The 72,089-nt window shown below is 43.7% G+C and overlaps 1 protein-coding gene and 1 pseudogene across 1 annotated transcript; one reads left to right on the forward strand and one right to left on the reverse strand.

The window, feature by feature from the left end:
* Window positions 1-49,827: 49,827 nt before the first annotated feature.
* LOC123179809 (putative disease resistance protein RGA4) lies at window positions 49,828-57,281 on the reverse strand (annotated as a pseudogene).
* A 1,179-nt stretch (window positions 57,282-58,460) lies between these two features.
* LOC606380 (gamma-gliadin B-I-like) lies at window positions 58,461-59,865 on the forward strand. Its single transcript, XM_044591697.1, has one exon. The coding sequence runs from the start codon at window positions 58,652-58,654 to the stop codon at window positions 59,702-59,704; it is 1,053 nt and encodes a 350-aa protein (XP_044447632.1). The 5' UTR covers window positions 58,461-58,651; the 3' UTR covers window positions 59,705-59,865.
* The last annotated feature ends 12,224 nt before the right edge of the window (window positions 59,866-72,089 follow it).

Genomic DNA, 72,089 nt, shown 5'->3' on the forward strand with positions numbered 1-72,089 from the left:
ACCGTCTGTCTGAAATTTGAAGGAATTTCACTATCGCCCTGTGTCACCCCGAGTCAAATTTGCAGTTGTCTCACCCTTCTTCCGGTTAGTCTCTGGCATTTCCCACAGCTATAGCACTCTGCCTCCTTCTGTGTTCTTCCGATCGGGCCGATCCGATCCGCCATCTGCTTGTGCCTTGCGCGCGCCTGCACACGCGAGACCTACCGAGACCATCCGCAGCCTCCTCGTAACCTTGCTCATGATATCACTTGTTAGAATAAATTCGAGGCGCTCCGTCGATCTACCAAGGACCAAGCAATCACACTAGGCACGACACCGAGATTTGTTAACGAGGTTCATCGATATGGCTACAACCCCGGGGCCTGACTACGGGCGCTCCTCCCCGTGACACCGTCACAATACCGCACATCGGCCACCCAGGCGCCGGCACACCCCGCCGCCTCCCCTGCGTACCTGTGCTATTATGTTGGCATAGGTTACATCGTGTGTCTATCCTTGTTATATATGAGAGACCTAGGATAGAAGTGTCCTACTAGGACACGACTCCATACCTCGTCTACACACCGTATGACTCGAAGTCCAACTGTAACCTAACTTGTACAATAATATTCGACACAACTCTAACACTCACGGTAGCTCAGGAAGGTAGCATTGAGGATCTAGCTGCTTTGTACTTGGACGGGGCACCAATAAATCCATGGCGGCAGCCTCGGCTGGTGGATCAACGCTTTCTCTACAGTGACCGGTACTCGTCGATTCCGCCGTCCTCCTCGGACGTGGGTGCGGCGAAGTGGTCATGGTTTGTGCTTGTGCTGTGGGTCTCCTTGGGGGAGGCCGAACCCGATCTAGAGCCGTCCATCTTCTTCAACCTTGGCAGCCTCCACCCAATCTTACCTTTGGTGGCCTGCGGTCACCGAAGCCGGTCATTTATGCACCAGAGAAATCCAAGGCCAGTTGTGCTGACCACGACGACCCTGCTTCATGTAGGCGTCGTCCAGGTTGTCCCCTTACCCCCTCCTCATTCCCACTTCTCGTGTAGAAGGTGAAAACCTAGATCTTGTCCAAATTGGGCGGCAACAGAGCTCCGAGTGGCGTCACCCTGATGGGGGTGCCATCATTGGTGCGCATGGGGTGGATGTGTACTTTTCTTGTTGTATGGAGGTGGATGGTGGCTTGGTCTTAGCTCTGTGTAAGCTCGCTCTTGTTCGTCTTCTTTTGGTGCTCTGTCCCCCTCCCCGCTCATCCGTTTGTGTTAGGATCTACGGTTGTTGTGGCTTCTGATCCGGCGTGCATCGTTCGCTAGGTTTCTGTGGGTGCAACCCAGCCAGCCCTACTTTGCATGGACCTGCTCCTCGTGGGCGATGTGCCCTGTTCGGTTGGGTCGGTATCCCGGCCTCTCGGTTGATTAAGTCATTCCGGAAGCACTTTTTGTGTTTTGCAGATACCAACTGATTCTAGTTAACAATGTAACATGCAAATTGAACTATTTTCAATCATGTGGCTATTCTACTGGTGTTTAGTTTTGATTGCTTGTTAATGTACGTTGTAGTCATGCGTACCATCACCCCACTACAAAGTAAGAGCAGAGAGTAGTCAAAGTTCAGTAGAGTAGCATGTCGTTTCCTTCCCTGTTCAGTCTTATTTAGCCTAACTTGCTTGTTTTTTTTTCTTTTTGCTGAGCTCCTCTATACTGGTGCATGTTCGATGAAAAGAATGTGTGAAGTGAGAATCAAATAACTTTAGCTAAGTTAACTCCGCTTTTCAGGTTAGCATATCATAGCAAAGAAACCTAGACAAGAAAAATTGAGAAAATAGAAGTTTGTATAGGTAAATTACTACTCCCTCCTATCTGTATTAATTGTTGCAGATTTACTACAGATAGGAGGGAGTAATAGCTAATGATTTTCACTGTAGAAATTCAAACCATTTGTCATTGTGAAGCAAACGAGTAGTTTGAGGAAGGCTCTAAAGCAAGTCTCTTGACCAAACAAGTCTCCACTGCACGAAACTGTAATAATCTATGTGTCACGGGAGTGCTACTATTCTGAAACAGAACAATGTGGTGTGGTAATATCTTGTGAAGTACTCCCTCCGTACCAAAATATATGATAATTTCCGGTTTAAATGGAACTGCAAAACCGTCTTATATTTTGATACAGAGGTAGTACTACTTTTCAATCGTGAGGGAGGCTGGAAGTAAACATGGTGTGGTAACATCTTGTGAAGCACATTTATCTATTTCCCTGAATTCAAATGTTGGTGAGGCACAATCCTACTAGAGCATGTACAATGCACATGTTTTTTCTACTGTGAGTGCTAGAGAGAATCTTTTTTTCTTTGTTGTATCAGAATTTCTCGGTACTGATTTCCTTCATCTTTTTGCCTTCCCATTATACCCAACTAGTATTACCGCCTTTTGCATTTGAGAACAAAAATGGTCACATGAGTGCCTATTGTGCAGCTAATTTTCCATGAAGCATATGTAAAGGGATTTTCCATTTGAGAGAATGAGTTGTAAAAAAATCCTCATCGCTAGCTCTGCTCTATTTTGAGACTCACTTGAATGCACTTTGCTTCGCGTGTGTGTGCCCTTACAAGTTCAAAGCGCAGTGCTTGTGTAACTGCAAGTCAGGAAAGAAGGAGCATTACAGGCTTAATTTTGTGGCAAACATTGAGAGTATCATGGCCCATGCTTTGTCACCCAAATAATGTTGGAGAGTTTCTAGTCCTGCAAAATATCGTGCAACCTTTAAATATGATGGCAAAACATGAAACTGTAAGTAGACATCGGGAAAGGAAACTGTTAACCTTTGGAACTATCCACTCTCGAGATTGGCCAGGACACCGCATCGGCAATGGGATCTGGAATTAAGAAAAGCTTTTGGACGTGAGTATCTAAGAAAATAGTAGTTGGAAACAACACTCTATTTTCAGTGTCACGAGCCAAAATAGATTTACAGTCAGTAAATGTTACCATGGTATTTTTGTTTTCCTCCAATATTGTGGACGATTTGAAGTTGGATAAAGAGATAAACAAATTAGTATTCATATCCCACTCACTTAATTGGGTATCCTAAGGCAGAAGGTATATATAGGACTCCCATACAGAATCATGTGGTAGGTGTGAGCTAACCATCCAGGAAACATTGTTCACATCATTTGCTACACGAGAGTGCGCTACAAAATCATGCATGTGGCCATTTAACTTGTATGTTTAGTTATCGATCCATTTCCTAGGAAGTATGGCTATGAACAGAGTGAGTAGAAACATTGTGTTTGATTGGAGGATAATGCAACACATGTTCACGAGATATATACCTGTTGCATCAACTGAGGAAAACAGGATTGAGATTAGCCTAAACTGCGGAGGAGAACCATCAACTGAGGCCGGAATTATGAATGGTAGAACAGATTTGCCGAAACATCCACTGCATGTAACTGACTTTTGAAAAAAGGAAACTGCTATAATGTCTTCGTCTAGCGATTCACGAAGCAATGTTGCGCGATCGAGGTTCAAATTTACACATATGTTGAATGTGAAAATTGACACACATCATTGCTCCAAAGTTTAGACAACTGGAGATAAGAATGCATCTCTCACAGATGGTTAACTAATTACCTACCATGGCACCGTTTTCCTTAGCATCTTTTGCCATAGACAGAGTATCCCAACTTGTACAAAATTTGGGGGAATGGTGAAGGAGATAATACACCCACATTACAACATATCTGAACAAGAAAAAAACGTGAAGTTCACCAAAGCCGATAATAATCATGACACAGCCTAGTGCATTATTTAAAGCAAACACATTTTTTTCCATTTCCATGCGGTATTCGTCCTATTTTCCTCCTATAAAAATAATCTGAACAAGATTATTTGAAGCAAAACACAATTCCCCTTTCCTGCATCATAAGGAGAAACATTTCAGACACCCCAAACGGATCAAGTGTATTTCAGACATCGATGACATACTTTTAACTAATAACATGAAGATAAGAATGCATGCACTGTGTTCTACTCTACAGAAGACAACCCGATAAAGTCTGTCATGCTAGTTAGTTAAACAGTATCCAAATGCATGCAATGTGTTCTACTCTACAGATGATGATACCTAAACATACTAGAAAAAATGGTTAAACAGGAGCTGACACCGCTGGTGCTTCACGACAATTAATTGAACAAACAGGTCACGGCCTGACGTTAAGTAGCTGCCAGTACAGGCATATAAAGCAGAGGAACATGGCTCTCCTCTCGGGTGGCCGTCTTTGGCGGCAGCTTGCCACAGCTACGGCTATGGCTACTTTGTGGAGCATTACAAACAAGACAATACTATAAAGCCAGAAGTAATCATACTATAAATCTCAATCACGCCTAGTCTGATGTAACTTAAACGCTGGTTCAGGAATAGCAGGGCACATCACTGACCGACCCACTGACTACTGGAGGCTGTTCTGTAAAGAAACGGGGCTATAGAAGCATGTTAGCTAATCTAGTCGCTGTAGTTTTTCTTCAGTTAGTTTGCTTTCGTCAGACATAACGTAGCCAGGCGCATGAGCTCGCGAGTCGTTGTGCGAGCCACGCGCGTAGGCGATCTGGGTACGATCGATGCCCGATCGATCGGGGTGGTCAGCCACGAAACCCACTCGTGGGATGGCACGAGAATTCGGGATCATGGCGCTAGGACCGGGCCACTCTTTCTCTCTGTAACAGAATAAGTAGAGGAGATCAAAAACAGAAAAGTCACAAGGTTGTCCGTGACGCAAAAACTCCTGTCTCTCCTCTCAGTGATCGCAAGCTGTGAGAGATCGAGCAACCCTGACAATTGGCATCAAAGCCGGTTTAAGGTGATCCCGACGCCCATGGCTGACACCGGAGCTCAGCCGGACCAGGCGGCGGCGGCACCCCGCAACGGTGGCGGGGGTGGGAGCCGCTCGCGCACTCCACCACAGGAGCGCAGCCGCGGACGGAGCCACGTGAGAAGGGAGTGGCGGGTGGTGATCCACCAGGCGGTGGCCATGGAGCGCGCGCCGCTTGTGCCAAGCGCGGGCACCATGTTCCCGACGCTCACATCCACGAACTACATCGAGTGGTCTCTCGTGATGAAGGTGCACCTGGAGTCTTGGGGGCTCTGGGACGCGATCGAGGGTAACGCACTGCATGTGCGTGACGACAAGACGGCGCTCGGCGTCCTGTTCCGAGTCGTCCCCCTAGAGATGCTTGGCGTCCTCGTCGTCAACGAGACGGCGAAGGAGGCCTGGGACACGATCAAGGTCATGCGCATGGGGATGCACCGTGTGCGCGAGGCCACCACGCAACGCCTGCGCGCGGAGTTCGAGCAGATCACCTTCCGCGACGGCGAAACTCTCGACTCCTTCGGCATGAGGATCACCGCCCTCGTCAACCAGCTGCGCACGCTGGAGGACAACGTCGAAGAGGTACGCATGATCCCGAAGATGCTCCGTGTCGTCCCCGCCCGCTATGCCCAGATCGCAGTCGCGATAGAGCCCCTCCTTGATCTGACCACGATCTCGGTCGAGGAGCTGATCGGTTGACTGCGCACCGCTGAGGAGCGCTGCGGTGGCGGGGCGGCTCAAGCCAGCGGCGGCGGTCGGCTGCTCATGTCGGAGCAGCAGTGGGATGCCTGGCGCCGCGAGCGCGAGCAGGGCCAGGGGTCCAGCTCAAACGGCGCCGGCAACGGGAACCGCAACGGGGGCGGCGGCAATCTCCGCCGTGGCAAGCCGCAGAACCAGAAGTGCGGCAACGACACTCAAAGCCAAGGCGGCGGCAACGGCCGCGACAGCGCCGGCAACGGTGGGCGCGACATGTCTAAGGTGAAGTGCTACAATTTTCTCAGCGCTGGACACTGGTGTGCGCGGCGCCGTGAAACTCGGCGACGGCTCGGTGGTTCAGATCGAGGGGAGAGGAACGATCCTCTTCCAATGCGGCAACTGTGAGCTCATGGTCCTGTCTGATGTGTATTACATCCCAAAACTTTGCAGCAACATCGTCAGCATCGGACAGTTGGACGAAATCGCCTACGAGACCAATATTAGTCACGGGGTGCTCCAGCTCCGTGATCCCAGTGGGCAGACTCCTCGCGCGAGTGCAACGTAACCAGGGGAGGCTGTACGTGCTGCAGCTCACGCCGGCCCAGCCAGTGTGCTTCGCGGCGCATGCTGGCGAGGATGCATGGTGCTGGCATGCGTGCTACGGCCACGTGGACTTCCGGGCTTTACGTCAACTCGCCCGGGACGAACTGGTGCACGACCTCCCGCTATTTGACGAGGCGGATCGTGTCTGCGAGGCGTGCCTCGCCGGCAAGCAGCGTCGAGCACCCTTTCCTTAGCAGGCTCTCAGCAGAGCCGACGAGGTGCTGGAGCTCGTGCACACGGACCTCTGTGGTCCAATCTCCCCTCCAACGCCAGGAGGGAAGCGTTACTTCCTGTTGCTGGTTGATGACAAGAGCAGGCACATGTTGGTGTACCTGCTCGCGACAAGGACGAGGCGCAGCCCGCTCTGAAGCGCTTCCAGGCGATGGCGGATCTCGATTTCGGGCGGCAGCTCAAGTTGCTGCGCACGGACCGCGGCGGGGAATTCACCTCTGCCAGCCTCGGCGAGTACTACGCCGACAAGGAGGTCAAGCGCCAGCTCACGACGCCCTACACGCCCCAGCAGAACGGCGTGGTCGAGTGCCGAAATTAGACGATCGTGGGCATGGCGCGCAGCCTGTAGAAGACAAAGGGTGTGCCGGCGCAGTTCTGGGGGGAGGCCGTGATGACGGCGGTCTACCTCCTGAACAGGTCTACGACCAAGAGCGTGGCGGGGTCGATTCCGCACGAGGCCTGGTGCAGGCGGCGCCCAAACGTTGAACACCCGCGCGTGTTCGGAGCGTCGCGCATGTCAAAGTGACGCGTCCGAATCTGTCGAAACTCGACGACGGGAGCACGCCCATGGTATCCTGGGCTACGAGCCAGGATCGGCGGCTTACCGCGTCTACCACCCGCCGTCGAACCGTGTTCTGGCCTCCAGGGATGTCGTGTTCGACGACGAAGCAGCGTGGGACTGGTCTCAGGTCGCGGCGACAAACAAGGAGCCGTGCTACCTCTTGAGCATGCATTGGTTTTCCCTTAAAGAGGAAAGGGTGATGTAGCAAAGTAGCGTAAGTATTTCCCTCAGTTTTTGAGAACCAAGGTATCAATCCTGTAGGAGACTACATGCAAATCGCCTAGTACCTGCACGAACAATCAAGAACCTTGCAACCAGCACGATAAAGGGGTTGTCAATCCCTTCACGGTCACTTGCAAAAGTGAGATCTGATAAAGATAATAAGATAATATTTTTGGTATTTTTGTTGTATAGATTGGAAAAGTAAAGATTGCAAAATAAACGGCGACAGAAATTGGCAAGTTGACGGGAGATTAATATGATGTAAAATAGACCCGGGGGCCATAGGTTTCACTAGAGGCTTCTCACATGATAGCATATCTTACGGTGGGTGAACAAATTACTGTCGAGCAATTGATAGAAAAGCGTATAGTTATGAGAATATCTAGGGATGATCATGAACGTAGGCATCACGTCTGTGTCAAGTAGACCGAAACGATTCTACATCTACTACTATTACTCCACACATCGACCGCTATCCAGCATGCATCTAGAGTATTAAGTTCATAAGAACACAGTAACGCATTAGGCAAGATGATATGATGTAGAGGGATAAACTCAAGCAATATGATATAAACCCCATCTTTTTATCCTTGATGGCAATAATACAATACGTGTCGGTTCCCTTTCTGTCACTGGGATCGAGCACCGCAAGATTGAACCCAAAGCTAAGCACTTCTCCCATTGCAAGAAAGATCAATCTAGTAGGCCAAACCAAACTGATAATTCGAAGAGACTTGCAAAGATATTAAATCATGCATATAAGAACTCAGACAAGAATCAAATATTGTTCATAGACAAACTTGATCATAAACCCACAATTCATCGGATCTCGACAAACACACCGCAAAATGTATTACATCGAATAGGTCTCCAAGAGAATCGAGGAGAACTTTGTATTGAGATCCAAAGAGAGAGAAGAAGCCATGTAGCTAATAACTATAGACCCGTAGGTCTGTGGTAAACTACTCACACATTATCGGAGAGGCTACGGTGTTGATGTAGAAGCCCTCCATGATCGATTCCCCCTCCGGCAGAGCGCCGGAAAAGGCCCCAAGATGGGATCTCACGGGTACAGAAGGTTGCGGCAGTGGAAAAAGTGTTTCGTGGCTCCCCTGGATGTTTTCAGGGTATAAGAGTATATATAGGCGAAAGAAGTAGGTCGGTGGAGCTGCGACGGGCCCACGAGGGTGGGGGCGCGCCTCCCTGCCTCGTGGCTTCCTCGCTGCTTCCTTGACTTCCACTCCAAGTCTCCTGGATTGCGTTTGTTCCAAAAATGATCCTCGCGAAGGTTTCATTCCGTTTGATATTCCTTTTCTGCGAAACACTGAAATAGGCAAAAAAATATCAATTTGCACTGGGCCTTCGGTTAATAGGTTAGTCTCGAAAATAATATAAAAGAGCATATTAAAGCCCATTAAACATCCAAAACAGATAATATAATAGCATAGAACAATCAAAAATTATAGATACGTTGGAGATGTATCAAGCATCCCCAAGCTTAATTCCTGCTCGTCCTCGAGTAGGTAAATGATAAAAACAGAATTTTTGATGTGGAATGCTACCCAACATAATTTTCAATGTAATTTTCTTTATTGTGGCATGAATGTTCAGATCCGAAAGATTCAAGATAAAAGTTTAATATTGACATAAAAATAATAATACTTCAAGCATACTATTTAAGCAATTATGTCTTTTCAAAATAACGTGGCCAAAGAAAGCTCATCCCTACAAAATCATATAGTTTGGCTATGCTCCATTTTCGTCACACAAGAATGCTCTCATCATGCACAACCCCGATGACAAGCCAAGTAATTGTTTCATACTTTAGTATTCTCAAACTTTTTCAACTTTCATGCAATACATGAGCGTGAGCCATGGACATTGCACTATGGGTGGAATGGAATATGATAATGGGGGTTGTGTGGAGAAGACAAAAAAGGAGAAAGTCTCACATTGACGCGGCTAACCAACGGGCTATGGAGATGCCCATCAATTGATGTCAATGCAAGGAGTAGGGATTGCCATGCAATGGATGCACTAGAGCTATAAATGTATGAAAGCTCAACAAAATAAACTAAGTGGGTGTGCATCCAACTTGCTTGCTCACGAAGACCTAGGGCATTTGAGGAAGCCCATCGTTGGAATATACAAGCCAAGTTCTATAATGAAAAATTCCCACTAGTATATGAAAGTGACAAAATAAGAGACTCTCTATCATGAAGATCATGGTGCTACTTTGAAGCACAAGTGTGGAAAAAGCATAGTTGCATTGTCCCTTCTTTTATTTTCTTTTTTATATATTTTTTTGGGCCTTCCTTTTTTTATCTGGCCTTTCCCTTTTTTTATTTGGCCTTTTTTTTCATGGGACAATGCTCTATAAATGATGATCATCACACTTCTATTTATTTACAACTCACTGATTACAACTCGATACTAGAACAAAATATGACTCTATATGAATGCCTCCGCCGGTGTACCGGGATGGGCAATGCATCAAGAGTGACATGTATAAAAAATTATGCAAGGTGGATTTGCCACAAATACGATGTCAACTACATGATCATGCAAGGCAGTATGACAATGATGAAGCGTGTCATAATAAACGGAACGGTGAAAAGTTGCATGGCAATATATCTCGAAATGGCTATGGAAATGCCATAATAGGTAGGTATGGTGGCTGATTTGAGGAAGATATAAGGGGGGTTTATGTGTGATAGAGCGTATCATATCACGGGGTTTGGATGCACCGGCGAAGTTTGGACCAACTCTCGAGGTGAGAAAGGGCAATGCACGGTACCGAAGAGGCTAGCAATGATGGAAAGGTGAGAGTGCTTATAATCCATGGACTCAACATTAGTCATAAAGAACTCACATACTTATTGCAAAAATCTACAAGTCATCAGAAAACAAAGCACTACGCGCATGCTCCTAGGGGGATAGATTGTTAGGAAAAGACCATCGCTCGTCCCCGACCGCCACTCATAAGGATGACAATCAAAGAACACCTCATGTTTCAAATTTGTTACACAACGGTTACAATACGTGCATGCTACGGGACTTGCAAACTTCAACACAAGTATTTCTCAAATTCACAATTACTCAACTAGCAAGAAAGATGAATCTAGTAGGCCAAAGCAAACTGATAATTCGAAGAGACTTGCAAAGATATTAAATCATGTATATAAGAATTCAGAGAAGAATAAAATATTGTTCATAGATAATCTTGATCATAAACCCACAATTCATCGGATCTCGACAAACACACCGCAAAAAGTATTACATCGAATAGATCTCCAAGAGAATCGAGGAGAACTTTGTATTGAGATCCAAAGAGAGAGAAGAAGCCATCTAGACAATAACTATGGACCCGAAGGTCTGTGGTAAACTACTCACACATCATCGGAGAGGCTATGGTGTTGATGTAGAAGCCATCCGTGATCGATTCCCCCTCCGACGGAGCGCCGAAAAGGCCCCAAGATGGGATCTCACGGGTACAGAAGGTTGCGGCGGTGGAAAAAGTGTTTCATGGCTCCCTTGGATGTTTTCAGGGTATAAGAGTTTATATAGGTGAAAGAAGTAGGTCGGTGGAGCTGCGAGGGGCGTGCCTACCCCCTGGGGCGCGCCTCCCTGCCTCGTGGCTTCCTCGTTGCTTCCTTGACTTCCACTCCAAGTCTCCTGGATTGTGTTTGTTCCAAAAACGATCCTCGCGAAGGTTTCATTCCGTTTGATATTCCTTTTCTGCGAAACACTGAAATAGGCAAAAAAAATAGCAATTTGCACTGGGCCTTCGGTTAATAGGTTAGTCCAAAAATAATATAAAAGACCATATTAAAGCCCATTCAACATCCAAAACAGATAATATAATAGCATGGAAGAATCAAAAAATTATAGATACGTTGGAGACGTATCAAGCCGCAGTGGGACACCTTCTCCATCGATCTCGAACCGGTGCCCGCCAAGGTGGTCGGCGGCACCCCATGCAGCGCAACATCCCCTGAGGCGTCGAGCTCTCCTACCATGCCGACATCGACGCACACGAGTGCGGCCAGGACACGGCCCGCGATGCTGATCTGTGCCACACCAAGCCCAGACCGCTCTGGCATGCAATTCATGTCTCCACTGCCGGGGGCGTCAGTGCCGCCGCCCGACAAGGAGGCTCCGCGGCGGTACCGCACCTTGGAGAATCTGTGAGACACCACTGAAGAAGGGACAAGTGATAACAGTCAGTACAGTTACCTGTGTCTCTTCGCAGGGGAGGAGCCGACCTCCTTCAATGAGGCGCAGAAGGAGGGAGGATGGAGAAACGCCATGAACGAGGAGATGCAGAGCATCATCGACAACGACACGTGGGAGCTGTGCGAGCTCCCTCCCGGGCACCGAGCGATAGGCCTCAAGTGGGTCTACAAGCTCAAGAAGGACGCCCACGGCACGATGGTGAAGCACAAGGCGCGGCTGGTGGCAAAAGGCTACGTCCAAGTCCAAGGAGTGGACTTCAAGGACGTGTTCGCTCCGGTGGCACGCATGGAATCGGTGCGCGTGCTGGTCGCGCTCGCCGCGCACCACGTGTGGCCAATTCATCACATGGACGTCAAGTCCGCCTTCTTGAACGGGGACCGGCAGGAGGAGGTCTACGTTGTTCAGCCACCCGGGTACGTTGAGCTCGGCGACGAGGGGAAGGTGCTGCGTTTATGCAAGGCACTGTATGGGCTACGCCAAGCCCTGAGAGCTTGGAACGCCAAGCTGGACGAAAGCTTGCGTTCTCTGGGCTTTGAGCGTTGCCCCTCGGAGCACGCAGTCTACCGACGCGGGGAGGGCGACAAGCTCCGGCTCATCGGTGTGTACGTCGACGACCTTGTCATTACAGGGGCGGACAAGACGGAGATCGACGCATTCAAGTGTCAGATGACCACGCTCTTCCGCATGAGCGACCTCGCCGAGCTCAGCTACTACCTGGGCATTGAGGTGCGCCAGGAGCGCGACCGCATCACACTCTACCAAGCGGCCTACGCAAAAAGCTGCTGGAGCGTGCTGGGCTCAAAGAGTGCAACACCGGCAACGTGCCGATAGAAGCTCGACTGAAATTGAGCAGGGACAGCAAGGAGAGGCCGGTGGACAGCACTGAGTACCGCAGCATCATTGGAGGGTCGCGCTACCTCGTGCACATGAGGCCGGACATCTCCTTCACCGTCGGCTACCTGAGCCGTTTCATGGAGGCACCGACTTCAGATCACTACGCGGCTGTGAAGCGTCTGCTAAGGTATGTAGCAGGCACTCTGGACCACGGTTGTGCCTATGTCCGGGGGAAGGGCACGCCGGAGCTGGTGGGGTACAGCGACGCGGATCACGCCGGTGACATCAACGACAGGCGGAGCACGACGGGAGTGCTCTACTTCCTCGGCACGGCGGCAGCCCAGTGAGTTGGCAGTCGCAGAAGCAAAGGGTGGTGGCACTCTCCTCATGTGAGGCGGAGTACGTGGCTGCCACCACCACCGCTTGCCAAGGGATTTGGCTGGCTGGGCTGATCGGAGAGATGCTGAACATCGACGTCTGGCCACCACGACTTCTGGTCGATAACAAGTCAGCAATGTGTCTCCAAGAACCCCATCTTCCATGATCGAAGCAAGCACATTGAGATACGATACCACTTCATTCGTGATTGTGTGGAAGAAGGGCGGATCGACATCGACTACATCTGCACCAACGATCATCTTGCTGACGTCCTCACCAAGGCACTTGGACGACTCAAGTTTCTGGAGCTTAGGGGGAGGATCGGCATGACAGAAATAATTCGGCGGCGATGAGCTTAGAGGGAGATTTGTTAGCTAATCTAGTTGATGTAGTTTTCCTTCAGTTAGTTTGCTTTCGTCAGACATAACGTAGTCAGGCGCATGAGCTCGCGAGTCATGCGAGCTGCGCGCGTAGGCGATCTGGGCATGATCGATGCCCGATCGATCAGGGTGGTCAGCCACGAAACCCACTTGTGGGATGGCACGAGAATTCGGGATCATGGCGCTAGGACCGGGGCACTCTTTCTCTCTGTAACAGAATAAGTAGAGGAGATCAAAAACAGAAAAGTCGCAAGGTTGTAGGTGACGCAAAAACTCATGTCTCTCCTCTTTGTGATCGCGAGCTGTGAGAGATCGAGCAACCCTGACAAAGCACATGACGCCTATAGTCCATTGTTAATTCCTCTCTGTACCTAATCTTGTTAATTTCCCACACCAAAGATGCTAATCAACTGGCATTCTAAAACTCTCCTAACAAGTAACAACAGCCGCGCCTATGGACGATCGATCCCACCAGTGGCAACCAATGGAGGTGCCAACGGTGGTGATGCAACTTGTTTCCATGTACAACAACTACGGCAATCCGTCCTCTCCTACCTGCATTGTCCTCGAAGGAATGGAAGCGGACGAGAGAGAGCGTCGACCTGACTTATAACATTTTTCTTTCAGCAATCTCTACAAAAAATCATGCCTCTCTTGACTTGGGGTCAATAGCTCCTGTGCGACATCTTTCGTGGGAATTGGACAGAGTGCGACATTGTTGACGAAAATGGCTTTGGGGCGACACTTTTGAGCGACAAAATAGCCCAGACACGACATGGCCCTTAAACTGATCTGATGCCCTCATTAGCTGTTATGGGCTGGACCCACAACTTATCCACGTAAGCGCGGGACCCACCATTTGTCCAGTAAGCGCGGGACCCACAACTTATCCACGTCAGCATGGGACCCACCACTTGTCCAGTATGCGCGGGACCCACCTCTTTGCAGCTAGAAGAGATGACTGATGACCCACAAGTGTAGGAGATCTATCGTAGTCCTTTCGATAAGTAAGAGTGTCGAACCCAACGAGGAGCAGAAGGAAATGACAAGCGGTTTTCAATAAGGTATTCTCTGCAAGCACTGAAATTATAGGTAACAGATAGTTTTGTGATAAGATAATTTGTAACGGGTAACAAGTAATGAAAGTAAATAAGGTGCAGCAATGTGGCCCAATCCTTTTTGTAGCAAAGAACAAGCCTGGACAAACTCTTATATAGATAAAAGCGCTCCCGAGGACACATGAGAATTATTGTCAAGCTAGTTTTCATCACGTTCATATGATTCGCGTTCGGTACTTTGATAATTTGATATGTGGGTGGACCGGTGCTTGGGTGCTGTCCTTACTTGGACAAGCATCCCACTTATGATTAACTCCCATTGCAAGCATCCGCAACTACAAAAGAAGTATTAAGGTAAACCTAACCATAGCATGAAACATATGGATCCAAATCAGCCCCTTACGAAGCAACGCATAAACTAGGGTTTAAGATTCTGTCACTCTAGCAACCCATCATCTACCTATTACTTCCCAATGCCTTCCTCTAGGCCCAAACAATGGTGAAGTGTCATGTAGTCGACGTTCACATGACACCACTAGAGGTGAGACAACATACATCTCATCAATATATCGAACGAATACCAAATTCACATGACTACTAATAGCAAGACTTCTCCCATGTCCTCAGGAACAAACGTAACTACTCACAAAGCATATTCATGTTCATAATCAGAGGGGTATTAATATGCATAATGGATCTGAACATATGATCTTCCACCAAGTAAACCAACTAGCATCAACTACAAGGAGTAATCAACACTACTAGCAACCTACAGGTACCAATCCCAGGCTATGAGACAAAGATTGGATACAAGAGATAAACTAGGGTTTGAGAGGAGATGGTGCTGGTGAAGATGTTGATGGAGATTGGGCCCCTCCCGATGAGAGGAGTGTTGGTGATGACGATGGCGATGATTTCCCCCTCCCGGAGGGAAGTGTCCCCGGCAGAACAGCTCTGCAAGAGCCCTAGATTGGTTCCGCCAAGGTTCCGCCTCGTGGCGTCGGAGTCTCATCCCGAAAGCTTGCTTATGATTTTTTCTCAGATGAAAGACTTCATATAGCATAAGATGGGCACCGGAGGGCCACCAGAGGGCCCACGAGGTAGGGGGCGCGCCCCCACCCTCGTGGCCAGGGTGTGGGCCCCCTCTGGTATTTTCTTCGCTCAGTATTTTTTATTATTTCCAAAAATAACTTCCGTGGAGTTTAAGGACTTTTGGAGTTGTGCAGAATAGGTCTCTAATATTTGCTCCTTTTCCAGCCCAGAATTCCAGCTGCCTGCATTCTCCCTCTTTATGTAAACCTTGTAAAATAAGAGAGAATAAGCATAAGTATTGTGACATAATGTGTAATAACAGCCCATAATGCAATAAATATCGATATAAAAGCATGATGCAAAATGGACATATCAACTACCCCAAGCTTAGACCTCACTTGTTCTCAAGCGGAAGCCGATAATGATAAATATGTCCACATGTTTAGAGGTAGAGGTGTCGATAAAATAAAATACGGACATGAGGGCATCATGATCATTCTTATAACAGTAACATATATGGATATTGTCATATTATTTCTTATGATAAAGTAACAATCTATCCACAATGTCAAGTGTGAATCAGAAACTTCATTGAGAACTAACAAACGATAATCTCAGTCATTGAGGCAATTGCAATTTATCATAACATCATAAAGAGTCTATGTAAGAGCTTTTCAGCAAGTCCACATACTCAACTATCATTTAGTCTTTCACAACACTCACGCAATACTTGTGGTTAGGGAGTTTTAATCGGACACAGAGAAAGATAGGGGCTTATAGTTTCGCCTCCCAACCTTTTACCTCAAGGGTAATGTCAACAATAATAGTTCATTCTAATTTGCATCCAATTATATATATATATATATATATATATATATATATATATATATATATATATATATATATATATATCAGGATCTTTCCAACACAAGGTGCTTGCCAAAGGATATAAAATGTAAAAAGGAAAGGTGAAGATCACCATGACTCTTGCATAAGGTAGAAAATAAAAGTAAAAGATAGGCCCTTCGCAGAGGGAAGCAGAGGTTGTCATGCGCTTTCAGGGTTGGATGCACAAAATCTTAATGCGAAAGAACGTCACTTTATATTGCCACATGTGATATGGACCTTTATTATGCAGTCCGTCGCTTTTATTTCTTCCACATCACAAGATCGTATAAAGCTTATTTTCTCCCACACTAATAAGTCATACATATTTAGAGAGCAATTTTTATTGCTTGCACCGATCACAACTTACTTGAAGGATCTTACTCAATCCATAGGTAGATATGGTGGACTCTCATGGCAAAACTGGTTTTAAGGGTATTTGGAAGCACAAGTAGTATTTCTACTTGGTGCAAAAAATTGGCTAGCATGAGGGAGAAAGGCAAACTCAACATGTTGGATGATCCATGACAATATACTTTATCTCAGATATAAGAAAACATGACCCATTATGTTGTCTTCCTTGTCCAACATCAACTCTTTAGCATGTCATATTTTAATGAGTGCTCACAATCATAAAAGATGTCCAATATAGTATATTTATATGTGAAACCTCTCTTTCTTTATTACTTCCTATTAATTGCAACGATGACCAAAACTATGTTTGTCAACTCTCAACAACTTTTAATCATCATACTCTTTCTATGTGAAGTCATTACTCTCCATAAAATCAATATGATCTCTTTTTATTCTTTCTTTTTCTTTTATTCACTCATAATCATAGCAAGATAATCAAGCCCTTGACCCAACACTAATCTCTATTATATAGCTCACGGACTTGATTACATAGAGGGATCATAAAGCAAAACTCAAAACTAAATCATATTAAAACTTTATTCTACTAGATCAAGATATTACCAAAAGGATCGAACTAAGAAAAACGGTAAAGATAGGAGTGTGATGGTGATACAATACCGGGGCACCTCCCCCAAGCTTGGCAGTTGCCAAGGGGAGTGCCCATACCCATGTGATTATATCTCCTTTGCTGGCGAAGGTGATGGTGGAGTTGTTGATGATGTGGGCTTGTCGTCCATCGAGCGTAAGAGGTCCTCCAACTTGCAGATAATGCCCTTGAGTGCGATTTTATATGCTCCCTCAACAAAATATTTTCACATGTGAGATACTTCTTTTTTATACGAGCTAACTCAATCATCTTGAAAGCTTCGATCTCAGTTGGGGTAAGAAGATTGTGATCAAGTTGAAGGATGTCTTCTGCTGCCGGAGCTTGGTCCTCTGTGGCCTTATTGATCCCTTCATCTTTGTTGATCTCCATGGGTTCTTCCCTCTTCAGCTCTATCTTCATTAGCCAAGCATCGTTGTCACCATTGTTGGAGGAGGAGGACGACATGATGCCTGGCCTAGACAACCCTGACAGAAAATAATGCAACTCGAAACAAGAACAGAGGATAATTGCGTGATACGGGAGTCAAAATCTTCGGGAGTTTATATAATGAATTTTTACCGACCGAAAGAAGTATCGTGCAAGAAAACGGAGTCCGGAGAGCACACGAGGTGCCCACGAGGCAGGGGGACGCGCCCAGGGGGTAGGGCGCGCCTCCCACCCTCGTGGAAGCCTCGTTTCCTTCCCGGACTGCTTCTTATTTTCCTATTTTTCTAAATATTCCAAAACAGAGAAAGTTTGCAATTAGAACTGTTCTGTAGTCGGTTTACTTACCGTACCACATACCTATAACTTTTCGGGGTCTGAAACGTTCTAGAAAGTGTCTCTTATGTATTCCTCCGGTGTTACGGTTTCAACAACATTAGTTTCAACATTTATAGGGTTACCTGAGATATAATGTTTGATTCTTTGACCGTTCACCACCTTCGGACTTGTGCCTTCAAAGTTGTTGATTTTTATGGCACCGGAACGATAGACCTCCTCGATAACGTAAGGACCTTCCCATTTAGAGAGAAGTTTTCCAGCAAAAGATCTTAAACGAGAGTTGTATAACAATACATAATCACCTACATTAAACTCATGCTTTTGTATCCTTTTTTCATGCCATCTTTTAACTTTTTCCTTAAACAATTTGGCATTCTCATAGGCTTGGGTTCTCCGTTCATCAAGTGAGCTAATGTCAAATAACCTCTTCTCACCAGCAAGTTTAAAATCATAATTGAGCTCTTTAATGGCCTAGTATGCCTTATGTTCTAGTTCGAGAGGTAAATGACATGCTTTTCCATAAACCATTTTATACGGAGACATACCCATAGGATTTTTATATGCAGTTCTATAGGCCCATAATGCATCATCAAGTTTCTTGGACCAAATCTTTCTAGATCTATTAACAGTCTTTTGCAAAATTAATTTGAGCTCTCTATTACTCAATTCTGCTTGACAACTAGACTGTGGGTGATTAGGGGATGCAATTCTATGATTAACATCATACTTAGCACGCATTTTACGAAAAGCACCATGAATAAAATGTGAACCACCATCGGTCATTAAATATCTGGGGACTCCAAACCTGGGAAAAATAACTTCTTTAAGCATCTTAATAGAGGTGTTATGATCAGCACTACTAGTCGGAATAGCTTCTACCCACTTATTAACGTAATCAACAACAACTAAAATATGTGTATACCCATTAGAGGAAGGAAAAGGTCCCATATAATCAAAGCCCCAAACGTCAAATGGTTCAATAACAAGTGAATAATTCATAGGCATTTCTTGACGTCTACTAATGTTACCAATTCTTTGACATTCATCACAAGATAAGACAAACTTACGAGCATCCTTGAAGAGAGTAGGCCAATAAAAACCGGATTGCAATAACTTATGTGCAGTTCTATCTCCAGCGTGGTGCCCTCCATAAGCCTCGGAGTGACACTTGCGTAGGATCTGTTCCTGTTAATGCTCAGGTACACAACGCCTAATAACACCATCTACTCCTTCTTTATAAAGATGTGGGTCATCCCAGAAGTAATGTCTTAAATCATAGAAAAACTTTTTCTTTTGCTGGTATGTGAAACTAGGTGGTATAAATTTAGCAACAATGTAATTAGCATAATCAGCATACCATGGAGCAGTACGAGAAGCATTTATAACATTTAATTGTTCATCAGGAAAGCTATCATCAATAGGTAGTGGGTCATCAAGAACATTTTCTAACCTAGACAAGTTATCTGCAACAGGGTTCTCAGCTCCCTTTCTATCAATAATATGTAAATCAAATTCTTTTCGCAAGAGAACCCATCTAATAAATCTAGGTTTAGCATCTTTCTTTTCCATAAGATATTTAATAGCAGCATGATCAGTGTGAATAGTTACTTTAGAATCAACAATATAAGGTCTGAACTTATCACAAGCAAATACAACTGCTAAAAATTACTTTTCAGTAGTGGCATAATTTCTCTGGGCATTGTCTAGAGTTTTACTAGCATATTGAATAACATTTAATTTCTTATCAACTCTTTGCCCTAGAACAGCACCTACAGCATAATTGCTAGCATCACACATAATTTCAAAAGGTAAATTCCAATCAGGTGGCTGAACAATAGGTGCAGAAATCAATGCTTTCTTAAGTATTTCAAATGCTTCTACACAATCATCATCAAAAACGAAAGGTATATCTTTTTGTAAGAGATTAGTCAGAGGCCGAGAAATTTTTTAGAAGTCCTTAATGAACCTCCTATAAAAACTAGCATGACCAAGGAAACTTCTTATACCTTTGATGTCCTTGGGACATGGCATCTTTTCAATAGCATCAACTTTAGCTTTATCAACTTCACTACCTCTTTTAGAAATTTTATGCCCCAAGAAAATACCTTCATTAACCATAAAGTGGCACTTCTCCCAATTCAAGACAAGGTTAGTTTCTTCACATCTCTGCAAAACTCGATCAAGGTTGCTCAAGCAATCATCAAAAGAGGATCCATAAACGGAGAAATTGTCCATGAAAACCTCACATATCTTTTCACAAAAGTCAGAAAATATAGCAATCATGCATCTTTGAAAGGTAGCAGGTGCTTTACATAAACCAAAAGGCATACGTCTATAAGCAAAAGTACCGAAAGGGCAAGTAAAAGTGGTATTTGCTTGATCATCAGCTGACACAGGTATTTCAGAGACACCAGAGTAACCATCTAGAAAGCAAAAATGTGTATGTTTGGATAATCTTTCTAGCATTTGATCAATAAAAGGTAAGGGGTAATGATCTTTTTAGTAGCCTTATTTAATTTGCGGAAATCAATTACCATCCTATAACCTGTAATAATTCTTTGCGGAATCAATTCATCTTTATCATTGGGAACGACAGTAATACCTCCCTTCTTAGGGACACAATGGACAGGACTTACCCACTGACTATCAGCAACGGGATAAATTATACCTGCCTCAAGGGGCTTTAGTATTTCCTTTCTTACCACTTCCTTCATCTTAGGATTCAGACGTCGTTGATGATCAATAACTGGTTTGGCATCTTTCTCCAAATTTATTTTGTGTTGGCATAGAGTGGGACTAATGCCATTAAGATCATCAAGAGTATATCCAATAGCAGCACGGTGCTTCTTCAGAGTTTTCAGTAATTTTTCTTCCTCCTTCTCTGAAAGGTTAGCACTAATAATAACAGGATATATCTTCTTTTCATCAAGATAAGCATATTTAAGAGTATCAGGCAACGGTTTAAGCTCAAACACGGGATCACCCTTGGGTGGAGGAGGACCCCCTAGGATTTCAACAGGAAAATTGTGTTTCATAATAGGTCCATGTTTAAAGAATACTTCATCTATTTCCCTTCTTTCATTCATAAACATATCATTCTCATGGTCTAGCCAATATTGTTCTAAAGGATCACTAGGAGGCACGGCAATAGAAGCAAGACCAATAATTTCATCCTTACTAGGCAATTCCTCATCACGCGAGGTTGTCTACGAAATTTAGAGAAATTAAACACATGAGACATATCATCCAAACCAATAGTAACAACATCCTTTTCGCAGTCTATCTTAGCATTAACAGTGTTCAAGAAGGGTCTACCAAATATAATGGGACAAAAGCTATCTTGTGGGGAACCAAGAACAAGAAAATCAGCAGGATATTTAGCCTTCCCACACAAGACCTCAACATCTCTAACAATCCCAATTGGTAAAATAGTATCTCTATTGGCAACCTTAATGGTAACATCGATATCTTCTATCTCAGCCGGTGCAATATCATGCATAATTTCTTTGTATAAGTAAATAGGTATTGCACTAGCACTAGCACCCATATCACACAAGCCATGATAACAATGATCTCCTATTTTAACAGAAATAACAGGCATGCCTACCACAGGTCTATGTTTATCTTTAGCACCAGGTTTAGCAATTCTAGCAGTATCATCACAGAAGTATATAACATGCCCATCGATATTATCAGACAAGAGATCTTTAACAATAGCAATATTAGGTTCAACTTTAACTTGCTCAGGAGGTGTATAAGTTCTAATATTACTTTTACGAACCACAGTTGAAGCTTTAGCATGATCCTTTATACTAACAGGAAAAGGTGGTTTCTCAACTTAAGCAGTAGGAACAATAGGATCATTATAAGTGATAGTCTTTTCTTCAACTTTAATAGGTTCAACTACTTTTACTTCTATGGGAGGATGATATTTAAACCACTCTCCTTAGGGAGATCAACATGAGCAGCAAAAGATTCACAGAAAGAAGCTACTATCTCATAGTCAAGTCCATATTTAGTGCTAATAAATTTACGGAAAACATCGGTATCCATAAAAGATTTAACACAATCAAACTTAGGTGTTATACCCGACTCCTTACCTTCGTCGAGATCCCAATCTTCAGAGTTGCGTTTAATTCTTTCCAGTAAATTCCATTTGAATTCAATAGTCTTCATCATAAAAGAGCCAGTACATGAAGTATTGAGCATGGAGCGATTATTGTGAGAAAGCCGAGCATAAAAATTAATAATCATTTCTCTTGAGAGTACATGATTGGGGCATGAATATTACATTGACTTAAGCCTCCCCCAAGCTTGAGCGATGCTTTCTCCTTCGCGAGGCCAAAAATTATATATATAATTACGATCACGATGAACAAGATGCATAGGATAAAACTTCTGATGGAATTCCAATTTCAACCGTTTGTAGTCCCATGATCCCATATCATCACATAGCCGATACCATGTCAATGCATCTCCCTTCAAATATAAAGGGAAGACCTTCTTATTGATAACATCATCGGGCACACCTGCAAGCTTAAATAATCCACGAACTTCATCCACATAGATTAAGTGTAAATCGGGACGCAATGTTCCATCTCCTGCAAAAGGATTAGCCAGTAGTTTCTCTATCATACCCGAAGGAATTTAGAAGTAAACATTTTCATTTTCAGTAGGTTCAGTAGGTTGAGGAGCAACTCTTTGCTCTACTGGTCGAGGTGAAGATACCCCGAACAAGCCCCTCAAATGATTACTTTCCATAGTAACAAGTGACAGTAAATTTCAGCACACTATATAAAATTTTCATTACCAAATTCCACCTACCAAAGGCGCTTCACTCCCCGGCAACGGCGCCAGAAAAGAGTCTTGATGACCCACAAGTTTAGGGGATCTCTCGTAGTCCTTTCGGTTAGTAAGAGTGTTGAACCCAACGAGGAGCAAAAGGAAATGACAAGCGGTTTTCAGCAAGGTATTCTCTGCAAGCACTGAAATATAGGTAACAGATAGTTTTGTGATAAGATAATTTGTAACGGGTAACAAGTAATGAAAGTAAATAAGGTGCAGAAAGGTAACAAGTAATAGAGAAAAGCGCTCCCTGAGGACACATGGGAATTATCGTCAAGCTAGTTTTCATCACGTTCATATGATTCGCGTTCGGTACTTTGATAATTTGATATGTGGGTGGACCGGTGCTTGGGTGCTGTCCTTACTTGGAAAAATATCCCACTTATGATTAACTCCTATTGCAAGCATCCGCAACTACAAAAGAAGTATTAAGGTAAGCCTAACCATAGCATGAAACATATGGATCCAAATCAGCCCCTTACGAACCAACGCATAAACTAGGGTTTAAGCTTCTGTCACTCTAGCAACCCATCATCTACTTATTACTTCCCAATGCCTTCCTCTAGGCCCAAACAATGGTGAAGTGTCATGTAGTCGACGTTCACATGACACCACTAGAGGAGAGACAACATACATCTCATCAAAATATCGAACAAATACCAAATTCACATGACTACTAATAGCAAGGCTTCTCCCATGTCCTCAGGAACAAACGTAACTACTCACAAAGCATATTCATGTTCATAATCAGAGGGGTATTAATATGCATAATGGATCTGAACATATGATCTTCCACCAAGTAAACCAACTAGCATCAACTACAGGAGTAATCAACACTACTAGTAATCCCAGGCTATGAGAAAAAGATTGGATACAAGAGATAAACTAGGGTTTGAGAGGAGATGGTGCTTGTGAAGATGTTGATGGAGATTGGCCCCCTCCCGATGAGAGGAGCGTTGGTGATGACGATGGCGATGATTTCCCCCTCCTGGAGGGAAGTGTCCCCGGCAGAACAGCTCTGCCAGAGCCCTAGATTGGTTCCGCCAAGGTTCCGCCTCGTGGCGGTGGAGTCTCGTCTTGAAAGCTTGCTTATGATTTTTTCTCGGACAAAAGACTTCATATAGTAGAAGATGGGCACCGGAGGGCCACCAGGGGGCCCACGAGGCAGGGGCGCGCCCAGGGGGTAGGGCGCGCCCCCCACCCTCGTGGCCAGGGTGTGGGCCCCCTCTGGTATTTTCTTCACTCAGTATTTTTTATTATTTCCAAAAATAACTTCCGTGGAGTTTCAGGACTTTTGGAGTTGTGCAAAATAGGTCTCTAATATTTGCTCCTTTTCCAGCCCAGAATTCCAGCTGCCGACATTCTCCCTCTTTATGTAAACCTTGTCAAATAAGAGAGAATAAGCATAAGTATTGTGACATAATGTGTAATAACAGCCCATAATGCAATAAATATCGATATAAAAGCATGATGCAAAATGGGCGTATCAACGACCGCCCGTCCCCGTCGGCCCGCCGCCACCCATTGCTTCCCCTTTCCCCATTCTTCCTCTTCTCTGGCGAGCTGGTGCAGATGTCCACCTCCTCCGCCACGCACTGAAAATGGCGTCAGTATGGTCCAGTGCCGCTCACAAGGTGCCCTGACTGCCCACGCCCAGAGCCTCTAAAACGGTGGGTCAGTAGAACTGATGAGAATGGAAATCTTGGGCGGGAATTTGTGAAGTGCTTGAGCAAAACAATGGCAGAAAGGGATGGCAAGGTTAGATCTCAGTTCTTAGCCCATTCTTTCACTGTCGTTTGCTCTGATTTATCCATATTTTGTTTTTTTCCTCGAATTTGGAATTTAGGGTTCATGTTGTTGTTTTTTCCTCGAATTTGGAATTTAGGGTTCATGTTGTTGATTTATCCATATTTCATGTTGTTGAGAGGATTCAGTTCGAGGGCTACATTGATTCGAGCGGGGCCGCAACCTGGGAGCTCAATTTGGGGGGAGGGGTGCCGCAGATGGAGAATTTGGGGTCGAGCTTGGACAGAGGGGCGGGCAGAGTCGTGTCGATGGCTAGGTATGCGCGCAATGCTGAACTGCACTTGGAGTCTGAACTAACCGAGGAACTGAAGATAATCAAGAAATCAAATGGAGATGATCAATCTGCAGAAGCAAGCAAATATCATGGCAGGGGGGGTTCTATTGTTGTGTCATTGCTCTGTTTTTGTTTTACTTGTTGTTCATCCGTCATTAGAGGGAGCATTTAGGTCTATCAGGGCAGAGGATGCGATCTGTGCGCCATGCCAAGTTCATGTAACTGAATCGAAGCAGAAATATTCTATGTTGATGCTTTGTTCTTGTTCTTCAGTTAACAGAGTGCACACCCCCCAAATTCAGTTTCTAGTAAGAAAATCTTGCTGCCGAATAGATGTTGGGCCATGAAAAAACAACGAGGCCCAAATAGAGACAAGCCCACCCGCGTAGGGGCACCAGCCCAGTTTTATAGCATAGAGGCACCCATGTTTAAAAAAAATGTTCGACTAAAAACTCAAAATAAAATATTGCTTCGGCAAATAAACCTTTAACAAACATATACTTCTTTACATATTTGTTGCTTGTCCACGCTTGCACAAAATATTGGCCAGAGGTAAAATTCAAACTAATATTTTTAGGAGCACAGAAATATTTCTTTTGTGACCAATAATTGTTTGCATGAACTAAAATAGTTGCATTTCCATGGTTGCAAAAAAAATTGCACCGTACACCTAATAGCTAGGGTGATCCTATTTGCATGAACTAAATTAGTTGCATGTCCATGGTTGCACAAAAATTATCACCGTACACCTACTAGCCAGGGCCTAGATACATGCAAGCACACATGCATCACACCAAGATATGAAAAAAAATTGCAAAAAAATTTGGGTACCCATACACTTGCATGTCCGTAGTGGAAGCTACCTTTTATTAGTAAGACATAGATCAAATAGGGATCCAATCAACTAGATATAACATGGGTACCCATAGAACATCAAGCACCATATATATCAACTAACCAATATCAACTAGATAGAAAAAAATAACAGATAGAACATAGTAGCATAAGTAGTAGCATTGCATAGATAAGGGTAGCACGACATATATAGTACCACTACAACATAGATAATTCATAGTTCAACCCAACACGACAATAATAAAACACCACCAGCTTGTTTGCTTGCTTGCTCAAAGGCCAAATCCTCCATGGCCAACTCCTTCACTCGTCGCCGTTGGTGGGGTACGGGAGGGTGTGCATGCGCTCATCGGCGGGGAAGGCACTGTCGAAGTCCGTGAAGATGTTGTACATGGTGAATGCGATGAACTCGCATCCACATCAAAAAACACGACCGAGGAGGTAGTAGGCGTCGAAGGGGTTGGTGAACCTCACGATGAGCCCGATAGGATGGCCACTGCTACTGACCTCTTTGACACGGAACATGGCCGGAGAGCCCCTCGGGAGGTGCCGGTAGCCGGCGGAGAGGAAGAACTCGGTCAGCCCCCTTGCCCCCCTCCACCTCGAGATCGCCCACACCCGTAGGGTGTTCTCCACCCGGACTCCGGTAGGGTAGAGCCTCTCAGGGAAGGTGCGCGGCACACGGTAGGTAGCCCCGGTGAACTGCATCTTGCTTGCTAGCTTTGAGTGGATCTTGGAAGATGGGAGATGAAGGAGAGTGAGAGGAAGATGTGGGTAGAGGAAGATGTAGGCTTGGGTGTGCTTAAATAGCCGAGGTGCAGTGTTTTAACGTTTTGTTTTCCTCTCCCTCGTAATGGCATGGGAAACGAGCAATGTGGCATCGAGTCACCCGAGCCAACCCGTGTGTACACGCGCATGCATTGTGGTAGTAATGCCAATGACCCGCGTAGCACTCTAGCAATAAAAATGCGTCGAGAGATGAGCTCGATGCCATGCATGCAGCGGCTAGCGGTCGGGCATCTAGACCCATCTAGAATGGGTAAATAGCCATAATGCTACGAGGGTGTCGGCGGGCATGCTCGCCCGCGATGCCATCCATGCAACGTCGAACGCTGAGAGGGCGGCCGCAGGAGGGCTACACGCGCGTGCATGCTTTTCAGGCCGAATGCAGCGTCGTGTCCATCGGTCCAATGGGTGGGCCGCTTTAATTAAGCCCAACAACACATGGCAGGCCTGCTTAGTCTTACAATGTAAAAAATGGGCTAAAACGACCAGCCAATGAAAGCGCAACACGCGGATCTGTGACGTGGCTCCTAATCCAGACTGTTGCTTATGTTCACATCCATCCAATGGTCCAGAATGCTACGTGTTATAATATTCAGCATCTTCGAATCAGCCAATCAGAGTGCTGCCTGCAGATCGCTGACGTAGCCCTGGTGCCTGATCCAGACCGTCCATTCATAGCGATCCAATGGCCGAGAGGAGTGTGGGGTTTCAATGGGGTTTTGAGTGGTTTTCAGCGGTTAGGGTTGAGCATAACTAATTCAAAAAAATCAAAAAAACTATAAAACTTGTGTCGATCATCGTTCTATGTGACTAAGTATCTAGGAAAAATAAGAAACTTGTACTACGGATATTTTCATGAAAAAACCTTCACAAAAGATGGCTATCAAGAACGACCTTGTAGGGTTTTGAAGAGAAGTGAGCTAGGGTTTAGTGTCAAACATGTCATACTTTATCGAAACAATCCAATATCAGGAAGGACTCTTATATACACACACTAGATGTCAAGTTTCCTTTTTGGGCTCATTTAGAGAAGGTCGAAAAAAGCTTGCTTACAAATGGGTCTGTTTTCCCTAGCTTTGGAGGGGTTTTGGAGGTCATGTGGAGCACATTTTTCATGTCCAGAGTTTTACATAATAAAAGTGCTCCGATTAATCAACTAACATGCATAATAGTCCAGAAATCATTGTAACACCAACACCACAGACCAAATAACTTCAAATTTGAATTTTGTCTCAAATTTGAATTTTGTCTCAAATTTGAATAGTATTACACAAATACACATCATATCAAAGTACAAATATCATTACACAAATTCAGGCAAGGTTTTATTACTACAACATACTAGCAATACACAAGTTTCAACAAATTTTCACTTCTGCTTCTTCCTACCACTCGATTTGTTCTTCTTCTTTTTACCAATGCTTGTTTTTGGTTGTACAACACCCAGTTCACTCAAGCTCTTGATTTTCTTCACTGGACTTCCTGGAACACAAGCTTCATTTCGCACCACAACAGTTGCAGTATCATCGGACCCAATATCACCAGTTGGCAACACAACTTCCAATATAGGCTCAGTTGGCACCACATCAACTGGAATATCTTTAGTTGGCAACTCAACTTCCAACATAGGCTCAGCTTGCACAGCATCAGCTGGAATATCTTCAGAGGTACCCATAGCTTCAGTTGGCACCAGAACATCAAAATCTTGCTCATCTTGCAGCAGCACATCCAAGTCTTGCTCATTTTGCACCACACCATCCAAGTCTGGTTGAATGTGTATTGTTTCACCAAAACTTCTCTTTCTTCTAGAGCCATTGCCTCTTGCTTTTTTCTTTGGCCAGCACACTTCAACAACAAGGGGCTCACCTGCACGCTTCCTCCTAAAAAGATAAAGCATGTCAACTGGTTAGTAATTGAAAAATGCAACAAAATAGTAAACAATGCAAACATATGCCCACATACTTTGGCCATTCATGAGTGTAACAACATTTGGGAGATCCAACTCGGTGCCCAAGTTCCTGGCACAACTTGCCTCTATTTTTTTTTACCTTTTTGGGACCTTTTTGGCTTTGCATTCTTCTTTCCCTTGCCCTTTTTACTACTCCCACCTTTCTCAAACCATGCCTTGAATCTACTTTCTTTAGGCCTGCCAGCCTTTCTTTTTGTTAGGGGAGGACCCATGGAAAATTCAATTTCAACTTCAGGCCACTGAGACTGATCTGTAAGTGCTAGAATTGGAGTTGCATATGCAGCCTTGAATCTTGCTACTAAGTAATATTCGTGCAAATATGGGTGCATGTTTATCTTCGGTCGGGAGGCCAAGAAAAGTATGGCATGACTCACATGGTTTCCCAGTGTGCTGCCACTCCAAACAAGTGCAATCATGCATTTCAGTGTTAACAACATGCCTTCTACCAGTTTTGGTATCTCTAACTTCAACACCCCACACAGAAGATTTTTCAACAGATAAATGTGTAAGATTTATGCTCCTGTTGACCACCTGGTGTACCACTGCAGGAAGCTTATCCCCTTGTAGACAATCACCAATCCTTCTTCTCAATTCCCACAAGCGCATGATCATGATCCTGATTTGGTCAACCATGTCATGCACAGGAAAAAAATTTAACTGCTTCACCCTGTTGTTAAAACTTTCTGCCAAGTTGTTGTTGATATGATCACACTTGATGGCAGTGTTAAATCCCGACCTATACCATAATAGAGAATGGTACGTGTTCACCCATGGACCAAACTCAGGACATGATGTCATTATCATACCAAGATGATATTAATGTGTTTGTTTAGTGTAAGATCTTGCTGCTGGCCACATACGACCAAATTCTTCCCCTTTGAATTTTTTGATCAAATTCATCCACATATGGCCGAAGCACTCCCTCTGCTCACAATGGGGGAAAACATTCTTCACTGCGTTTTCTAGCCCTTTGCATGCATCTGTGTGGACTGCCAAAGGTGACACTGGACCTATGCATCTTTTCAACTGCACCATGAACCATGTCCACGAGACCTCTATCTGTGACTGAAATAAGCCAATAGCAATAGGGAACATCCAGTTGTATCGATCCAAAGCATTGCAAGCTGCCAATTGACCAATTGAAAGTGCACCTATGCCTAGGTGGTTTTGGTAATTCCTAACAACATATAGCTCATTGAGCTAATGATATCTCAAGATAAATATTTCAGGAAAGCACAATGATTGGCATGGCATGGATTAGAAATGTGACCCCTCAGAATACCAAGGACAAAAGAATGGCTCAAGCTCTAAAGCTCAAGACTCTACATTTTACTTTTAGTGATCCAAGATCACATTGAGTCCATAGGAAAAGCAAATACTATTAAAAGGGGATGAGGTGTTGCTTAATGGGTTGCTTGCTCAAAATGCTTAGTGATATGCTCCAAAAACCCTCAACTACTTTCTCATATCCACATATGTCCCAAACCAGAAGTCAAACTCGGCCCCACCAAAACATCCTATCTGGCACCACCGAGTTCTCTTGACATAGCCACTGCCACAAACCCTAGTCACTTTGGTCTCACCGATAGGGATCTCGGTATCACCGAGATGGGATTGCAAACATCTGTTTCCCTTCCTAACGTTTCGGTCCAACCGAGATGAGCGATCGGTCCCACCGAGTTTGCAATGCAAACTCTCTGTTTCCCCTTCGTAACGTTTCGGTCTCACCGAGATGAGCAAATCGGTCCCACCGAGTCTGCCTCATCAACTCTCTGGTTAGCTTATCACCAAAATCAGTCCCACCGAGTTTGTGTAATCAGTCTCACCGAGATTACGTTATGCCCTAACCCTAATGAAATCGGTCCCACCGAGTTGACATGTCGGTCCCATCGAATATCCTAACGTTCACATTTTGAACTAAATCGGTCCGACCGAGTTTCATTATTCGGTCCCACCGAGTTTGATGATTTGTGTGTAACGGTTAGATTTTGTGTGGAGGCTATATATACCCCTCCACCCACTCTTTATTCGTGGAGAGAGCCATCATAACATGCCTACACTTCCAGCATACATTTTCTGAGAGAGAACCACCTACTCATGTGTTGAGGTCAAGATATTCCATTCCAACCACATAAATCTTGATCTCTAGCCTTCTCCAAGTTGCTTTCCACTCAAATCGTCTTTCCACCAAATCCAAATCTGTGAGAGAGAGTTGAGTGTTGGGGAGACTATCATTTGAAGCACAAGAGCAAGGAGTTCATCATCAACACACCATCTATTACCTTTTGGAGAGTGGTGTCTCCTAGATTGGTTAGGTGTCACTTGGGAGCCTCCGTCAAGATTGTGGAGTTGAACCAAGGAGTTTGTACGGGCAAGGAGATCGCCTACTTCGTGAAGATCTACCCTAGTGAGGCAAGTCCTTCGTGGGCGATGGCCATGGTGGGATAGACAAGGTTGCTTCTTCGTGGAACCTTCATGGGTGGAGCCCTCCGTGGACTCGCGCAACCGTTACCCTTCGTGGGTTGAAGTCTCCATCAACGTGGATGTACGATAGCACCACCTATCAGAACCACGCCAAAAATCTCCGTGTTTATATTGCGTTTGCTCCCTCCAAACTCCTCCCTTTACCTTCATGTGCAATGTTTTACATTCCGCTACTATACTCTTAGACTTGCATGTGTAGGTTGATTTCTTGACTAGTGCTAAGTTGCTAAAATCTGCCAAGACTTAAAATTGGGGAAAGGCTAGATTTTTATTTGGTCAAGTAGTCTAATCACCCCCCCTCTAGACATAATTTCGATCCTACAAGTGGTATCAGAGCTACGGTCTCCATTTGCCTTGATTTCCATAGCTTTTGGTGATCATAGCCTTGGTTTCACAACCTAGGAGACTATGGCGTCTAGCAAGGGAAATTACCACCATAGAGGTCCTTACTTTGATGGTACTAATTTTGCTACTTGGAAGCACAAGATGAAAATGCATATTCTTGGACATAACCCCGCCGTTTGGGCTATTGTGTGTATTGTCTTGCAAGGTGAATTCTTTGATGGGAGAGAACCGAACCGTGAAGCTACTGCGGAAGAGTTGAAGATGCTACAATACAATGCTCAAGCTTGTGATATTCTCTTCAACGGATTGTGCCTCGAAGAATTCAACAAAATCAGCCGTCTTGAGAATGCAAAGGAAATTTGGGATACTTTGATTGATATGCATGAGGGTACCGACTCCGTCAAGGAATCCAAATTGGATGTGCTTCAAAGTCAAATTGAGAAGTTCAAAATGAAGGATGGTGAAGGTGTCACTGAAATGTACTCTAGGCTTGCTCTCATCACAAATGAGATTGCCGGCTTAGGAAGTGAAGAGATGACCGATAGATTCATCATCAAGAAGATCCTAAGAGCCTTGGATGGAAAATATGATACCGTGTGCACATTGATCCAAATGATGCCCAATTACAAAGATCTCAAGCCAAAGGAAGTCATTGGAAGAATTGTTGCTCATGAGATGTCACTTAAGGATAAGGAAGAGCTCCACAACAAGTCAAGTGGTGCTTACAAAGCCTCATGTGATGCTCCTACACCATCAAGTGAGAAACAAACCTTTAATGAAGAATTGAGCCTAATGGTGAAGAATTTCAGCAAGTTCTACAAGAGTAGAAGCAAGGAAAGAAGTTCCAAGTCAAGATCCTACAATGACAAAAGATCTTCAAGTCGTGAACGAAATTGCTACAATTGTGGAAGACCCGGACACTACTCCAATGAGTGTACGGCTCCCTACAAAAGAAGAGGAGATTCTCCCAAAAGACGAAGTAGAAGAGAAGAATCAGCACCAAGAGAGAGAAGGAGTAGAGATGATTGTTATGAACGAAGAACCTCTCGGAGAAGCAAGGATTCGGAAAGGAAGGACAAATCATCAAAGAGCTACACAAAACGAAGACATCAATCTCACGTTGGTGAATGGGTATCCGGCTCCGACTCCGACCATTACTCCGAAAGAAGTTATCACTCCGACTCCGACTATACTCAAGAAGAAGGTGTTGCCGGTCTAGCACTTGCGTCAACCAACTCCTACAACATATTTGACTCACCAAATGAAGGAATTGGAAGATGCTTCATGGCTAAAGGCCCCAAGGTATCACACCCCGAGTTTGTTGATTTCAATAGTGATGAAGATGATTTGCTAGGAGATGATGATTTACTTGTTGACAACTCCAGTTATGAAAACTATGATGAACTTGCTATTAGTCATGCTAATCAAGATAAAACGAATGACGATGATAAGAAGGAGATTGAGCGTCTAACTAAAGAATTAAACACTCTTAAATTAGCTCATGAAACTACCATGGAAGATCATCGAGAACTTTTAAAGACTCATGAGAAGCTACGCTTTGAAAGGCTCAACCTTGAGCAAGAGCATGGGTTCTTAAAAGCAATCAATGATGATCTTCGCAGGAAAAATTCTTCTTACATTGCCAAGCGTTTACTCTTGTCTACTTACATGCCACAAGTAGAATCTAGCAACAAGAGTAAGAAAGATTCTTCATCTAGTAGTAACAATAATCATGCTAAATCCAATGTTGTTGCTTCTAGTAGTTCTCTTGATTCCACTAATGATTCTCTTAGCCAAGTTACAATTGAGCAAGAAAATAGCTTATTGAAGGGAATTATAGAGAAAGGTGTTTACAAGAGCCTTGTCGGAAGTAAGCAATTTGAGGAAATTGTACGCAACCAAGGAAGGCACCGGAAAAATCAAGGTGTTGGTTTTGAACGAAAGTTCAATGCCAATGGAGTTGAGTGGGAAGAAGATCAATACCCCAAGACGAAGTTTGTTCCTCAACAAGAGAAGTATGATCCTACTTCCTTCCAAGGAACACAAGCTCAAGATGATCTTCCACCACAAGACCACAAGCAAAAAGGCAAGGACAAGCTTCAAGAGGAGATTGATGCATTTTAAGAAGCTCCCAAGGCCTTGGTCGAGTGGGTTCCCAAGACTACATCAAATACGACTACAACTCCAAGGATTCCCATCAAGATGATGTGGATCCCGAAGAAGAAGAACTAGAGAGTTCTTGAGGGTGACTCCGCCAACATACTTCACTCATATCTTTTGGCAAGGACATGTGAGAACAACTTCCACATATTGCACTAGTTCAAGGAGTCACAAACCCTCTTGTTTGTAAGACAAGGGACAAGGTAACCTAATGCTTTCATGGACATCATCTTGTGTGTACATCACTCTATGTCTATGGATATCCTTGTTTGTTCCTTGTGGGACTAACCAGTGTAGGTATTGGAAGTGCAACTCACTCCAATGGATTGCTCCGAATGATCTACATCAACATTGAGCATCCACATCTTCAACACCTACATGAAGTCATCATCGACAAAACCCAAGGTTAGTTCATCCCTCTTAGGGGGATATCACATCTAGGGGGAGCTTTACTCTAATAAATTGAGCTAAAGCAACTCTAATGGTGTGAACACAACAATGCTTTATGTGAAAGTGGTAACCCCACTTATGCTTAAACGATGAGTATGACCTATGATCAAATGTTCTCATTTGACTCCTAAGTCAATATACTCATATATAGATGACCTAGTCATCGCCAATTGCTTGATAGATGCTAGAGTCTTTGTGCATGCTTTGTCACATATTTCGTTTGCCATTTTATTGTGTGAGCATGTTAATTGCATATTTTACTCATTCGAGGACATCCATTTGTTGCTTTGATTGTTTGGCTTTTTCTCTTTTGCCAAATGGATGGACAAGAATGCCTAAGAACTCCCTCTAGCTATCTATGCTTTTCTCGTCTCAAACTCTATTCATGCTACATCACAAAGTTTGATCAAGTCAGGTTCGAACCACTCTGTGTGAGGAGCACTCGGAGTCCCCGATTCGTCATAGACTTAAACTTCCAAAACCTCTTTGTGCATTTCGGTATGACCGATTCATCCATTTTGGTCACACTGAGTTCACTAAGTTGATCTAGGTTTTCCATCTCGGTGCAACCAATTTGAACTTTTCGGTCACATCGAGTTGCAGTAACCGCTTGCGATTCTGCATCTCGGTGCCACCGAGTTGTTCCACTCGGTAACATCGATAGGGTCGGGATATATAAACCCACAGGTGAGATTTTGGAAATTTCTTCAAACTCCTCAGCCCGCGTGTGTCCTGCTCTGCCTCCTCGGGTCTCCGGATCGTCTCCTCGCCGCCAGCGACCTCCCGCCGCTGGTTTCCGTTGCTGTCAACGGAATTCTCCTCTGCCGTTGTCGCCATAGCGAACTCCCGCCGAACTAGGGTATGGGTTCGACTCTTTGTGCTATTTCCCTACTCCAATTTGTAGCACATTTCTTTTCCATGATCTTTACCACGTATGAAAATAATCTATCGAGAGAAAACATCCTTTAGGTTAGATTTGATTCAAAAATTTAGGGTTAGGTCTCCGCCGAACTCATCTCAGACCAACCGAGTTGTAGAAATCGGTCTCACCGATTTGGCTTAGGCCATTGCACATGCTTTTTGGTCTGACTGAAAACGGCAAATTGGTGCGACCGATTTCGAATCTCTGTGAAACCCTAGCAATCTCGGTGCCACCGAACTGTGACTCGGTCTGACCAAGTTCACTAGTTTAGGTTCCAAAAGTTGCTTCGGTATCACCGAGTTTAACAAATCGGTAGCTCCGAAATGCTTTCTGTGGAGAACTATAACTAAGTTTTTGAGTCATCTGTTTTGCAAAAGCTCTGCACTTTGTGATGCTCATCCACTCTACCTCATCTATATCTATTCACAGGGTTTGCTGTCAGTGTGATTGCCAAGATGTCTGATCAAAGTGACAGCCAGAACAGATCTGAAGAGCAAGTGCATATGAGTGAGGGCACTAATCCCTCAAGCAGCTATGATGAGGGCAGCAGAAGCACACCAAGTAACTTGCCCAAGGTAGCCACTAGAACAAGGAAGAAGAGAACCTCAGACTCCGAGGATGAGGACTATGTGGCCATTGAGGATGAGGCCACCTCAAGGAAGAAAGTGCTGAAGAAAGAGTATGGCATAGCTGCTGCAACTAAGCCAGGGTTGCATAAGAAGGCAACAGCAAAGAGAGTCCCAATGTCAAAGCCAACGAAAGTTCCAACAGGAGAAACCATGAAATTCACAATATAATCAGATGATGGTGAGGCAGTTGGTGATGGCAAGAAGAAGAAGAGGGCAAGAACCACATCTGCAAAAGTTCTTGGAAAATCAACTATGGTAAGAGATTCAGAAGAAGAGGAAGAGGAAGAGGATGCTGCACCAGCACCCAAGTCTCAGAAGCTTATGGGAGATGCTATCAAGTCAGGGGCTGCTCCATCAAAGCCCAAGACTGCTCCCAAAGCAACAGCTCAAACTCAGAAGCCCTCTAAGCCCAAGAGAAGCACCAGAAACATTCCTGCAGAAGAGAGGAACAAGGCCTCAGTGCCTAAGGTTGAAGAAGAGGATGATGAAGCCCTAGTGCTAAGAAAACTGAAACCCAAGATTCCAGACCACAATGACACTCATCCAGTGGCTGAGGACATGCACATCAGGAAAGATGCAGGATTGAGACTTTGGAGACAGTCTGATCCTTATGCTGCGACAAGGAGAACTGTTGTGGACTACATGTTCCACACCAAAGAACAACAAGACTTCTATGAGACTATTCTGCTTGACAAGAAGCCAATTGTCTGTGAAATGAGATGGGTTGATTGGGAATACATCAAAGAGAATGAAGATCACTTCCCAGGTGTACCAGACAGCTTCAAAGCAAGTGGAGTTGATAAGTTTGTAGGTCAGAAGCCCACCAAATGGAATGATGAGCTAATCATGCAGTTTTACTCCACTGCTCATTTCTATCCAGATGGGAGATAGTGGGGATGTCTGAAGGTACAAGGTACCAATCAACTGTAGAAAAATGGGCCAAGTTGATCAATGCCCCAGAAGAGTATGAGGATGATTTGGATGTGTATGCCAAGAAGAAGAAAGACCACAACTCTATGGCAAATATGTACAAAGAGATCCCTGATAAAGCTTTGGAGACACACAAGCTTGGATCTGTGCACTATTTGTTGTCTGGTCTACCCACTATCAACACTATCTTAAGGCATACTCTGGTACCCAAATCTGGAGATCACAAGATGATCAGAGGACATTCCATCAACTTGCTGCAAATCTTTGATGTCCCTTAAAAATTCAAGGTCGTGAGTCTGATTGTTGAGACAATCAAGAGGACAGCTGCTGACCAGAAGAGATCTTGTGGGTATGCTCCACACATTCAGGTGGTCATCAACTCAAAGATGGGCACAGGGACTTACATGTTGGACAAAGAACATTTACCCTTGTATCCAGATTTTGAAGATAATGAAGTTGTCATGAATGAGAATGAACCTTCATCAGCACAAGCACAAGAGAAGAGAGCTAAAGCAAAGGCAGAAAAGGCTGCAAGGATGCCAAGTGCCGAGGAAGCATCTCAGGTGTCCCTGAAGAGCAAGAAAGATCAGCTTATATCTGATTCAAGCTACATTGAGGATTGAGAAGGGCTTGGCCACCCTGACTCAGAATCAGGAGAGCTTGGAGAGGATCATAGAGACAAAATATTATGATCTTGATCTGAAGGTCACTGAGATACAGAGAGCAGTTGAGCAGCTCCAGGAGGAAGCAGGAGAGAGGAAAGGGAAGGCAACTACAGATGCTTTTCGGCGAGTGCCAAGAGGTCAGAGGTCTGCTGCAGTGCCAGTATCAGATACTAGAGCTACATCGTCAGCACCAATAGCTACAGCTTCAGTGCCACCTCCAGCAGCCACTCCACCAGCTCCAGCTACATCCACTGATGCCTTCGTCCTTGGAGTTCTCTCTACTCCACCTCCTGAAGACCAAGCCTGAGAGACGCATAGCACTATGCATTTTCGAACTTTTTGATAACTTGTTGCCAAAGGGGGAGAAATGTATAGATCATAGGCTTCGAGAGAGAGTGTTTTGCTTCTTTGTCTCTCTTGATTTTGGTTGAACTTTATGGTGTTCTTGGTTGATACTCTATGTCTGTGTGAGATACTTGTTTGATCATGGGTTTGATCATATGCTACTTTAATGCTTGCTTGGATGGTATTATCTCTTATATCCCATATATGTTCATTCACTTTGCTTGGTGATGAATGCTTTCTTTTAATTTCCACGATCCTAATTGATTGTGCATTTGCATTCAAAAGATGTATGTGACATGGAAGAGTAACCCATGATCCTAATCGATTGTGCATTTGCATTCAAAAGCCTATTTTTAATAATGCACAAATTTAGGGGGAGCTCTTGCTTATCACATACTTCTCAAAGCGACGATGTATTTCAATCTTATGATCATTTGTCAAAGCTTTGATCTATATGTTTTCATCAATTATCAAAAAGGGGGAGATTGAAAGTGCAACTATCCCTGGGTGGTTTTGGTAATTCCTAACAACATATAGCTCATTGAGCTAATGATATCTCAACATAAATATTTCAGGAAAGCTCAATGATTAGCATCGCATGGATTAGAAATGTGGACCCCTCAAAATGCTAAGGACAAAATATTGGCTCAAGCTCTAAAGCTCAAGACTCTACATTTTACTTTTAGTGATCCAAGATCACATTGAGTCCATAGGAAAAGCCAATACTATTAAAAGGGGATGAGGTGTTGCTTAATGGGTTGCTTGCTCAAAATGCTTAGTGATATGCTCCAAACCAAAAGTCAAACTCGGCCCCACCGAAACATTCTATCCGGCGCCACCGAGTTCTCTTGACATAGCCACTGTCACAAACCCTAGTCACTTCCGGTCTCACCGATAGGGACTCGGTCTCACCGAGATGGGATTGCAAAATCTTTGTTTCCCTTCGTACATTTCGGTCCAACCGAGATGAGCGATCGGTCCCACCGAGTTTGCAATGCAAACTCTCTGTTTCCCCTTCGTAACGTTTCGGTCTCACCGAGATGAGTGAATCGGTCCCACCGAGTTTGCCTGACCAACTCTCTGGTTAGCTTATTACCAAAATCAGTCCCACCGAGTTCGTGTAATCGGTCTCATCGAGATTACGTTATGCCCTAACCCTAACGAAATCGGTCCCACCGAGTTGAAATGTCGATCCCACCGAATATCCTAACATTCACATTTTGAACTAAATCGGTCTGACCGAGTTTCATTATTCGGTCCCACCGAGTTTGATGATTTGTGTGTAACAGTTAGATTTTTTGTGGAGGCTATATATACCCCTCCACCCACTCTTCATTTGTGGAGAGAGCCATCAGAACATGCCTACACTTCCAGCATACATTTTCTAAGAGAGAACCACCTACTCATGTGTTGAGGTCAAGATATTCCATTCCAACCACATAAATCTTGATCTCTAGCCTTCTCCAAGTTGTTTTCCACTCAAATCATCTTTCCACCAAATCCAAATCTGTGAGATAGAGTTGAGTGTTGGGGAGACTATCATTTGAAGCACAAGAGCAAGGAGTTCATCATGAACACACCATCTATTACCTTTTGGAGAATGGTGTCTCCTAGATTGGTTAGGTGTCACTTGGGAGCCTCCGTCAAGATTGTGGAGTTGAACCAAGGAGTTTGTACGGGCAAGGAGATAGCCTACTTCGTGTAGATCTACCCTAGTGAGGCAAGTCCTTCGTGGGCGATGGCCATGGTGGGATAGACAAGGTTGCTTCTTCGTGGACCCTTCGAGGGTGGAGCCCTCCGTGGACTCGCGCAACCGTTACCCTTCGTGGGTTGAAGTCTCCATCAACGTGGATGTATGATAGCACCATCTATCGGAACCACGCCAAAAATCTCCATGTCTACATTGCGTTTGCTCCCTCCAAACTCCTCCATTTACCTTCATGTGCAATGTTTTACATTCCGCTGCTATACTCTTAGACTTGCATGTGTAGGTTGATTGCTTGACTAGTGCTAAGTTGCTAAAATCTGCCAAGACTTAAAATTGGGAAAAGGCTTGATTTTTATTTGGTCAAGTAGTCTAATTACCCCCCCCCCTCTAGACATACTTTCGATCCTACACCATTCCACTTGCCAGTCAAAAATGATGAGTCTATGCTCAAATATGGACGACACCCTACCTTGAAGCCATCAATGCTAGGCTTCAAAGCCATAATAAACGTATAGAAAAGTACTCTTCCATCCTCTGTTACCTCAGTATCTATCTCCACAACACTCCCAGGTGACCTCTTCTCCACCTCTGCTTTGAAATTATAAAGCATCCTAAAAGTATTTGCCCAGTCACCATATAATTGTTTCATTGCCCTTTGTTTTGCCTTCCACACCGTGTTATACTTCTCCTTAATGGGGTATTGCTTTCCAAGTATACTTTAAGTTTCTTTGCAGTGGTGTTTGGTTTCTTGGCTAGAATAGGAGTGATCTTTTCTGCAATCCAAAGCTGTGATGTCATGGTTGATACTCTCGGTGAACTTGTAATACAAGTATGTTGGTGAGGGATTTGATTCACCCTAATGGTACTTCCATCAGGTTGGCGTCTAGCAGATATGTACTACTTGCAAGGCTTGACACTTCCATCAAAACCTCTACACCTTGCATAAAACTTCTTTCTATCAGTCCACTTAGTCTTGGCACCAAACTCATGTTTGACTGCATATGTCTTGAAACACATCCTAAACTCATCCATGTTTGGGAACAACATCCCCACTTCAATAACAGGGTTTTCCTTGTCATACACATTTACCAACTCATCATCATGTGCATCATCTACATCATCTGCAGCATCTTCCATCAGCTATCCATCCAGATCTTCAGTTCTATCTTTGTTAGCATCAGTATCAGTAGGCATACTAGATTCACCATCCTTCTCCTCCTTATCTTCATCAGCTACTGGAATGCCAAATTTTTTGGCCATCTCAGTGTCATCCATTGGTGCAATGACTAAATCAGTTGGGTCATTTAATTCTACTGAATTCCAATCAACATAAACAACCCTTCCAACACCCTCAGAGCCATCTTCTGCATCACCCCCCTCAGGTAATACTGTCACTTCACCTGTACACATGGGCATTATCTGCCTCTCTGAAGCCCAATCATCATCTACCATTTGTGAAGCTAACTTTGAGGGCACATATCCAACCTTAGAATCTGATTTCAGATCAACAAGCTATGCATGAAACATAGTTTGTTTGGTTGTCCAGCCATCTTGTTGATCAATTTCATCAACCATGTCTTCACCATCCTCAATTCTCACATACTCTCCTTTCCAATTATCAAACCGTAACAATGCTACCTCTTGCTCTGGACCCCAAAAAATGCTCTCCCCAATTTTTTTCCACCACATTCTTCATGGCCTTCTCTTCCATGCTCTGTAGTTCTTGTGGATCAATCTCTGCAAAATCAATCTCCGGATGCTACCATCACCTATGTCCCGCATGCTACCATCACCTAGCTTCGCCTTAGAAGGAAGGAATTCCGCAGTGAATTTGAACGTCCGAGCAACATCCCCCCTATTTCGGGGCAGTGTGAGGTGAGCTACCGGAAGCAGACGAGGCACAAATCGCATTCCTTGGAAAGGATGCACATTAAGGGATTACCTTCTAGATGTTGTTGTCTCTGGCGGCTCCATCGCGTGCAGGCCCCCCTCCCACCCACCCAAATCTGGATCAAATTGACCAAAAACACCAAAAAACAGAGGGAAAGAGAGGCGGTGAGATCTAGCTCGACACGGAGGGGAACGGGATAGGGTTCCTGATTCACTCAACACAGCCGCCGCCGTCGCCGAGAACGAAAGCTCCTCTGCGCTGCTATCACCGAGAACAAAATCTCCGGCGCCGGCGCCGGCTCACCGCCAAGAACAAAGAGGGGGGGTACACGTTCAGATAGGCATGGGGACACGTTTCACCTGATGCACTGCCAAGTGGGGCCCGCAACTAGATGCACTGCCAAGTGGGATCCACATGTCTTAAACATAACCTCACTCCCGTTGACGACCAGTTTAATCGCCCGAGTGGACCTTGGCTATTTGGGCCTCTGAAACATAGTACTACAGTTATTTTCGTCAACTATGTCGCTTTCCTTCCATTGCACCTCAAATATGTCGCACAGGAGCTATTGACCCCTTGACTTGTTGCAGCTGGCCATTTTCTACTACGAAACCAATTTTCTAGGAGTAAATAAATAAATGAACAACTACAGCATACATCATATGAGTTTCAGACTTTATGAAGCCTGAATGTTGAAAAAATAAGAAAAAGAGACAACGTAAGGACCTCTGCTCTGTCGTGCCGATGGATGACAGAAGCTAATTGCAGATGGCCGGAGTTGCGACATCAGCCTCTTCGAGACACGCGGAGACCTCCGTATCTCCTCGAGCTCTCCTGCCGCGCGGGGCCGTCAGCGCCCAACAACCTATGCGGTGCCGCCGCCGTCTGTCTCATAGGGAACAGCAGAAAGGCCATTTTCTTTCGGGTGCTTTGATAAAAAAAATCATATATTACAGGTGGGTCCAGGACTACTTATCAACAATACATCTCCTTCTCAATGTATCCGAAATGGGGATTTTGAAATATATTAACCGGAGTCTCTGAAATCTAACACACTAAAATTCAGGAACCTATGAAAACTGGTACATTTCTTCATCAACCATCCTTCGAACCTCATGTGGCAACGCAGATATCAGAGCATGTGTGTCTTCCTTCTAAGACTTTTGCATGTTGCCCCTCTATGCTCCTTTTTTACGGCCAATGTGTGGAAGGTCATGTCCATAACCTCATTGATAGTCAAAACATAGACGATGATGATTGTGAACATCCGCTGTGGCTTCAGATTGCGATGATGTTGCCTCATCCCCCAATTGTGTAGACACAGGCTCCCATTACACAAAGGGAATGGTGGGGCGAATAGACTCGTACCTCTGAAGAGCGAGGAGAAGATACATGTATTTGTTTTCCTCCAATATTTTAGATGGGCCTAGGACAGATTGAGAGGGGAGCAAATCCGAATTTATACCACACTCACATTGACATCCCAAGATGGTGGAGTATATATAGAACTTCTATACATCTTGTTTTTAATAGCTCATTTTTAGGAAGGAAAAAAATAAATTGTTATCATGGGATATGTGTTGAGCAGGTCATTCAAAAATGTTTATTTAATCATGTGACTGAATACACCAGAATCATGTGATCATCCTACTTGCATGTTTATGTTAGTCTCCAACTTCCAAAGTAGAACCTAGTATACATGGTATTCTAGTTCTCTCCTGTGTACCATCACTCCAAGTCCATTGCATCATGAAAGACGTGTGAAACGTGAGAACTGGCATTGCATGATTCTTCTCCATCTCTATGTTTCATCTGGATAAAGGGTGTCAGAGTAGATGATGGGTTTAATGGCAGAGAGGGGGGGGAGAGGGAGAGGGAGAGATCTCATTCTTGTAAAATGTAAAAAAAAGGAATGGAAGGAAAGGTCCACACTTAGACAAACTGATTAGATCCGTAAACTAATTAGACCCGCAAAAAAAGATGACGCTATAAATATCTCATAACAACAGAGGGAGAGGAAGGCCATAGCTTTTATTGTGTATGGTGAGACCGGCTTTTCAACACCCGGGTGTCAGACACCCGGCTATCAGGCCGTTCAGGCAATACCTCTCATTGGGATATGTGTCTGGTCCTGCACCACCATTTTCATTAGCAGGCAAGGTGAATAGTAAATGGATGTGACAACAGAGAACGGCCATAGAGCGGACGAGCTCGCCTGTGTTGAACAGCCTGTCACGTTACACAAGGTGCACCGAAGCAGGAGTATTGAGCCGCACCAGAAGTCCCAATATATTGGTAGAGATAAGCTAGGTAGTTAGTTCATATCTATCCTTTGTAACCTATTCTATCTCTTCTCCTTCAAGTCTCCTGTAATATCTCAACTTCTAACTTGTATGTGCTTCAGGGATTGCGCCCCTGCCTATAACATGCAACGCGTCCCCTCGCACCGAGGTAAAGACGTTTCCGCATCTCGCACATGGTAATCAGAGCCATCCTACTTCCCATCTAGTTTTCTCTCGATTCCAATCGTGTCCAAAAATCATGTCTTCCTCCTCCGGCATCTCTCACCCTAGCCTCAGTGGGCAGGTCATTGAGAAACTCTCCCGCACGAACTACGTGCTATGGCGCACACAGATCACGCCACAATTGCGTGGCGCCGATGTCTTCAGCTATGTTCATGGCACCTCGCCGGAGCCGGCCAAGCTCCTCGCCGCCAAGGACAAGGACGGCAAGGAGACCTTCCAGCCCAACCCTCTCCACCCCATCTGGGTCAGGGAGGACCAGCAGGTTCTCGGCTACCTGCTGAGCAACCTCTCCAAAGAGGTGCTCCTCATGGTGACCACGATCACCACGGCGCAGCCGCTCTGGACGACGCTGGCGGGCATGTACTCGTCGCAGTCGCTTAGCCGCATCAACAACATCCGTACCTCGCTCATCAATGCGCAGAAGGGCAACCAGTCCGCCACCGCCTACTTTGCCTCCATGCGCGGTCTCGCGGACGAGCTGGCAGCGGCCCGCAAACCCATCCAGGATGACGAACTCATCTCGTACATCCTCCACGGGATGGATCTGGAGTACCAGCCCCTCGTCTCCGCCCTCGACACCCGTGTTAGCCCCGCCTCCCTCGACGAAATCTTCTCCATGCTCAGCAACTTTGACCAGCGCATGGCGCGGTTCCATAGCTCGGGCGGCGGCAGATTCAAGTCCTCCGCAAACGTCGCTACCCGTGGACGTGGCGACGGCTCTCGCTACCGCGGTCCTTCCCGTGGCAAGGGGAGGTCTGGTGGCGCCAGGACTAGCAGCGGTGGTGGGATCAGTGGCGGTGGCAGGCGTGGCAACAAGGGTCGCCGTGGTGGCGACTCTGGTAGAACCCGCCCGGACACGCCGCGCTGTCAGATTTGTGGCAAGCCGGGGCACACTGCCAAAGACTGTTGGTACCGCTATGATGAAGACGAGGACGACTCTCAAGATGATGGAAAGGTCGCTACGGCGGCTGATGGCTCCTACGGTGTTGATACCAACTGGTACCTCAACAGCAGCGCCACTAATCATCTCACCGGTGAGCTTGAAAAGGTGACTCTCCGTGAGAAGTACCACGGCAAGGATGAGATTCACACCGCCGATGGTGCAGGTATGAGAATCAGTCACATTGGTCATTCGGTTATACATACCCCTCGTCGTAAAATTCATCTTAGGAAAATTTTGCATGTTCCTAGTGCCAACAAAAACCTCCTTTCCGTTCATAGAATTGCACTTGACAACCATGTCTTCATTGAATTTCATCCCTTTTTCTTCTTGATCAAGGATCAGGCCACGAGGAAAACCCTATATCGAGGTAGATGTGTTCGAGGACTCTACCCGTTGCTTCCGGAGTTTAGAAGACACAATAAACAAGCCTATGCTGTTGTCAAGCTTTCTTCAACATGGTGGCATGATCGTCTAGGATATGCTTCTTTTTCTTTAGTTGAACATTTGCTTAGGAAGAATAAGCTCATGTTTGTTGGTGAGCGTCATGTTGAAACTGTTTGTGATTCATGCCAAAGAGCAAAAAGTCATCAATTGCCTTATCCTGTTTCTACTAGTGTTTCTACTCAACCTTTGTAATTAATCTTTTCGGATGTCTGGGGTCCTGCTCCTTGTTCGGTTGGTAGACACACATATTACGTAAGCTTCATTGATGACTATACCAAGTTCTCATGGATCTACCTTCTCAAGAAACGATCCGATGTTTTTCAAGTTTTTCAAAACTTCCAAGCACTCGTTGAAAGAAATTTGACAGCAAGATCATTGCAGTCCAATCTGACTGGGGGGGATACGAAAAATTAAATTCCTTCTTCCAAACCCTTGGCATACCCCATCATGTTTCATGCCCTCACCCTCACCAACAAAACGGCTCTGCCGAACGCAAGCACCAACACATAGTTGAAGTTGGTCTAGCTCTCCTAGCCGGTGCTTCCATGCCCCTCAAGTTTCGGGACAAAGCCTTTCTTACCATCGTCCACATAATCAACATGCTTCCTAGTCGTGTCATCAACAACGAAACTCCCATGGAAAAACTCCTTCACATCAAACCAGACTACAAGTCTCTCCGTGTGTTTGGTTGTGCTTGTTGGCCCAACCTTCGTCCATACAACAATTGAAAGCTCATATTTCGATAAAAACAGTGTGTTTTTCTTGGGTATAGTGCCCAACACAAGGGTGTCAAATGTCTATATGTATCCACTGGTCGCATCTATATTTCACGTGATGTTGTTTTTTACGAGACCAAGTTCCCATTTGTTGACCTTCACCCCAATGCTGGTGCACTCCTTCGCAAAGAGATCCTACTTCTCCCTTCTCATCTCACTAGTTTTGATCAAGGGGGCGATAATTGTAATGATCAAGTGTTGACTGGCCCTCTTAATACCACATATGAGCCTGGTGATGATGCAGGAGAAGGCACAGAAAAAAACAGCAGTCAAGATGGTGAAGAAATGCGCTCTACAGAGCCATATTTCATGTGTCCAGGTGAAGGGAACAAGTCCCCTTCGGGATCCGTGCTGCCAGGCGTGTCAGCCGCATCATCCTCAGGAGACCGCGCAGACGCGTCAGGGCGGCCACGCGAATCTGCACCAGAATCCGCGCCAGCCTCGTCAGGCGTGGTCGGGAGCGAGCCATCGAGCGGCGACTCCGAGCCAGCCACGCGGCGCCCTGTGGCTGGGGAACACGCCTCCTCTGCTCCGCGCCAATCACGCATTTGAATATTCAAGCGTTTGAATATTTTTAATAAAGTATTGCAAATGTTAATCAAGCAATTGAAACTTGTTAAGGCCTTGTTCGGTTTGGCAGGGTTTGAAGAGGTTTGAAAGGATTGAAGGGGATTAAATCTCTTGCAAGTCAAAATCCTTCTCAAACCTCGCCAATCCCCTTCAATCCATGTGGCAAGGGGATTAACCGAACATGGCCTCAATGTGTATAGAAAAAATGGTTGCCATGTAAACAAATAATTAATAAAAAATATACAATGTGTAGGAAACGAATGTTGATGGTGTATTTAAAAATGTTGATAAATAATTATAAATTTATCAATGTAACAAAATAAATTTCTCATGTGTTCAACATTTGTTAGTGGTCATAATACTTTTTGCGCGCACAATGCACATTTCTTTTATAAATCAAGAACATTTTTTTACATTCTTAATATTATAAAAATACATAATTACCTTTCTTAAATACATTTTTATGGTGTCTACTTTTACTTAATGTGCATATTACATTTTTGTATAACTGATCAGCATTTTTATATACACGTTTAACATTTTAAAAAATATGATCAATATTTTTCCATATGAACAAAGCAAAGGCAATAAAAACCAACTAAAACCTAAATAGAAACAAATGAAATAAAAATAAAAAATAAAAAAACACCGCAGAAAGAATAGAAAACAGCAAAAATCGAGAAAAAAGGAAAAATGAAAAAAGAAAGACACAAATAGAAAATAAAGAAGAAGAAGAAGAAGAAGAAGAGAAATAAAAGAAAAAACATCTAAAAACCAATAAAGAAACAGAAACAGATCAAAGAAAACAAAGAAAGCTAAAAGAAATGAAGAAATACACATTCACCAGTGACGCGATCATGAGCGGGCATTTTTTTGTTTTGTTTTGAGAAATGGACCTCCTAGTTGCTACACGAGAGAGTTATTCCTTCCGGGTAAAGAAGCTACGAACTCGGGTGAAGCAAGACATAGCTCTCGCGGGAAAAGAGAGCTCCTCGTTGGCGCGTTAAGCGAGGCGCACCTATGTATCGCTTGATACGAGATGAAACATGCGACCGCTTAGGGGTCGCAATACATGGTTCGGCCCAGATAGGTTCCAGGTTAGGTCATCCTTTTTCATGTGTTTCTACTTTTTTCGAAAATATTGTAAACAAATATATACAAAAACATAAAAATTGTTACTAAAAATAGGAGCTGCAATTTGAAAATGTTAATGAAATGTATGTTAGCTTAATTAAAAGAAATATTGGTAGCGTACAAAAAATATGACATTTAACAAATATTCACGTGTTTCAAAAGTAGTATGTGACTTTATAACCATGTATTTCAAAAATCTTAAATTTGTATGTAGACTCTTCTTTATTTACACAAAAAATGTACAAATGTGTACGTAAAAAGTAGACATAAATGACATATATTTGGAAAATGACACTTCTGTATTAGAAAAATATTAAATATGCATCCAAAATGTTCTTGATGTATAATAAATTGTACAATACGTATAAAAATCTACATATAAACAATTATTTGAAACAAAAAAATTAATCATGTAAATTTGCCCGTCTCCGCGAGATCAATTTGTGGTTCCGAACAACGAGCTCGCTCAACGCAGAAGCCATGGCGGTGGTTGAGGCGCTAGACAAGGAGGTAGTGTCAAGGTGTTTCCCTGGTAACAAGAGCAACCATGGTGGTTCTCTAAATAATGGAGGAGGCAGAGTCAACAGATCCCTCCAAGCAATTCAAGTGGGCGGTGTTCAGGTCCCTTACCACAATTTTCCTTGCGTCTGTGGAGGTGGTAAGGGTGTTACCGACATCAAGAAGCAGTTCGATGCTGATTGTGATTTCAGATGAGGAGCTTGAGCTGCAGCGGGTGAAGAAGAAGGGCATGGTGGTGAGTTTCCCACACGGCTCCGCCAGGCTCCATGCCCTCTCCGCGCAGAGTAGGTGTCTCCCCGGATGGTAGCTGCTTCTAGTTGGTGGCCGCGGAGGATTGCGACTAGGCTGATGCTGGAGAGGGTTGCCCGCCGGATATCTCAGGCATATTTCTATCTGCTAAATATTTGCATTCTGCTTCACATATTAGTGATGGTAGAAATGTTTTGGGTTGGAATAAAATTCAATTGAAACTGAAAAAGAAACAACATAAATAAACACGTCCAGCTACATGATTCTAGAGTTTGTGATTGGGAAAATAAAGTTGATGAAAATTCGTCTTCTGTTTGTTAACCATGTATAAAAATATGCTTATCATGTGTAAAACATTATTTAGTGGCGCTAATTGCTTTTGCACGCACAATGCACATTTTTTGTACATCAAGTACATTTTTTCTTAACATTTTATAAATACAGAATCAATTGTTTAAAAAATATGCCGTCTACTTTTATTTAATGTACATAGTATATTTTTGGTGCAAATGATCAGCATTTTAATATATACATTTAACATTTTTTAAACATGTTCAATGTTTTCCATAAGGACGAAAAAGACAAAGAAACCACCTAAAACTGAAAAAGAATCAAATGAAAAAATAAAAATAAAAAAGAAAGAAAACCACCTCAAAAAGCATAGAAAACAGGGAAAACCATGAAAAAAATGAAAACAGTGAAAACGAAAGATACACAAAAAATGAAAAAAAGGATGAATAAATAAAATAAAAAACAACTGAAAACCAAGAAAGAAACAAAAAAACATGAAAGAAAACAAACAAGAATAATAATAAATCGAATGGAGAAAAAAATAAAAATCGATGGAAAATAAATAAACAAGGAAAACAGGCGAAGAAACAAAGAAAAAAAGAAGTAAACGGACCTTGCCAGTTGCTACGCGAGAGATCTATTTGTTCAGGCAAGAGAAGCTACGAACTGAAGTGAAGCGAGATATAGCTCTCGTCGCACACGAGAGTTCTTGGTCGGCGGATTAAGCAAGACGGAGCGTGCAATAGCTTTGGTGTCAGCTATACATGGTTCGGCCCAGATAAGTTCCAGGTTAGTTCGTCCTTTTTATGTGTTTCTCCTTTCTTTTGTTCTTATTTTGAAAAATGTTGTAAATAAATATATACCAGAACATAAAATTTATTTAAAAATATAAAAATGTTGAATGTGAATGTACTAAATATGTTAGCTTAATTCAAAAAAATATAGGTAGCGCACAAAACAATTGTGACATTTAACAGATATTCACGCGGTTCAAAAAAAGTATGCAACTTTATAACCATGTATTTCCTAAATGTTAAACGTCTATAAAAAAACTCTTCTTTAGTTACGCAAAAAATGTAGAATTGTGTATGAAAAAAGTAGACATCAATAACATATATTTGAATTATGTTACTTTTGCATTTAAAAAATGTTAAACATGCCTAAAATATGTTCGTGATGCCTAAAAAATGTTGCGATGAGGATGGCTGTCATCTCGCACCCGCCGACTGCTTGAACAGCTAGCGTCGCTGAGCTTGAGGAACCCCTTGTAGGGACCAAAGCAGACAACCTTGACGTTGCTGGCCTCCGTCGGCATATCAACAAAGCGCGACGCTTTCACTGTCGGACCAAATCAGAGATGGATTAGGTCTAAAATATATATTTCTTGGTTAAAGGAAAAACATGTAATAACTGAACTCGCACTTAAGAATTAATCAACATGTTGATTCCACCGAAGCATGCATGCCTCCTGGATGCTGAAACACGACTCACTGACTATAAAAGCAGAGGACTCACTGACTAAGTACAGGAGCGAGTGACCGACTCTCGGCTCGGGTGAGGATAAAAAAGATCACCTGCTGCTGCTGGTTATTGGTAAAATCCATGTGAGTGCTTGATAAAAAATTATGGAACATTGTATATGTTGTTACACATAAATGTTGGGATAAAAAGAATCATCTTGGTACACTGCCTAGTCTTTTGGTGGACAGAAGATTGTATGGTGCAAGAAGCTATTCAGATACAACAACACTGGGCTACATGACAGGAATGGTGTACACGCCCCAAGGGCCAGCAGGCAGCAGCAAACCAGGTCAAGATGAGATGGTCTGGGCCTAGGATGTTGATTCAGAGATGCCTGACTCGACGCCAAGCAGCAGCCACCCTACACCGCAGGCCCCGGCAGTTCTCGACCGAGAGCGACTGCGGCACAGTTCAGTTGTAGAAGCAATCACATGCCATTCCCCCAGCAGAGCAGAACAGAGCAGAGCAACAATCAGGGATCAGGCCTGTCATTGAATAGAAGCTGAATGACCTTCAGCTTCAGCTCCGGCAGGCCTGCCTCCGCTCACGGACTAGCCTCGGTATTTCCTTCCATGTCTTCGGTTTCAATGGTTTGAATTCCGTTACTGCACATACCAAAAACGATGTCAGAAAAAGCTTGCACAAATTAATGTGTTATATCAAAATATATAGCATGATGGCATTCAAATAATGGAGAAGAAACTTCTGCAAACGTGTTAGACCATTATGTACAAGGGATGGAACGGATGACTGCATCTGTTTGTTAAATGTGGCAAAGATAGAAGGACGTGCTGCAAGCATACCTTCATAGCAGGCATCTAGTCGTTTGCGGCTGATGCTGCCCAGTTGCTGCTGCAGGCATCTAGGGAGCTTCTTTATAGCAGGGCAGCCTCTAATTTGAAGATACACGAGAGACCTGTATACTTGCAGCTCATTCGGCAGGGATGCCAGGGTACTGCATCTGTCAAGATAAAGGACATCCAGCGATGGGGGGTGCTCTCCCGACAGACACTCCAGCGATGTCAGCCCACTGTTTCCCATAATCTGCGGTCCCTTGAGGGGTGCAGGTAGACGGAGAGTCCCACCCAACATGCCAGCACAGTCCACTATTACTAGAGATTCGAGATGGGGAGGAAGTAAATGCTCTCTTGCAGTTGGTGTTGCTGCTGCTGGTGGCTGTGGCATGATAGGACTTCTGCTTATGGAGGTAGTGACTTCTGGTTTCTGGAGCCCACCCAGCTGGCATGATAGGACTTGAATACTACTACAGCTAGCAATACGAATGTACTTTAAAGACGGAGGAAGGTTCAGAACCGCTGGTAAGCTTCCACATCCAGATAAAAGTAGATCTTCTAGGCATGGACAAAAGTGATTCATGGGTGAGGATGGCAACTCTGATACAGCTGCAGCCCTGATTGCCTCACTGCTAGAAGATACTTGGACTAACTCTGCCATGCCCTGCTGCTTGCTGAATATGGAGTCAAGCTTAATGCACCTATCAAAATTCATTTTCTTGAGAGATGCCGGGACGTTGAACATCTCTACTAAACTTGGGCAGTTTTCTAAGCAAAGAGACTCTAGACCTCTCAGGTGCTGACTCCTTTCGGACGCCAATGGCTCAAGAGGAGCTTGTGCATATCCAATCAGATTTTCACAGTTTGTAATCGCCAAGCTCCTCAAGGACACCAAGCTTTGGAACACTTTCTCTGGCCAGTGGACGAGCACATCGCATCTATCAATTTCCAACTTTTCAAGATCTACAAAATACTCACACGGCTCTAATGCACCCGATCCAAAGAACAAGTTGCAGCATCTTAGCTCCATAACTGTAAGAGGGGATTTCTGGTTCCATTTCTCCTTGCTGTCCACCAATACAATTGAAGTGCACTCAACCTCTGATGTTGTTTCTGTGTTTTCTAGCTTCAGTATCAGATTGGTCAATGAGGGCAAATATCTATCTACAGAATCGGAGATCTCTTGCTTGCCATCTTCAATTTCTAATACACTGAGTTTTGGTGCTTCAGGCAATGCTACCAGTTTTGGGCATTTCTGGACTGACAATTTCTCAAGGTGGGGAAACAATGTACCTTCGACTGCATCCCATCTCTGAAAGCTCCCCAACCATTTCATTTTGAGCACCTTTAAGGCAGGAAAGGCTGAACGTACCAATCTATAACCACCTTCACTACATGGTTCTTGAAGCAATGGTGCTTCAGGTAACGCTGTCAGCTTTGGACATTTCTCAATTGATAGTTCCTCCAGACAAGGAAACACTATCTGTTCTCCTTGAGTCTCTTCGACTGCATCCCATCTCCGAAAGCTCTCCAACTCTTTCATTTTGAGTACCTTTAGGGCAGGAAACGCTGAGCGTACCAATGTATAACCACCTTCACCACAAGGTCCTTGCAGCAATGGTGCTTCAGGTAATGCTACCAACTTTCCACAATTACTAATAAACAACTTCTCAAGCACAGGAAATATTGTTTGTTCTTCTTGCCTCTCATCTATTTCCCACCATCTTACAAAACCCAACAAACGTTCTAGCATTAGTACCTTCAGTTTTGGAAAAGTGAAGCTTGCACTGCATCTGAACAAAACTTGCAATCTTTCACAATGGAAAAGATGGATCTCAACCATGTTTTGCAGCATACCCATGCACTCTCCTCCATAGGAATATATCTTCAGAACCTGCAACCCACCATGTGGTTCGAAATTGTCGAGCACCATGCTGTCACAAACAGAATTCCATCTTAATGTCAGTTCTCTGAGATCCTTCTTGTTTCCAAGGTTTGCCACTTTTGCCTCTGCCTCTATAACATTCTCTATCTGACATAGCTCTAACTGACCACCAAGGTTTAAATGCTGCAGCTCTGCAACATCACTGCAATCAGTGCCAGTAACTGCTGCTGCAAAAAATGTAAGCGTCTGCAGCTTAGTGAGTTTTCCTAGTTCTGGTGGCATGCTCTTCAAGTTGCGACATCCAAGAGTGTAGAGGTGACGGAGGGAAGTCATATACTTCATTTGCCTCGGAAGTCGATCAAGATGATAGCAGTTGGAAAGGTCTAACGTTTGCAGGTTATATAGAATACTTATATCTTCAGGAAGTGCTTTGATATCACTGTCTGAGAGATCAAGGTACCTCAGGTGATACAGATACATTGATTTCAGAAGAAATGATTCTGTGCCTCTAATACAGAGCTTTAAGGCATGCAAAGAGCTATATTTTGATAGATGCTTCAATGAGCTTCGCACATGGCTATCACATATCAGTGTTTGAATGGCAGGGGATTTTTTCTCCAGAGCATCATTCAAAATACCTTCTGTTTCTTCACATGACAAGAACAAATGCCGAGCAGTATCTGGAAGCCACTCGGTTTGCCTTGGTTCCATAGTTGCAACAACTCATTCCTCTTCCATAACAGACATTGCAATATCATGCATAAGATCATGGATTTTACATGTATTTCTGGAATAATACTCCCAGTCTTCTTTACTCTTCTCTATATCCAGAAAGAATGACCTTGAAGCAAGCTCATCAAAAATAAGTTGTCCAATGGTTTCAAGACTATCTTCCTTGTGTTCAGGGATAAAGCCATTTGTGATCCATAGTTGGATCAGCTTTGCTACATCAATCTTGTAATCCTTTGGAAATACAGCACAAAAAGCAAAGCACTGCTTCATGTGCGATGACAAGTCATTGTAGCTAAGCTTCAATATTGGCAAGATTCCAGTTTCCTCAGTGCAAATGCTGCTTCTAGATGCTATAGCCTTCCATTCTTTCACGGTGGTCTTGGTACGAAGTACAGAGCCCAGTGCACTTGCAGCTAAAGGAGAGCCACGACATCTGTTCACAATCTGATCAACCATCTTGACTAGCTCAACAGGCTTTTTTTTTCCGGAACTGAATGCTCGAGCCTCAATAATTTCCTTTAAGAATATATCATCCAAACGACCGAGAATGTGGGTATCTGCACCCATAATTTCAGCAACTCCTTTATCACGAGTTGTTGTCAGCACCGCACTACCCATGACACCATGCTTAAGATGGTCCTTCAGCCTTTCCCACTTATGGACTTCTCTGTTCCAGACATCATCTAATACAAGGAGATACCTCTGCCCGGTGACCAATTTCTGAAGTCTCTCTAGTTGTGGTTTGTTTGTATGATAATTTTTCTTGGGAGATGCTTCAACTATACTCTTGGCTAGGGAGTTCACATCAAAGATATCCGAGACACAGACCCACAGCAACAACTGGAAATGCTTCTGAATTCTAGGTTCATTGTATATGAGCTGTGCTAATGTGGTCTTACCAAAGCCCCCCATTCCAACGATGGCAACCACTGCGAGATCAGCACTATTAGCTTGGCGAAGTAGTCTACCAACAACTTCCACCTTATCTTTGTCTCTGGATCTGCTAGCAATGTCTTGCAGGTCGGTGATAACAGAATCCGTCTGCCTCCACTGCTTGGACACGGGTGGCTGTGGTCGGTACTTGAACCTAAAGGCATGCATCTCTGCTATGAGCACATCAATGGCCTTCAGGATCCGGCAAAGCTTGCGACCCATTTTGTAACGGAACACAATACAGTTGTGAGTAGGGAAGAGTTTAATTACATCGAAGCCGAGCTTGCTGTAGTGCCCCTTCTTCCTGGCTTCACGACGGAGTGCTTCGTACTTGAATTCGTCAAACACTTCATTTGCCTCATATGCCACCGTCTTGAGCTCCTGGAGCCAGGTTTTGGCCCCATCTCTATGCTCCGTCGCCTGCTTCTCGGCGTCGGTCATGACGTCGAGGATGGCCGGAAGCTTGCGTTTGAGAATCTTGTGCTGCTCCTCCATTCCCTCCATCACCTTGTACTGGTCCAGGAGGGAGTTGCCCGCCTTGTTCACCAGCATGGACACCAGCGGCCGGATGGCCATGGCGGCCACCACCTCCGCCATTGGAACGCCCACACGATTGGCACAGCAACACGAAGCAGTGTGGAATGGAGAATGGAATGGTGTGAGCAAGACGTGCTTGCTTTGCTAGTAATGAAACTGGAAGCCAAGGTGAGTATTGACTTTCTGGGAGCGAAGTGGATGAGCTCGCGTTACGGGAACCAATCACAACTATCCAATCCTGAACAGCTCAGCACTGGGCATTGTTTTTGGGCTGATGCATAATAGGACAATCAGCATACCACATTAACAGCTGGGGGCATCTTCATTTCTTAATGAGACACAACCAGAGTGCAAGACGACGCGGGCAACCATAATATTGCAAGTAGATCATTGTATTAGGTATTTGTGTCAGTACATCCAATCCAGTTTTTCAAAAGTGACGTTTCACTGGCTGTGACCTTAGCAGATGGTACGAATTTCCTTAACAAATACAAAGAGTTGCAGGAATGCAAATTAAATAATTACTTCCACTGGCTAGACGTGTGACAGCACACCTACTGCCTAACTACAGCATATACTTATCTCAAGTGCCTGCCGCCCAGGGAGACCAGAATAATGGTGTTCTTGGATTAGTTGAACCTTCAATGCATCACTACTTATCACCGAAGCATTATTTTATTGTTCTTTTTTTTTTGGAATGGCCTCTAAGTATGATTGAGTACAGGATTGATCTCAGAGCAAACATAATCGGCTGGCAGAGAATTATGTCTTGTTCATATAGTCTGATGCAATTTTGTGGTTACACACTCCTCAGTTTTTATAACTAAATACAGAATTTTAATCTGTTGACAGATCAGACAAACGTAGAAACAGTTAGCAAGAGCCCCAATGAGATTATATGCAGCATCATTTTAATCGGAAAGCAATTGCCCTCATGAGATCAGCAACCATACACAGTGCCAATAAAAAAAGGTGGCTCGTACTAACGACGCAGGTTTCAAATTAATCAAGTGGCTAAACCGAGGCATCGACAGCCATATGGGACAATGTGCACTTCAGTTAGAAAATGAACACTTGCAGGCAGTAAAATAATTTATGTCAGTACACCCACGATATTGCAAATAGAGTATTAATTACGTATTTGTGTCAGTACATCCAATGCAGTTTTTCAAAAGTGACGTCCCATTGGCTGTGACCTTAGCAAATGGTACGAATTTTCGTTCTAAGTACTACAAAAAGTTGCAGGAATGCAAATTAAACAATTACCTCCCATGTCTAGACGTGTGAGAGCACACCTACTGTGCAACAACAAAATATATTTCATCTCGGGCACTTACCGCACAGGGAGGACCACAATATTGGTTTTCGTGAATCTAAAATACATCACATGCTTCCTGCTGAAGAGGGAAGACCCGGTGGCAAGTGGTTAATTTCTTGTCCTTTTTTAATGACACCTCTAACTAACATTGAAGGGGCATGATTGATCTCAGAGATGAGCATAATAAGCTGGCAGATGACCATCCCTTGCTCATATGGACAAATGATACACTTAATATACTGATATGATAAAATACAACTTGACAATCTCCTGATATTCGACGATGAAAGATATGTATGAGTATGCGATTCAATTTGGTGGGCTTAATATGTTCCGTTATTGAGAGACAGTGAAAAGCGGAATAAAGGGCAGGGTGGAATTCTCTATATCAGGTTAAGGAGATCGTCTTAACTAACTAAAATCAGATGAAGCCTAACTTTGCAACCATACGACGGAAGCAACAAAAATAAAGACAGGGAGCCAGAACAGAACAAAGATAAATTCCAGTGCCCTTTTATTGATCACTGCCTATGGCCATATAGATGAGATCTGGGACTCGGCCAGCTGAAACATTCCTCTAGAAAGCACATTTCCGCTGATGCACATATGAAATACGACAGTACAAAGCAGAATAAACACTGAGATTATACAGATGATTGGACGCTGTAACTAAGTTGGATATCGCGGCGCGCATAGGCGGAAATGAGAGAGAAACGGAATGTCCAAAGCCACAAATGTACATCGCTGTCAGGCTACCCAGCTGAATCCTGCTTCCTGCTGACCCTCCTGATTCACGCAGACGCAGCTAGCATGGAGATGGGCACGCCTCTCGAATTCATGTGAATCGAATCGCTGGAAGAGACGGACGGACAGGATCAATACCTTTGTGTCGACGGGGAGGGGAGGCCGGAGTGGCTGCCGTCGACGTACGGCGCGCAGCCGACGGGGGAGCTCCGGGACCTTCTTGTCGACACCATCTGCAATGGAAGTAAAAAAGAGCTGTTAGAAGAGGATACGAGAGAGGCTCACGGTAGGAAGGAATGGGGAAGGGGGATGAGTGAGTACCTCGAGCGGCCGCGGTGGTGGTGGGCGGGCGGATGCGGAGGGTGGGAGGGAGGCTGACACCTCCGCCGCCACAGACGTACGTGGAGCGGCCACGGGCGTTGCGTTCTGGTAGAGGCCACGGGCAGTGGGGTCCGGGAGACGTCGTGCGCCGGCGAGGAGGACGGGGAAGGGGAGACGAAGACGACGCGGATCGGCGGAGTGTGGGCTGGGCTTGTGACGTTGGGGCCTCCGAAAACTATAGCCCAGTTCGAATTGGTGCCCTAACACACACAGCGCTTACGTCGGCTAAATCCTATTTGGCGCCTTCAGCGCCCGCTATAGGTCTTTCGGCCGGCCCAGTTTCGACATTTTTTCTGTGTTTCCAAAAGGCAAAAAGGGCGCTAGAGCTGGGTATCGAAAACGCTACAACCACTCAACCACACCCCTTGGTGTGATTGGTTACATGTTTTCTCGTCTTTTCTTATGCTTCTTTTCCTTTTTATTCCTTTTTTTCTTTCTTTTTTCAAATTCGCAAAACTGTTTCTTCATGAATATTTTCTGCAAATCGATGAACTTTTCTCTTTGAATTTGATGATTTTTTTCGAAAAATTTGATGAACGTTTTTTCAGATCCGATGAACTTTTTTTTGAATTCCATGAACTTTTTTCAAATTCGATGAACTATTTTTCGAATTCAATGAACTTTTTCTGAATTCGATGAACTTTATTTCGAATTCAATGAACTTTTGATCGAATTCGATGAACTTTTTTAAATTTGATGAACTTTTTCAAATTCTGATGAACTTTTTGAAAGGACAAGAGTACATACCGTAGCAAAACGGTTTGTTTTTTCCAAGAAAATCAGTACACACTGTAGCATTTTTTGAGCGAGAGAAATAAAAAAGTGATCGAGCGGTAGCTAGCGACCGAGCGGCGACAGCAGCGAGCGTTGCTGGGCCAGGCCCATGCAAGCGACGCAGTGGGCGCCGTGTTCACTCGCTCCACCTCTGCATTGATGTCTCTAGCTTGTAGCAATTGCCATCCTTTACATGTAAAGAGGATTTGATGAGTCATGTCATGCTCTATAGGCGTCAGTTCATCTTATCACCTTAGAGGAAAATACAAAGTTAGTTTTTCGAAAAGCAACCGAGCCTAGAAGAACCGTACCCTCGACACGCAAGGCTTTAGCATATCTTAATAGCCGAGACACGATTGCGACTTGGTTCCACACAAGTTTCGTCTTTCTTGTTAATGGCTGACAGCCCATACAAGATTCCAAACTCGGTTGCAAAAGTGATACTATCCTGATAAGTGCGTGACATGTAAAGTGAATAAGGTGATTCATCTATAGCAAACTTTAGGATTTCTATACTTTGTGTATAATCATATGCACAACTAAAAAGCAACTTTGATGATCAATCCAAAAGTACGCTTGTAGCTAGTGCAACCTAACACAATGTACCAAAAATCCATTTCAGAAACATCCAAACATAATTATTAAAGCTGATGGAAAGAAGGAAAGAGATGGTGCCCGGGCTACTATAAATAGGCATGAAGTATCAAGATCATCACAGGCACAATCATCAAAACCAAGCAATACTAGTTAACACCAATCCACCATGAAGACCTTCCTCATCTTTGCTCTCCTTGCCATTGCGGCGACAAGTGCCATTGCACAAATGGAGACTAGCCGCGTCCCTGGTTTGGAGAAACCATGGCAGCAACAACCATTACCACCACAACAACAACCACCATGTTCACAGCAACAACAACCATTTCCACAGCAACAACAACCAATTATTATACTGCAACAATCACCATTTTCGCAGCAACAACAACCAGTTCTGCCGCAACAGCAACCAGTTATTATACTGCAACAACCACCATTTTCGCAGCAACAACAACCAGTTCTACCACAACAACCACCATTTTCACAACAACAACAACAACAACAACAACAACAACCACCATTTTCGCAGCAACAACAACCAGTTCTACCACAACAACCACCATTTTCACAACAACAACAACCACCATTTTCGCAGCAGCAACAACCATCTTCACAACAACCACCTTTTCCACAACAACACCAACAGTTTCCACAACAACAAATCCCTGTTGTTCAACCATCCGTTTTGCAGCAGCTAAACCCATGCAAGGTGTTCCTCCAACAGCAGTGTAGCCATGTGGCAATGTCGCAACGTCTTGCTAGGTCACAAATGTGGCAACAGAGTAGTTGCCATGTGATGCAACAACAATGTTGCCAACAGCTGCCGCAAATCCCCGAACAATCCCGCTCTGAGGCAATCCGTGCCATCGTCTACTCCATCATCCTGCAAGAACAACAACAGGGTTTTGTCCAACCTCAGCAGCAACAACCCCAACAGTCGGGCCAAGGTGTCTCCCAACACCAACAGCAGTCGCAGCAGCAGCAGCAACTCGGACAGTGTTCTTTCCAACAACCTCAACAACTACAACAATTGGGTCAGCAGCCTCAACAACAACAGATACCACAGGGTATATTCTTGCAGCCACACCAGATATCTCAACTTGAGGTGATGACTTCCATTGCACTCCGTACCTTGCCAACGATGTGCGGTGTCAACGTGCCGTTGTACAGCTCGACCACTATTATGCCATTCAGCATTGGCACTGGAGTTGGTGGCTACTGATAAGAAAAGATTTCTAGTAATATATAGTCGTTAGATCACCGTTGTTTAGTCGATGGATATGTCGATGTAGCGGTGACAAATAAAGTGTCACACAAACGTCATGTGTGACCCGCAAACTAGTAGTTAAATTCTGGAATAAAATACAAATAAAGTTTTCTCTAGACAATGTTCATACCGGCGTTCTGTGGACGTCGATGTGACTACCATGCTTGCAAGTTCATAAGTTCGTCTTGTCTGGTCACAAACCTGGTGCGTTAATTTATTATTCATGTATAGAAATAATCAAAATTTAAATATAATAGTGTTATTGTAAAATTTTGGTTGAGTTGAAGCAAGGACTAACATACAACTCTTTAATGGTTGGAGATTCAAGATCTTATTTTTATTGGTTTGTATCTGGTTCCAACTACCACCATGGTCTACAGTGACAACCACAACTGGTTTGATCGTTAACTCTCTTTGCTTGGTTTTTTTGCAAATATGTTCATTGATTCTTTGCACAATTTTTTTGTCAAGAAAAAGGTCAGCTTTTGCTTGAACTTCACACACACACACCACTACATAGTTAATTCGAAATAAGTTGCTGGTGATGTCCTAGACCAGCTAGCACAGTCAGTGTGTGTGGGGAGGGGGAGTTGTTGCATGCGTATTCTTCGCGCATTATTTTATTTTGTTCTTTTGATGCTCTTACACCATACCACATTTTTACTTGATGGAAAGCAAAATAAACAACGCAGCTAGAAACCATAGAACTTGATACTGGGTGTGTGTCAACTTCACATCCTCCTCCTTACGTCATTTCAATTGGAAAGCAATAGCCCTCATGAGATCAGATATCCATACATAATGCCAAAATAAACAAGGTGATGGCATTAACGATGCAAGTTTTAAATTAGTCAAATGGCTAAACTGAGGCACCGGCAGCCATATGAGACATCCACGAGCATGTAATCCATCTTATTGCAAGTAGAGCACTGTATTATGTATTTATGTCAGAACATCCAGTGCAGTTTTTCAAAATGACGTTCCATTGGCTGCAACTAGCAAATGATACGAATTTTCTTTCCAAATACTACAAAAAGTTGCAGGATTGCAAATTAAACAATTACCTCGACTGACTAGACGTGAAACAACACACCTGCTGTGCAGCAACAACAGATAATTCATCTCAAGCACCTACCCAGCAGGGATTAGTTCTCGTGAATTCATGGAATTTAGAATGCATCACATGCTTACTGCTGAAGAGACAAGACCCAGAAGCAAGTGGTCACTTTCTTGTCCTCTTTAAATGACACCTGTAATTAAGATTGAGTACATCATCGAACTCAGAAGTGACCATAATCTGCTGGTAGACCATTATTTCTTGTTCATATGAACATACATAATACTTAATATACTGACATGATACAAGGCAACTTGACAATCTCCTGTTATTCGAAGATGAAAGATATATATGAGTATGCGATTCAATTTGGTGAGCTTAATATGTGCCGTTATTGTGAAACAGTGAAAGACTGAATAAAGGGACATATGGAATTCTTTTTATCATAATAACGAGTTTCTAAACACAGAACGAAAGCAACAAAAAATAAAGACAGAGCGCTAAAATTTCAGAGAAGTTTTTGAAGATATAAAATGCAGTGCCCTTTTATTGATCACTGCCTATAGCCATATAAATAAGGTCTGGGACTCGGTTCGCTGCAACAAGCCTCTAGAAAGCACATTTCCTCTGATGCACATATGAAATTTGAGAGTAAAACATAAAAACGCCGAGATATACGGATGATTTAATGATGTAACTAACTTGGATATCCTTCTAGTGACCACGGAATGGACAAATTTTCTTCCGAGACGTCGAAAAGGGATGGAACCTCCACACCCACTGCTTCTCCTTCACCTGCATAGCGTGCGTAGGCGGAAATTTGATGAGTATTTGAAGTGACATCCACATAGAGCAGGAGTTATTCGGCTAGCAAAGTGCAAATGTACATCACTCTCAGGCTACAAGACTGAATTCTGCTCGATGATCTTCCTGATTCATGCAGCGGATATGCAAATGGGCGTGCCCCTTAAATTCATGTGAATCAAATTGCAGAAGAGACGGACAAACAGGGTTAATATATACCTTATTTCTTGTGTTGACGGGATGGCTGGAGTGGCTGTCGTCGATGTACGGCCCGCACTCGACGAAGAGCTTGAAGACCCTCTTGCGAAGACCATCTGCGAGAGGAAGCAAGAGTTGAGGTCAGAAGAGGGTACAGTAGAGGTTGAGGGTGGGAAGGAAGGCATCAACACTAGTAGAAAAAGGGCCTAATGTGAAGCACATTAGTCCCGGTTTGTAACAAAACCGGCACTAATGTGTCCATTAGTGCCGGTTCCAACGGCTAGGCGGGTGGAGCTAAATTAGACTGAATTGAACTTGTTCTTTATAACTAGCTTGGGACAGAAAAATTACTATGAAATGCACTTGATTATACTTGATTTTATGGGCTACAAAAAATATCATCCAAAAATGCTCTAAAAAACACGTTCTAAAGTAGGTTTGGCAGGAGATGCGGCACATTATCATTCAGAAATTAGACCAAGATAAATGTGGAGTTGGCGGCTCAACACTCTATAAGACTGTAACAGGTTGTCCCAGTGTCTCAGTCCTTTAGGACATAGATCCAGAAAATGTAGAACTAACATATTAGCGGTTAGGATCATATTTGCAATGTGGGAACTTGGTGCGCTCGCTCCAACATGCCTAGTGGAAGCATGTGTCCTCTGATGCACATATGAAATATGACTGGTACAAAACATAAGAAACACTGAGATTATACGGATGATTGGATGCTGTGGCTAACTTGTGCGTCGCTCCAGTCAACTGAGTGGACGAACTCGCTAAGAGCTTTCTTCTCGGAGATCAAAGGGGACGGAACTTCCTAAGAGCTTTTGATTCAACCTCCATGCTAACTAACTACTTCTCCACCTGTTTAGTGGGCGTAGGAGAAAATTTGATGAGTATTTGAAGTGACGTCCACATAGAGCACATAGCTATATTCAGTTAGAAAAGCCACAAATGTACATCACATCCAGATTAATGGAGGTGGAATGTGAATGTGTGTGCCCTTAAATTCAGGTGAATCAAATCGCAGAAGAGCCAGACGAATAGGATAGATACCTTGAGTGGACGTGGAGGACGGAGTGTCTGCAGACAATGTATGGCCCACACCTGAAGGAGACCTTCTTGCCGAAAGCATCTGCAAGAGGAAGTAAGAACATGGTTGTTGACATCAGATTTTGGCATGGTACAAAAAGCAATTAAGATTGCCCCAAATGGAGAAGTGATTTACATGAAAAAGTTCCATTTTGTCGACCTGAACATCTTTGAAGTTTGTGCCATCGCCATCTAATCTCATCTCGAAGGCCAAAGTTATGTTCGAAATACTGAGATTTTGTATCCAGAGCACTGTTCGGCCGATTATGCCTCAAGGGATGGTCACTTTCTACATGAATTGTCTTCGTCTCATCAAAACGGTCGATTTTGATAAAAATTCATGTCAATCCGAGGTTGTATGTAAAAGTTAGAGCCACCCGAGTGCGGTCATGAGCCAAAAGTGGCGAGTAATAGTCTATTTTGCACGAGCAATTCGTCCCTGAAGTTGGCATCTATTCGAAACATGTTTAACATGAATGTTGTTCGTCTCGGTGAAACGGTTAAATTTGGTTCTTACACGATTTTGATCTGAGGTCATTTACTACCCAAAAAATGACCCGCAAGGTGAAGCCAATTTTTAGATCGAATAGTTTTGGGAAGTTCGGATCGAACAATCCGAATAGGAATCAAATTAGGGTTTTGGACATGAATTCTAACCTTTCCTTGCACGGGAAGTCCATCCACCTCTTATATACATGAGGGGTGACGGCCGATTGAGAAACAACACACAATCGCAAAACCCATCTACAAACTTTCATCTCCTATCCTACTTTTCTGCTTCTCGTTCATCAGTGTTCTTTGCTTCGGAGAGCTCTGATCTATGAAGTCCTAGGGGTGGGCGAACCAACCTAGGGCAGCCCAGCACTGTCGTGCGGCCAGACAGGGTCTCTTCCGACCGCGTGGGGTTTCGGGTCTTCAAAAGCGCTCGCCGGATTGTATTGCGTACCACTCTTCCGGTGAGCCTCCTTCGGCGATGTGTCTTGCGTATCGCGCTCGACGCCGAGGGTACACGGTGACGTGTTTGTGTGTGAACACACTTTTTGGCGACTCCGCTGGGGACCAAAGAGCAATCATCATCATCCATCATGGTCAATCTTCCCAAGCCATCTGAAGTGGATGCCGATAACATCAACAAGCCCAATTTTGAGGAATTATCGGCAGAACATCGCCAAGCTTGTGAGTAGTACAAGAAGGCACGTGAAGGGAAGGAGATGCAGGAGTTCCTTGCTAAGTTCAAAAAGGATCGCCAAGGCAACATCACTTCAATTGAAGAAATCAAGTTTCCTCCTCTTCACAATGAGTAGGTAGAGTCGGCTGAAATCACTACTCTTATTGCTCAGAATAATGATCGAAAAAATACTCCTCAATCATCTAATGGTAGAAAATAATACTGATCGAAAAAATACTCCTCAATCATCTAATGGTAGTGGTAGTATGTCTGCTGGTGTGGAAAACTTTAGTCCAAATTTACCTATTCCAGCGGTGCTGCCCATGCCATTGAATTCTTATCCCAGTCAGACAAACCAACTTGTTGCTCCACCATTTAATCCAGCCAGGAATATGCCAAGTTCAGTGAATCCAACTGCATTGCTAGGTTATGGTTCGGCAAGTCCAAGTGGATTGCTGCCGAACTATGGTATAACATACACACCACCATCTCTTCCGACTAGCACTATACCAACTAGTAGAAATCATATTCACCATGCGCCACAACCACACGCAACGCCGCTCAATACGAGTGATATTTTGGCTAATGTCAGAGAGGAGATGTCGAGGGTGTTCCGAGAGCATTGCGGGATTGAACTACCTCAACCACGAATTTCTAGGAAACCATAGCTAGAAATTTTTGATGTCGTGCCATGTCCTCCCGGATATAAAGTTCCAGATTTTGTTAAATTTAGCGTAGAGGGAAGAAAGACTACATGGGAGCATGTTAGTCGGTACTTGGCACAATTAGGTGAGGCAAGTTCACGAGACGAGTGGAAAGTACGTTATTTTCCTTTATCTTTAACCGGTACTGCTTTCCCGTGGTTTTCTGCATTACCACCCGGTTCTATTACTGCATGGTTTCACTTGGAGCAAAAGTTTCATGACCACTTCCAGAGTGGTGACAATGAGCTTAAACTATCCCATCTTACATCGGTTAAGCAAAAGCATGATGAATCAGTCTTCGATTATGTCAAAAGATTTAGAGATACAAAAAACCGGTGCTATAGTTTGGTGATAACCGAGAGAGATGTGGCTGATCTCGTGCTTAGTAGTTTGAGAACTCACATTAGAGAGAAGCTGGAAGGCTATGAGTTTTCAAGTATCAACCATGTCTTAGAAAAGGGCTTTGGCTCAAGAAAGCCAAAGCAAAGAGTTTAAAGAGGTGCATAGGTATAACACTGATCATCCTAAGATAAATATGATTGAGTATGATGGTGAGCACTCGGATGATGAGGGTGATATTTATGATACTGAATTTGTTTGGCCATCTAAGGCCAAACCATTTACTTGCAATGATATAAAGCCAATTTCATAAGAATCGTGATGAAGAGATGAAAATTACTTTCAACATTACTAAGTGTGATAGAATATTTGATGCTTTGTTGCAAGCGAACATTATTAGAATATCTCATACTTTACCGCCGTTTCAAGAGCTGAAACGGCGTGCTTATTGCAAGTATCATAATTCTTTTTCTCATGCCACTAACGATTGTAATGTTTTTCAACGACAAATACAGCCGGCCATTAATAACGGACGATTGAAATTTTCTCAGATTCCACTTGATAAGCAGCCCTTTCCAATGAACACCATGGATTTGGAGGGAAAAAGATGTTAATTCGGCCCGATATAGCCGAATCAGCTAATAAAAATAAGATTGTCATTGGTGAGCCTCAGAAAAGCAAGGAAGACGACAAGGCCTTGGGGAGACAAGTTGTGCTTGACAAGCGACCCGGTGGCAAGGAGATCATTAAGATCACCATCAAGAATCATACACTCGGGGGGGGGGGGGGCAACCACAAGTGCAAGAGAATACTCATGCCAAATTTGTTAAACCAAAGAATCCAGAGGTTGGCAAGTGGAAGACGAATGAAGCTAAAGTACAACGCAAGAGAATCAAGCCAACTTTTGTTATGTTGCTATGCAAATGTGCCAATCAAGCGGCCAATTCTAGCTCTAACCGGTCATCAAATTTAAAGCTCTCCAGGTCACCTCCTCGACAAGAATTTCATCATCATGCAAGGCCATATGGGTCTTGGGCACCTTGACCATCGATGGCACCACCCCCCCTATGTGTCATACTACATGGGAAACTTTAATGGAGGATGGGGGCAACCTCCAATGACCCCTTATGCTTTTCATCCGGGTTGGGTAGAACCAAGGAGGCCCGTTTGTGAGAGGCTTTCTTACCCTATACATGGCCGTTTGAACAATGGTGTCAATCGGCCAATGCAGGATAATCAAAAAAGGTTCAGCAATCAAGTGTGGCGAGCTAAATCACCAAGTGCTGAAATTTCAGAGGCTAGCAACCAAAAGGAGAAGAGTACTAGTGCTGAAACTATTATTGTAGGCACTAAAGAATTAACAATCAAATAGCCGATTATTGTTGATAATGCAGCTATTTCTAACAAGGATGTGGCTGCTGTCCAACAAGGTCCCGTGGCTAATGATCATGAAGCTAGCACAAGCAAGGCCAAGCTGAGGGATCCAAAATATACTTAGCCTAAGTGGTGTCCCTCCGGTCTGACCAAGGCACAAAAAAGTAGGTTGCAGCACATGAGAAGCCACGAGAAGGAGGGATAAGAAGCGGAGAGGCAAAGGGATAAACTGTTCAATGAAACCCGTCCCATGATGTCCGCAAAACAAGTGTGGAGGCCTAAGCAAAAGGAAAACATAGTAGCTTCTGCATTGGTAATAACAGCACCTACACCACCAATGGAGGACGATGCGACTGCTATTACATCGTCCACTTCACCTATTACTTCCTCTTCACTAGGAGATATTTCGGAGTCGATGGACATGCTTCAGGATGGAGATGGTATTTTGGATTATGAGTCTACACCGGTTCATGAAGGTATTGATATTAATATGGTGCACTACTTACCCGCTGAATTCCGTGCTATATATGAAGAAGGGCAAGTACCTCAGTTGGATTTTGGTCCTAAAAATGCTATAATCGAGAAGCCAAAAGAATGGGTGACGCACCTGAAGCCATTGTTCCTTAAAGGTCATATTAATGGATCGCCGATTGCTAGAATGCTTGTTGATGGTGGTCCTGTGGTGAATCTTATCCCATATTCAGTCTTATAAAAAATGAGGCTGCGTGATGAAGAGTTGATAAAGACCAACATGGTGCTCAACGGATTTGAAGGTAAAGAGAAAATTGAAGCCAAAGGTGTGATGTATGTGGAGCTTACGGTGGGAAGCAAAACTTTGGCTACCGCATTCTTTGTCGCCGAGGTGCAAGGTAACTCCAATGTGATATTAAGCCATGATTGGGTTCATGCAAACCAATGTGTGCTATCTACTATGCACCAGTTTTTGAATCAATGAGTTGATGATGAAGTGGAAGTCATTCATGCGGATAATTCGATCGGCTTGTGTTGCTTTGGCCGATGAATCGGTGGATTGGCAACATCCCAATGCTACTTGCTTGACGGGGCGCGACTTATCAGAATTTGATTTTCTTAGCGCTACAAAATTGGTTTCGTGCCCCTTTCTATAAAGCCGGTTGGCGATAATCGGCTCCAAGGTATGATGTATTTAAATGGATCCTATCTCAGAGTGGTTTCAAAAGCGTCTTGTAGAATATCGGTCCAATGAGAATGATATGTATGAGTCCATAGAAGAGTTAGATGATATGGATAAATTAGGACAAGGTTTTACATCGGCGATCCATTAGAAGAGATAGATATAGCAGATGGTTCATTTCTTAGGCCGACATTTGTAAATAAAAATTTAAGAGTCGATCATAAACTTAAGTTGATCGAGCTGTTAAAAGAATATATTTGTTGCTTGGCATGGGAATATCATGAGATGCCCGGTTTAAGCCGAGAGCTAGTGGAGCATCGATTACCTATAAAGGCTGGTTTTTGACCGTATAAGCAATCGACCAGAAAGTTTAATCCAAAAACATATGACCGGATCAAGGAAGAGATCGGTCGTTTGCTGAAAGCTAATTTTATTAGACCTTGCAAGTATGCCGAGTGGATTTCTAACATTGTACCAGTGAAGAAGAAAGGCTCGGGCAAGTTGAGGGTGTGTATTGATTTTAGAGATTTGAATAGAGCTACACCCAAAGATGAGTATCCCATGCCCATAGCCGATATGCTTATTAATGATGCCTCTGGACATAAGGTCATTAGCTTTCTTGATGGTAATGTGGGGTATAATCAAATTTTTATGGCCGACGATGATATGACCAAATTAGCTTTTCGATGTCCCAGTTTCCTTGGTTTATTTGAGTGGACAGTGATGACCTTTGGTTTAGAGAATGCCGACACCACGTATCAAAGGGCTATGAATTTAAGTTTTCATGATTTACTTGGTGTTATACTTGAAGTCTATATTGATGATATTGTTGTCAAATCGGATGCTTTTGAATCTCATCTAGCTGATTTGTGCTTAGATTTTGAGAGAATGAAAAAATATTGACTAAAGATGAATCCTTTGAAATGTGCTTTTGGTGTATCGGCTGGTAAGTTTTTGGGTTTCATTATTCATCAACATGGCATAGAAATTGACCCAAAAAGATAGAGGCTATACAAAAGGTGTGGGCTCGAACATGCAAGAGAGATATGCAAAAATTCCTTGGCAAAGTCAATTATTTGAGGAGATACATAGCCAAATTGTCAGGGAAGGTTGATACATAGCCAATTATTTGTGCACTTCTCTAGTGTTGAAAGCCCCCAAGCATAGAGAGCCCTTTAGGCTTTATATTGCGGAGGAGAAAGCCCCCAGGCATAGAAAGTCCCCTCAAGAGACCGAAGGAAAGGAGCATGCTATTCTTATTTGAGTCGACGCTTATTGGATGTCGAGATAAGGTATACATTGAGAAATTATGCTTATGCTTATATTATGCTTGCACAAAATTGAGACATTACCTAGTGCCTAGTACATGCATTATAGCTTTTCAAACTGATGTCATCAAATACATGTTGCATAGGCCAATTCTTAGTGGTAGAATTGGCAAGTGAGCTTATGCTTTAATTGAATATGATTTGGTTTATGAATCTCTGAAATTCATGAATGGGCAAATCGTTGTTAATTTTGTTGTTGAGCATCGGATTGATGACAAGCATGATATTGATCTTAAACTTGTCTATTAGTACCATGGAGATTATATTTTGATGGTTCCGTTTGTAGCAATGGACAAGGTGTTGGTATTGTTTATATATCTCCTCATGGAGCTATTTTTCAAGCCTCATGCCGCTTAGAGTATTTTTGTACAAATAATTAGGCCGAATATGAAGCATTTTTACTCGGTTTAGAGATGTTGCTTGCCATAGGCGCTACACATATTGAGGCTTTTGGTGATTCGTTATTAGTAGTGCAACAAATATCCAGAGTATTTCAATGTTTTCATGAATCACTTAATGTTTATCTTGATAAATGTCTAGATATAATTTCTACTTTGGATTATTTTAGCATTCCTCATATATCTAGACATGACAATTGGAGAGCAAATCAGTTGGCACAACAAGCATCTGGCTATCATGTTAATCATGACATGTTTCATATTTACCAAAGGCCGATGTCTATTCTTGCCAACGTAGGGGAGGCTGAACCGGAGCCCACCGTTTCGGTCACAAATGAAAATTTTAATGTAGAAAATCTGGACTAGAGGAAAGCCATTATTGATTATTTGCGTGATTCTAATAAAATTTTGGATGAGGACCAAGCAAGAGTTGCTATGAGAGAGGTTCATGAAGGAATTTGTGGGACTCATCAGTCGGCTCCCACTATGAAATGGTTATTGCGACAGGCTGGGTTTGATTGACCAACGATGATTAATGATTGCTTCAGGTATTATAAAGGATGTGCAGCTTGTAAAATGTCTGGTGATATTCAGCTAGCTTCTGCTGCTATGTTACATCCTATTATTAAGCCGCGGCCTTTTAGAGGTTGGGGATTATACTTTATTGGAGAGATTCATCCTTCTTCTTCAAAGGGGCATCAGTTTGTGTTGGTGGCAACTGATTATTTCACTAAATGGTCTGAAGCAATACCGCTAACAAATATGACGCATACGGAGGTAATTCAATTCATAACTTAGCACAATATTCATAGATTTGACATTCCTCAAATGTTAACTACGGACCAAGGTTCATCTTTTATGTCAGATCAAGTTAGAGAATTTCCCGAATCATATAAGATAAAGTTGCTCAATTCATCTCCGTATTATGCCCAAGCCAATGGACAAGCTGAGTCTAGCAATAAAATATTAACCAACCTCATCAAGAAGAAGATTGAGGATAATTCAAGGAGATGGCATGAGCTATTGTCCGAAGCTTTGTGGGCACACATAATCTCAAGGTATGGTGCTACAAAGGTAACTCCATATGAGCTCATATATGGTAAAGAGGCCGTTTTACCAGTGGAAGTGAATTTGAATGCTTTGAGAATAGCAAAACAAAATGATTTATCGGCGGTGGACTTTTATAACTTGATAATGGAAAATATTGATGAAGTCGCTGATAAATGTTTTGTTGCTTTGAAGGCCATAGAGAGAGATAATTTGAGGGTGGCAAGAGCTTACAATAAGAAGGTCAAGTTGAAGAATTTTCAAGTTGGCGATCTCGTGTGGAAGGTGATTCTACCAATTGGTTCGAAAGACATAAAATTCGGGAAGTGGTCTCCAAGTTGGGTAGGTCCTTTTAAGATTACAAGGGTAGTTCCCAGAAACTTATATTTAGTGGAATCCGTACAAAGGACATTGTTACCTCGAGCTGTCAATGGCAAATATTTGAAGAAGTACCACCCAAGTGTGTGGCAAGAAGCCTAGATAATCAATGGCCGATATACGACTATGGCCCTTAGCATAAACATGGCCGATATATAATTATCGCACCGAGAAGTATAAATGACACATGGAGTGTTGACATCGTCCTTAGAATAAACGCGATGCAAATTATTTTCCGGCATTCAAGCTCTGCCCAAAACAGAGGATAAGGGTTGACACCAGATTTTAGCATGGTAGGAAATGCAATTAAGATGGTCCCAAATGGAGAAGTGGTTTACATTAAAAAAAAGTTCCGTATTGTCGACACAAACATCTTCGATGTTTGGGCCATCGCCATCCGATCTCATCTCGAAGGCCGAAGTTGTGTTCGAAATACTGAGATTTTGTATCCCGAGCACTGTTCGGCCGATTACGCCTCAAGGACGGCCTCAAATGAGAAAACTTTCGACATGAATTGACTTCGCTTGGTCGAAACAGTCAATTTTGATATAAAAATCGTCTCAATCCAAGGTCGTATGTAAAAGTTAGTGTCTCCTGAGTCCGGCCCTGTCACGAGCCAAAAGCTACGCGAGTAATAGTCTATTTTGCGCGAGCGATTTGGCACTGAAGATTATATCGAATCGAAAACTGTTCAACATGAAAGTTGTTCGTCTCGTCGAAACAGTTAAATTTGCTTCTTCCGCGATTTTGATCCGAGGTCGTTTACTACCCCAAAAATGACCCGCAAGGTGCAGCCAATTTTTAGACTGAACAGTTTTGGAAAGTTTGGATCATACGATCCTAATTGGACTCAAATTAGGGTTTTGGACATGAATTCTAACTTTTCCTTGCACGGGAAGTCCAGCCCCCTCTTATTTACATGAGGGGTGATGACTGCCCCTCCTAGAAAAAACCAGACTGGGAGGACATTTTTTTCCTGTCCGAAAGCCGTTTCCGCCTCTTGGAAGAAGAAGAAGAAAAAAGAGAAAACACGTTTTTTTTCGTTTCCGAGAGCCTCTCGCGGAAACAAAACAATGCCGCTCATGGAAGAAAAACAAAAAAATGCATTTTTTCACGAAAGCAAAACCGTGCCTCTCGTGAAAGAAAGAAAAGAGAAAACACATTTCTTGTCCTTTTCGTGAGGCACGGCAGTGCCTCTCGCGGAAGCAAGACCATGCCTCTCGCGGAAGCAAAACCGTGCCTCCCGCGGAAGAAAAATACAGGGAAAACACGATTTTTTTTCGTTTATGAGAGGCAC

This window comes from Triticum aestivum, chromosome 1D (assembly GCF_018294505.1).
Source record: "Triticum aestivum cultivar Chinese Spring chromosome 1D, IWGSC CS RefSeq v2.1, whole genome shotgun sequence".
Taxonomy (NCBI): Eukaryota; Viridiplantae; Streptophyta; class Magnoliopsida; order Poales; family Poaceae; genus Triticum; species Triticum aestivum.

What these genes read in the sequence shown, in the direction of transcription:
- LOC606380 (XM_044591697.1), top strand. Translation starts at nt 58,652, where the DNA reads ATGAAGACCTTCCTCATCTTTGCTCTCCTTGCCATTGCGGCGACAAGT.